This window comes from Daucus carota, chromosome 6, assembly GCF_001625215.2.
Source record: "Daucus carota subsp. sativus chromosome 6, DH1 v3.0, whole genome shotgun sequence".
NCBI classification, from domain to species: Eukaryota; Viridiplantae; Streptophyta; class Magnoliopsida; order Apiales; family Apiaceae; genus Daucus; species Daucus carota.
The window spans coordinates 380,349-433,223 of NC_030386.2; the positions used below are offsets into that span (position 1 = coordinate 380,349).

Genomic DNA, 52,875 nt, shown 5'->3' on the forward strand with positions numbered 1-52,875 from the left:
ACAACTGCATCATTTGCCACGTGGCATTCCTTTCTGCCAAGGTCCTTCTTTGGTGTAATTCTCCCTCTTCAAAGTGAATCCATCCATGATCTGCTCTAAATTCTGATGATGCTGTTACTGTCTTTGCTGCTCTTTCTATTGAAACAGTTTTCTGAACACATTTATAAGATGCATGTATAAGTACATGAATTGAATTCACATATACTATGATATTACCCGTCATCGAGTAAAATATGTTGTAACTATCATCCGTATGAAATCCAACGCCTTACATTTAGTAGGATGAAATTAATGACCATGATTAATTAGTTGTGATTAGGGTTAGGGGTTGTTTTGGTGAGGAAGGGCACGCCAGATTGTACAGTACTATAATTGGTGAGCAAAGGAGACAAGATTTAAAAAAGTTGAATAAGCACAAGACCCAAAAACCCTAGCAAGCACTTTGTTTGTAAACAATTAACTGCAGCAGTCCCAACAGAAAGGAAGGATTGCAGCTTTTAAAACCCTTTTCATTTCCCAACAAACACATAAAGCTTTTGCTGAATCATGAATGTTTTGCTTTTTATCACCGAACCTAACTGTTAATTAATTACTGCTACACATTCTATAGCTTGGTAGTTGCATTCTCAACTTCTATTATTAATCATAACCATATCATTACTACGAGTACTGCTTCACTCGCCGGGATTTATCAGTGATAAAAATTCATCCACCGTCGTCTCAGGTCTGCTAAAATTTAGCATATTTCAGTATTTATAATTATGCATATACTACAACAATACTTGGCCTACTTGTACTAACTTATGACACAATTCTGGAATTACGATGGACGGATTTAGCGTTAAATTTACATCGGTAAAAAACCGGATTTGTTATTTTGACAATATGTGAATTAAATATGGGAGAAAGAAGACAAATTGAAAAACGTAAAAATATGGAATACCTCTGCAAGTGTACTGCAGTTTGTAGGAGGTGGCCAGTTCTTGGTCTGACCTTGTTCAGCTTCAAAACCTGTCCTATTTAGCCCTGATGGACAAAAAGTAAAACAAAAAGAATACTCCTTTACATATTTTACAACAAATCAAAACAATCAATAATTTCAATATTAGACAAAATTCAAAAGACAAATTGAACTATAAAGAAAAGCACATTTCAACATTTACAATCTCCTGTCCCTGTCTCATTAATATTTCTCTTTCTCACATGCTATTATTTTTTTTTTTTTCCTTTTTCATTTTTTAGTTTGTGTTACCTGATTCTTTCTTTTCTGGTTCTTCCATGATGGATATCTGCTCAAAGGGTTGCGATGATTCGAGTTGACGACGTCGTTTCTGACGTTCTCTGGCCTTGTGATTCTGGAACCAGTAGAACACATTCTTGCCTTCTATTTTCCCGTATCGACGCAGTTGTGCTGTGATTTCTTGGATTTCTTCGGTTGAAGGCGTTCGCGTGCCTCGCCTGTACAAATCCTCCAGCATTTGTAGCTGCTCTGCTGTTGGATTCCATCTCGAGCTTACTATAACTTGTTGCGTGTTGAAATCTCTCTTGTTTTGCTCACTCATCGCGGCTATAAGAAACGAGAAAAATTTACAATTAGACCTCATCAAAAACATAAAATATAACAAGCTCATATATCATGTTAAGTTATCAATTGCTAGGCCCCTTATACCATGTTCGAAAATTACTATAACTTTTTAAAGACAAATATATCATCGATATCATGCTAATTAACGTACTTATCTAGCTAGCAACCTCAAGAAAAAGATGAACAATTACTTGAATGATTGGAAAAATTAGGAGAAATTAAGAGATGGGGAGAAATTGATCGAACTAACCCATGTGATGGTTGAAAGCGAGGAGGTCATGAGTGCGGTGCAAGTAAGATGAGCCAGTAGCTGCGTTTCGACTAATTTGAGAACTAGTAGAAGTTGGATTAGGCCTTGGAATCAAAGGCCGGAGTTTTCGACCATTGAAAGAGTCTTGCAGGTTAAAATCTGCAGCTTCATTATATCCCATCATCCACATGTTTAATATGGAACTCAGTTTTCACTTTTAAGTAAATCTGGGAGAGAGCTAGTGGTAGCTAGTTAAGTATATATATAGAGAGGAAAACAATAAATAGGAGGAGATAGGGAGTTAAAAAACTAAGAAGTTGTTATGGAAGCAATAGGAAGGCCTTGTACTAGTACTGTTACACACACAGTAGTAGTCCCAACAGCCCTATCTCTTTATTGACTTGTGGATCAGGGGATGAGAGGGAGGGGGGGGGGGGGGGGGGGGGGGGGGGCGAAGCTAGGGTGAAGAAGAAATTAACAGACACAGAGGAGATATTGGTTTAAAAAGAAGCAAAGTTAGCAAAGAAGGTTGACTGTTCTCAGGAGGTATACATATACTATACCTGATCATCCATTACTGTATTGTTTATTATATAATTTTTATTGTATGCAGGACAAATAGAATTTTATCTGGACAAATAGTTAACAAATGCATGCAAGCCGCTGCTGGGATATAATACCAGATAGTTACATTCTTGATTTACCTAGAAATCTTCCTGTCTTTCAAGAAGAATTTTAAAAATTGCACATATAATCATATTTTATGCAACAACCATATATACTACTAGTCAATTATTATACTACAATTTATTTATCATCAAAATAATTATCAAAATGGACATTTAAAAGAGGACGGGAGAGGAAGCGGAACGAAGTGAAAGAGTAGACAGGAGAGAAAAGCAGATGGAAAGGAGGGGTGTAGAGAGAGAGAGAGATTGGCATGGAATTGAAGCGTGGAATTCTGGGAGGCTAGGGGACCTCGGGAGAAGAGAATGAAAAACGACTTGACGATCATGAGAGTCTTATCATAAGCAAAATCCCAAGCCCCTCTACTCTCTCTCTTTCACACACTCACTCACACACTCTCATTTATTGTGTTACTCTTCTTGTCTCTGTCTCGCCCCTTTCACACTTATTCTCAATCCAAACTGCCCCTCCCTCTCCCCTTTTTTCACCTTGCCTCCTCTCCTTCACTTTTATGCATAATCAAGTACTTAATCATGAGGCCTCCTTAAAATTCTTTCATAAACACAAAAATTTACTTATTTCTAGCTAGCTCATATGTATGTTTTCATTCTGATCTTGCAGTGCACTTTCAAACATCAAGTGTAAAATTCCAGTTAAAGTATTATTTTCATCGTTTCCGGAGGTTGAGGGTTCAAATATTGACAATCCGATACACTGATAAGTATATCCGAGTATGGTACGTAAGCCCTATTGGATATACGTGTTTATGTGTCATCCTTCCATCGGGCACTACAAGAAAACTGGCTAATTCATGTCGTCGACAATTGATATAATCATGTAAAATTTGACGTAATATTGTTGCGATTTAATTCAACCGTCGACACTTTTAAACAAGGATATCGGATCTGTGCTCAGATCTGGTCCAAAATACCAAATATATAATCTGGCAGAGAAGAAATAACTTTACAGGGTCAAATAATGTTTCTGGAGCAACCACAATTGTGAAGCATGCATAGCCATTTATATTTGACACACACAGTATTCACAGTGCACAGCTTTATCGAAAATTACATTGTTATCCTCAGCCGAGAATTTCGAATTTTATGTATATGTATGTGGTTATATATAGCATGAACAGGAATTTGTTACATACCTAAAAAGATACTAACATTGTCTTACTAAGCTCACACATGATAGAAGGATATAACACACCTTTACGTGCAAAAACAGTACTCACTGGTGCCCAGCCCATTTGGAATCTTCTCTGCCTCCCTTCCTTAATTCACCTTGAGCTGTCTTTGTGTGTGTCAAGGAGCTGTCTTCAAGCATGTCTCTACATTCACCTCCATCTCCTTCCTTCTTTGTTTTCTTCTTTACCCTTATTGCCTAGCTCATCCGACCCCACATGTATATACACATCGACAGATGATTGCTGCAACATAATTATTTCGTGTGATAATAAGTTTTTGCAACAATTATCTGCTAGAGGTCCAAACACTACAAGAACTCACGTAATTTCGACAAGAAAATTTCTCTAATTTCGTCGAAATTCTTTCAAAATTAGATTTTTCCGACATAATCCTCCTGGGAGTCATCGGAAAAAACTATTTTTAACAACTTATTTTCGACATTTTATTTTTGTACATGTATATGAACACGATATTATCTGGTGTAACAATTATCTTTCGGAAGTCCGAACTAATTATCTTATATGTATATGGACCCGATAAGGTATGGTGCAACAATTATATGTTTGGAAGAGAACAGGACCCGTTTATTATATATGTACCCGTTTATTATATATGTATAGTATATGGATGTATTTGTGTTTGTATATGTGAATATATGTGCAGTGGGCTGTCACATTGTCATAATTATTGAATGATACATTGCAGGAGTATGTATGAATTATCACTGAACAAGAATGTGTAGTGTCTGTTTATGTGAATTGAGATGTGTATGCATATATAACTATATATAATATAGGTATAGACAGAATTTAGATAGTACTACTCAAAGTTTGGCTATATTCAAAGGGGTCATGAAAGTTGGCACCAAAATTTGGACTAGGCATAAGCATACCTTCTTAACCACAAGTCACATTTTGTCATTTACACAGGGATATTAGCCAAGACTCATTGAGTTTTGTGTAATTTTGTCATATTGCATTCTCACCCATCTGTATTTTAACTATTGGAAAGTTCAATTATAGGGATTGATAGTCAAGAGATTGCTAGAAATAGGTGAAAATTTGAGTTAGTCCTGCCTAGCATGAATGTGTGTATGTTGTAACTTGAGACTCGATTTGTTATTAAGAATTTCAAGGACAAAAAGTGATATGTCAACTCAAGCAACAAGCTAGCAGGTCTGTTAAAAGTGTTTGCCTACAGTACATATAACAAACAGTAACAAGGGCGGAGCGGAGCGATCGTTCTAGCCTAGAGTCTCAGTTGACCTTCGAAAATCAACGTAGAATTTGTTTCATAAGTCGTGATTTCAGCGAAAATGTGTAAAAATTTGATTTTATGCCTCTCAAACCTCCAAAAGTCAATAGTATATCTATTAGCCTCGGCTATTTTGAATCCTGGTTCCGCCACTGCTACTAATGGTCTACTATTTAATCCAGGTTATTACAAAATCCTGTTTTTGTCACCATTACAGTAACAATATAGCCTTAACATTATGCAGAAAACCAACCATACAAGCATATATATAATCCATATTTGCAGGTACAGACACAAGGAGGATGAGTATTATTGGTCTGACAAAGTGAAGGTAATAAAAACTCATTATCTCATCCAAAAAGGCGAAAATATAAATTCCATAAGCCCTTGAATAAGAAAAAAATTAAGAGAGTTCGATTAAAATCTGAAAAAGTTGAGTCTGTATTTGAGCCTTAACAAATGGAATTGAATAAGAGGACCACTTGATGTAAAATTTGATCAACTACTTGTACAACTAATCTATGCAACTATTACTTGTGCAACTAGCCGGTACTTCAATAGTAACTGTAATCAATTCTCGATGTTACATATTGGGAAGTAGCTCTCTTCTTGTAAGCTCCGTTTCTTATTCAAAATTGCCTAACTAACGACCAATCTTCCTAACGCGCTAACACACCACATTATTAGTGAAGGAACTTGTGGCGCTAGGCACTCCTGTTTCTTTTCTAGGTGGAAGCTGGTGGCTTGCTTAACCAGCCAGATACAGGGAATAGCTAGGTGTTAAGTGACCAGTTCTTCTAAAACCTCAAGCCGTTGAGAGAGGAGCTTACCAGGAATCACGATCATATTGTACTCTGACTATAGGTAACCTCTGTTTATAAGCAGAGGAAAACTATACTAGCATATACGTGAAGTATTTTTACATTCGTGTCTTCTCGTCGAGCTCCTATACTGCCAAATGCTGTCTATTAGTCCGGCCTATAATGTTTACGATCCAATACATTTTTGAAACTCTGAGCCAGAAGCTTCCATGGGCCAATGGCTTAGCAGTTGGATATACTTGGATTTGTGGGGAATATATGTTATCTCACATATAGATAACATAGATTGACATGAAAAAACACTTAGTAACAAGAAAAGATCAACAAATAATCAAAATAATTTAAAATACTATCCTGAAATTTCTCAGCCATCTCATAAACCATGATCCGCCTCAAATCAATTGTCTATATAATCATGTAACGACGTAGTAGTCTGTACGAACATTTTATGTGGTTTGAGCTTATGATGGATTCGACAAGAAGATTTTATCTAGACTCACTAGAGTGTTGCACCTCCTATATTTCCAGCAGCACAAGGAGAACTATGAAATTTTGCATTCAGCCTCCTTACTGCCCGATGTTTCTAATGAAATCCTCTGAAGCAAATATATCCTGCACCAAATTTGTTGGATCATATTAATCATTTCAATTGCAACTGGATGTGATGATAGTTTTTAATATTTTTTCACGATATTCTTGACAGAGATAAGTTTGGTTATCATATGTCTACTTAATAAACTCATCAATGTAAAGTATGGAAGTGAGATATATATAGTCCTGTATCTTGTCGACTTAATAAACCGATTAATTTAAGAAGCCCTTAACAATCCAACATGTGAAGAATTTGAAATACAGGTATACTAATGGAGTGATGGGTACACGAATAATTTGGTGGTGTGCAGATGAAGAAAAGTAGCATTCAGTTCGGGTCTATTATAAGTTACCATCTTTTGTAAAGTATTTGCTAAACAAAACATTACTGGTTGCATCAAACACAAGAAGCTGCTTCATACCTCTCGAGAAGCAATCTTGAATCTCATCCGTTGTTGTACCGGATTAATGAAATCACGATTGAGAAATTAAAGTTAGTCAGATAAAAGCTAAGACTTTCTGCGATAGACCTACATGCAAAATTACAATAGCCTTTCTCTTCACCTCTAAATATTGTAGTTGCAGTCATTCCACAATGCAAACTCTTTTTGGCAGATTGCATATCCACGCCTTTGGAACATCAATTGGGTGCTCGCTAGATTCATGATCAGCAAACACCTGTATAACAAATTATGTCTGTTTTTAGTCAAACGACAAATCACACCTTTAAACAGGGGAAAGTTACCTCATTAGCCTGAAAGTATGATCCCTGAACCGGGAAACTTCCCCTTGTTGCTGTTTGCCAGGGTATCTGTTCATAAATCGTTTAACGTAGCAATTTTAGAAGGCATGCATATCTATGAATCAGATGTTTAAACTTTTAACACTTTCTCTTGCCGTTACCAAGATTGTTCTCTTAACTGTTTCTCCTTTACCATTTTTGCGCATTCCTAGTTCCATTGAATTGCCTAACAGATATATATGCCAAAATCTTAACTTACACAATTCATTGCAAACAACTTAGCGTTTACTGCAAAGGTTATTGTGCTTATACATTGTGGATCAACGCGTAAATAATATGTGGCACCTGTTGTCCATATTGCAAGAAGGTATGGGCAAGGATCATCAGTTACCCTATCCTCAAACTATGCGCGAGTTGGACAAACAAATAATTGCATTAGAAGTACTAAAAAAAATTAAAAATTGCTACTAAAAATCTATGGAATAGATGGTGCAGGACTCTAACCTCTTGTAAAAGAGGGTGAGAATCTGGGAACTCAAAGCTGCGTTCACAAAAAGATAATACTCCCTCCGTTTCAAATTACATGTCCACTTTCAAAAAATCACATAGTTTAAGAAAAGTGGATTTTGAGAAAAAAGAGGTGTATTATGTCATTAAATGAACCTAATTTGTGGTGTATGGTTGATGTTGGAAATATTAATTTAAAATATGTGAGGGAGAGTTGATTTTGGAAATATAAATATACATTAAAAGTTGAAGTGGACAAGTATTTTGAAACAAATTTCTTTTTCTAAAGTGGACATGTATTTTGAAACGGAGGGAGTATCACATAACTAGGCATCATATATACATTGACACTGAAAAATCAGTACCACAATTCATTAACTTATACTTGGTGTAGTGTTCTTAGCTTTCCTTTAATGTTCAGTTTCCCGGGGCCAATCGAAGCAGACAATGCATCAGAAGCTCGGATTAACATGTTTCAAGCCACAGAAATATCTACTCCCTCCATTCCTATATATTACTCCCTCTGTTTTGTTTGGTTTTGTTAGACGTTTAAGATTTAAGCACGTAGATTAAGAAACCTTATCTTTTCATCTGGAACGTAATCAATAATAATATTATAATTTCCATAGTTACCTTTATTTATTTACACCTTGAAAAGAAATAACTTTACAGGGTCAAATAATGTTTCTGGAGCAACCACAATTGTGAAGCATGCACAGCCATTTATATTTGACACACACAGTATTCACAGTGCACAGCTTTATCGAAAATTACATTGTTATCCTCAGCCGAGAATTTCGAATTTTATGTATATGTATGTGGTTATATATAGCATGAACAGGAATTTGTTACATACCTAAAAAGATACTAACATTGTCTTACTAAGCTCACACATGATAGAAGGATATAACACACCTTTACGTGCAAAAAGAGTACTCACTGGTAGAGCTGTTCGTGAACCGAGCTGTTCGTGAACCGAGCTGTTCGCGAACAAGCTCGAGCTCGGCTCGATAAAAGCTCGGTTCGGCTCGGTTCGTTAAAAACTCGAGCTCGAGCTCGAACACATAAATGTGTTCGTTAAGAAAACGAGCTCGAGCCGAGCTTTTAGTGTGTTCAGCTCGAGCTCGGCTCGAGCTCGGCTCGTTAAAACTCGAAAAAATGCAATATTTTCATGGTAATTTCGTAATTATATGTGTTATTAAATGCCGAATTCAACATATAATATATCAAATCGATCAGGAGAATATTAACTATAACATGGTACCATCAAAACACACTAAAAATTTTATTTGGCTTGCTATTTTAAGAGTAAAGTAGTGGTTTGACCTTATTTTTCTCTAGCTCGGCTCGACTCGTATTTGTTCGTGAACATGCTCGTGTTCGGCTCGTTAGTTAACGAGCTCGAGCTCGAACACATTTTTTTGTTCGATAAGAAAGCTCGGCTCGGCTCGGCTCGGCTCGATATGAAAAGCCAATATTTTGGAGAGGAATATGAAAAGGTGGCAAGTTGAAAATGACAAAAACGTAAACATTAATTTGGATATACTTTTTTGCAGTGTATGTAATTAAATTATTAAAAACCAAAACAAGCTAATGTGCACATCTTATAGGGATAACGACAACCCTAGAGTAATTCAAAATTCCAAATTATCCTCTAAAAATATATGTTTACGAATAAATTTTTTATCGTGTGTGAAAAAATATCACATATTTTATTAATAACACATATATTCTGTAAATAAAAGTAAAATTATGAGAATAATTTAAAAAAATTATAAAAACACATGTATTGAGTTTTTATGTTAATTCTGGCTTGTATTCTTTTAGTTTTCTATTATTGTGTAAAAGTGTGCTGTTTCTTATTTGCGTTGTTTGTGTGCATACCAATTTATTCAATTCATATGAATCTTTTATCTTAAGCTCCCAAATTTTCTAGTAACGATAATGTGTTATGGGTTCGAACATTAATTATTTGGTTCACTGATGATAAAGATGCACTGCTGTCAGCGTTGCAACGCTACCAAAAATCAGGGCAAAACCGACGGCAGAAAACGGTCGGTTAAACCAGCCGACGGTCGGTCTAAAACCTAAAACCGATCATATACGGTGGTCGGTTTTAACCTGGTTGGTTTAGATAATTTGGTCGTGTTTAAGCCTTAAAACCGACCACAATTACAATCGGTTTTATTCTTACCAGAAACTCGTGGAGTTGGGCCTTACATTGCCATCTGGCGCCACGTGGGTGCAAGTGCCACGTGCGAAAATAAAACCGACCACAGCCGGTCGGTTATAATATTTTGACCTTTTTGGTCAAACATTTTGGGAGCCAATTAAAACGGACCGGTCGTGGTCGGTTTTAATGTTTGACTTTTTTGGTTAAACATTTTGGCAGTAAAATAAAACCGACCGGTCGTGATTGGTTTTAATGTTTGATTTTTTGGTCAAACATTTTGGCAGCAAAACAAAATCGACCGGTCGGTTTTAAGTACACACTTTTTTTAGCCGGTCGGTTTTGTCCTGTTTTTTTTAGTGCAAGCCGAGTCTGAAAGAGCTTATTAACAAAGTTGTTTCAAATATTTAATGGTGATTAACAAACTTATCGAGGGAGCATGATTGGATAGTTCAAATGATATATAGATTGATCCATGCCATTTTTCAACTATGATTTATTCCGAAAAATTTTTAGAATCGATTCTTAATTGTAAGGTACATAATTCTAATTTTTTTTTTTGATGGAAAAACTCTATCTAACGAGCACAATGGATACGTTAAATGTTAATTTATTTGTAAGGTTATAAAGTCTACATTTTTATATATAAAAAAAAAAAGTCTCTCCCGTAAATATATGCGTGATTAACTGTAGGTGTGAAAATAATTAGCTAAAGAAACTATACGCACTTAAAAATTAAATTAGAAGAAGCAAAACTTTAGGATATATAAGTTGTACTCTAATGGTAATCAAGTCGGAAACATTAGTGTTACTAATGATCTCTTAATTTACTGGCACCTTTCTCACACTTTCACATAAAGTTTAGGGATTCAAAAGATAAACTGTATGCGAGAATGTATTAGTAAAAAAATATGTTTAGATAAATAAATATGAACCATTAATTAACTCATCAAATGATAGTTCTCAACTTCAATTTGCAGCATGCTTTGACATCCGCAGTCTCAACTTGAGATATTTCGAATATATCGTCCTCGTTTGTTTAATTATTATTGTTGTTAATATATCGTCCTCGTTTGTTTAATTATCACCACTGAAATGCCGACTTTTGTGCACAACTTCTAAAATGATCGTTTCTGGATTATAAAATAGTAGTTAAGTTCTATGGAGTACATAAAAACATTGGAGTATTGGAGTACAAATCGTAATTTTTTAGTTTGATCCTATATAATATCTTTGATTATCCAAATTTTGATATATTCTATCATTTATAAGTTGTCTTGCACATAATTGTCAATTAATCATTAACATCTTTCAACTTTAACAAATATCAAGATTATTGTTCTGTTTATTAGTTATATTGCTGAACATAGAGTTCTATGATTTATAAAAGTAATTATTCTACCATTTGATCACGATGTTTATGTTGCAGAACATAATGTGTAGGTTTTCAAATATTTACAAATATTATTGGACAAAAAAATTGAAATTTAGATGACTAGATTACATTTTATAAAACTTTGTACTCCAATACTCCAATTTTTTTTGTACTCCATAGAACTTAACTCTATAAAATAGTGGTAAAGTGATCTGTGTTGTCCGCGCTTATTTTACGCGAACACTTAAAAAATATTTCGCCTCTTCGCTTTAAATAAGCACGAATATCCTCAGAAAAACTAATTATCCGCGGTTATTTTTCATGCATACAATAAAAATTCATCTTGTATCCTAGCCGTTGGATCAACGATCCAACAGTTGGGACATTGATTGTTCGTTAATCGTTCCTTGACAATCAATTGTCAGAGAACATGACCGGTATTTTTAAATTCCCGAACTAAACTTACATATATTGATAACTAAACTTTTCTTATATCATTGTTTAGAGTTTATGTTTTACCATCCGCACCACGATTATCCCGGATATGACTTTTTTTGCTACACATGATCATCGCGTTACCTAGAGTGCTTTGCACATAGGCAACCACTATTAATTCGTCGTTCATGCTAATTCCATCATTCATGCAAAGTTCTCAACTATGGTTGATAGAACAGAGTCCCTAAGTGAGCATGAAAAAGATCTTCACCTGAACCACTTTTTATAATTGTTGCATCTTCTAGAATCAAAAATTCATTGGAACTTTAAGGCCCTGTTTGGGAATTAGCGGTTAGCTGATCCAATTAGCTGTTTTGACTAGCTGATTGAATTAGATGTTTTGACTAGCGGATTGAATTAGCTGTTTCTCGTAAAACTGTTTGATAAAACGAGATGAGAGCATCTGTAGTCAACTCGAAACCCTAATCTCAGCCACCCCACATTTTCCATCACCACCACTCAGCCACTGTCACAGATCTTGATTCCGGCCACGAACCTCGAATTTTGTTAACTACCAAATTCCTCCGTTAACACATTTTTAGTACACTACATATTAATACTACCAAAATCGAATGAGTTGTAACTTGTATCAATGTTGTTATACATAGTTTTACATGGCAAATTCCCCTGGAAATTAAGAATGCCGGTAATGTCTCTGCAAATGGCTTCTGGTTCTCTGCAGGGTGCGTGTCATCCATGATTTCATGGACTTTCTCGACGCTCTTGTTTGAATTGGCTGTGAACTATGTGCATGTAATATCAGTGAATAGAACAGGCGTGGTTTGGAAGATTGTTAGCAATCAAGAGTTGAGGTAAGCTTCCCACCCGCCTTTTTCTAACTTCTCTGCTTTTACCAAGACCGTATCTCTTGTGTCTTCTAGATACTGAGGCACTGAGCCTATCTGCAAAGAAAGGTTGCTGGTGATCTCTTATAATAAAGTGATGCTTCGTATGGTTGAAATGCTAATGATTCGTTATTGTAAAGAGTTGGTGAGTGATTGGCATTAATGAGGCGTTCTTATGTGTAAATGTTTTGAACATTATAATGACAAGAAAAGAACTACAATGATTCAGAGATAAACATGCATGTTGCCAGAGTGCATATCGGCTTGTATGTACAAAAGAAAACAGTAAAAAATACCTTGCTTTTAGGTTAGCATCACCGACACCCAACATTCTTACTGCAAGAAGGTGATGTAGAACAAGAGGCTCAGGATTTTGAAGAGAAGCTTGACATGAAAAGGCCTGCAAGGAAGAAGGGAGGAAAATAGCATGATCATGCCAAAACTGGAAAAAGCTCCGGAGGCTAGAGAGGCCAACAACATGATCATGCTGACTGGCTGCATGATCATGCCACTTATATTTAATATTTTTTTTTAGGTAGAATTTGTTTTTTTTTATTATTATGTTTTAAGATTTTATATCCCTATATAAACAATATTGTAAAAAAAATAGTCGGCAGCTTATGATTGAATAAACAAAACCCTTGAGAGTTTTCTCATTTTTTTCTGGTGGATTCCAGATTTATCTTTCAAATTCGCGTTGGCGGATTTGTGTGTGTTCATAAGGATTAACGTTTGTTAATCCGAGTGTTCTGTTCTGCGTCAGAAGGCCTGCATTGGTGGCATTGTTTATTGCAACTGTAGCAACTGGGATACCCCTTGGCATCTGCAGATGGAACAAGAAAAGAATCCGTATTTTAAAACCAACTTTCCAAGGTAGTTATGCATTGAGAAGCAGAAACTGTAGAGCTTATAAGAAAATAAGGGAGATTGTATCCAGAAAACAAGAGCACTAGGAGTCGCAGTGGCACTCATAAAGCAACCTTACCTGTCAAAATTTACAGGTTAAAAAGAAACCCACCCATCTTTTCGCTCAAAAAAAGCATAATTTAAATTGTCATTTAGGCATATCAGCATTTCAGATGTTCATTGACTAATGCTATTCTTTCTTTTTTAGTTCTTTTATTTGTTAAACGACTAAAGCAATTCTGGATTAGTCTAAGACCGAAAATCCAGTTATATTAAGTCTCCACACTGCCAGATACACTATCTGACTGAGTCTAACTGAGTCTAACAAAATAGGCAAACCCACAAAATAGGCGCTGCTACAACAGCAGTTGCAGCTGCAGTTACTTTCTGACTGAGTCTAACTGACTTCCTTTTCTTCTGATTGTATCTCCTTGAAGGCAAACCCACAAAATAGGCAGCAAAATGAGTCTAATGCTAAACTAAGTGTACATTAGCCAAAAATCTAAGCAACCATGAACAAATGTATAAGTGTACATTAGCCAAAAATCTAAGCAACCATGAACAAATGTATAGCCAACAACCAAGCCTTTGTTGTCCAACGTACGGTTACATTAACTCATCGAAAATTGACGCAGTGCTACTTTTTCTTTCTTAGGAAGTATTATATTTTATTAAGTAGACTTGTTTTTATATTGCAAATATTGTTATGGATTGTGGCCCATATTTTATAATTTATGTTTGGATCATTGGACTTTTATCTTCAACACTACACATATTGAGTAGAATTCACCAAAGGCCGAAGCTCAAATGATAAATTGAAGAGGTTTTTTCAAAAATACAATTTTTTATAAAATAATTTCAAAAATAAGGTTCCTTTTGAAAGCAAATTGCAAAGATACAATTTCTGCATTTTTATTTTTAAAAATATGATCTGCAACCGTTGCAACTACAAATGCAACTCAATTCAAAAATTCCAAAAATCAGTTTTTCGGATCTGCAATTCTTGCAAACATAAATGCAATGCAACTATACTTCAAATACGATCTGCATATAGCACAATAAAAGAGCAAATCAAGAAGCAAAACCCAACATATAGTTTATCCCCCAGTCGAACTAAAAGGGCAATAAGAAATATTAAAATGGATTTAGAACAAATGAGTAACCAAACTAACATATTCAAGACATGCACAATCCACCTACATAACTCGGAATGACATCACGATAATCCAGCAATGGAACTCTTCGAAAATTCATTTATTTTTAAGACCAAACACTGTGATGTGCAGATTTAGTCTCATCAAATTTTCTGTACATTTGCCAGTGACATATTGTCTTGCCTGGAACACATGATAAAAGCATGTCGACTTCGATGCTAATTTAAAAAACTGAAAATTGAAGATGTGATGGCTCACTAACCTCTAGGTCAAACCCCTTCTCATTACATTGAGTCATCAATCTCATTAAGGTCTGTAACATAATCAGAATAAATAAAATGAACATTGAGTTATCTACACAACATTATCCAAGTGCAGAATGTCAGAAAGACAAACATACAAAACATAGATAGTAATAGCAAAAAAATTAAACAAACCTGCTGCATATCAGCTAGTGACGCATTTGCAACTGAAGATTCACTACTTTCAGTTATCCTCTGTTCTAACAGCCTCATTTGCTTGGTCTTCTCTTGAATCTCACATTCTAAGTTCTGAATCTGCATATCAGGAATGTTGGTGAAATTTTCTCTAAAAGACTGATATTTTTACAAGCATGAATTTGCAATAAATTTCTCCTGGAGTAGCACATATAAGAGACAACCTTTATTAAAATGCCAAAACTTACTGCAAGTTGTCATAAGAGATTTGAGCTCTTACTTTAAATTAATATAAATACTTTAAATTAATATAGATAAACAGCTAGAAGGAAAACCAACTTGTATCGTTGTTTGCACTAGATGTGAGCATAAATAGAAATATTAGAGGGGTTTTGAAGGCTACATTAATCTTCAACTACTATAAAACAGTAGAGTGGGTCAAAATATAGATGTGAACAAGGCTGATACCATTAGAATAATAAACCACCTGCATAAAAGGTATAATTGTCAATTTCTAAAGTTAAAAACAAGGGTGCTGGTACCCCCGGAGCCACCACATAGAGCCCATCAAGTCATCAACCCTAGGGCAAAAATCACCCACAACATGTCTTAAGTGGAGGATGCTTCAGCAAACATCATTACACCTCTATGGAAGAAGCAAAGCTATTTGATTATATGATTGAAGCCTATATGCTAAGCATGTCAAAATAACTATTACCAGTTTGTAATGCAAGAGAACATGATGCAACAAATGGCATTAGATCAAGTGTAATGCTGAATAACTTTCATCAAACTTCTCACACAGTGTATCCATGCAAATTCACAACATTGCTAGTTTGCTACCAATTATTATAAGATTTATTTTACCACTCAGTGTTCTAGGTATGACTACACACATTTAAATAAAAATACCTGAGTTCCTGATCCCTCAGGATCATTGGCAGATTGCTCCATTAAACGCTTTAAGGTACTGGTGCTGAAAGCAATCTAGCTCACCTGCTAGCATTTTGACTTGCTCAACAAGTAGGTCAATCTGATCTGACATCAACATACCTACCTACAAGCCAAGAGAGTAATAGTGGACATTAAGTCCAGTGATAAGTATCACTATGCCTCTATTGCAAGAAACAAATTAAAGGATCATTAACAAAATAATTGTAAAGTAGATAAGAAATAATATTCAGCTTGTACTACAGTGCACAGGGATCGCGTAAACAGAAAGTATGTGTATGTGTCTACCTTCAAGTTAAAATAATAAAATAAGAGGAAATAATGGAGCATGCACATACTTTGGAACCACACGATGACCCGCTGATAAGTTCCCCAGTTTGAAGTGATTCAGTCATTGTACTGCCTGGTGTAGAGAGATCATTATTCCACTTGCTGGAAGATTTGTGCTTTGATTATAAGATTCAATTCCTATGATATTTTGATTTTCACCATCCATGAGTACAGAACCATCACCTAGAACATCCAGCTTGATCTATACAGAAATACATGTGAATTTAATATTAGGGAAAAATATTCAAGTTACTTAACGATGTCAAACAAGCTAAAAATAAGCTTCTCAAATTTTAATTTTAGGGAACAGTTTGGGTTTGGCATTTTACACATTATCATAAAAGATCTGTATTCTAATCTGAGCATGCAAATCCAAAAGTACTAACATGTACATCACATTAGTAAACTGGATAACATAGCAGCTTCTGATCTCTATTGTACTCCCTCCCTGCATTCCCTTTATAAAGGCCTTCTCCAACAAGGTTCCTCAACTATAATTTAGGGCATTTACAGAAAATGAATACTCCAATATTAATGTAAAAGACTAGAACATCCATTTCAAGCCTTATTTGTAGGGCATCACTATACATGCCCTATTTCATTTCTATTAATAATAAATTCGTTTTCCTCCTTTCTACACTTCTTTCATATTTATTTCCCTCTTTGTAGTTAAAATATATTATTATTTTAATAATAGGTCATGAGGATGAAGCATATTGCTGGAGTTGATTTATGTATATGATGTCCTAAATCACTAGGACACTATATTTTACTATATTTATAAGGCATATTCTAGGATATTATTGGAGTTGCTCTGGACTTCAAAAATTGTCCAAGACAAGATGACTAGATGAGTGTTTTTAATTTGCAAAAAAGAAAAAATTATTCATCGATAAAAAGTTTAGTATATTAAATGCTTTCCATGTGATTCAGCAAAAATGGACTATTTTGTGAAACATATATGCTGTAGTTGTGTGTCTGGTGTGAATTTCTGAGTGCTGCATGTTTTAAGCCCTCGATCGAGTGATGTTGGATATGTGTGGCGGTACAGTTTGTTCTATATATGGTATTCTCTGTTCAGTTCAACTGAATAAGATAGACCTTGTTTTGGTCTCTCGGTGGCAAAAATGAATGCAGGGTGGATAGACAGCACTGGGAGTACAACAAAGTAATCAGTTAATGGGAAGCAGCTCTAGCATCGGTGCTAATAGGATCAGAAATGTTTGCATCGCCTTTCGTGCAGCTTCTGAACAGAATATATAACGGACCTGGGTACCCGCCAGCTCTATGGATCATAACTTAATTGAGCTCTGAAAATTACACAACTTGTCTTTTGGCGTGCATGCATGTTTTGGTGAGTTTTGTTGAGAAACTAATAACAGAAAAGTCGAGTGATCAGTGTGATTTTATTATGACAAGGGGAGTTGAGTTGGATAAATTAACTCATAGCGGCTAGCTAGAGATATTCTAAAGGACGTGTTTACGAAATTTAGAGACATGGCTTATGCATTAAGCTTTCTGAACTTCTTAAGAACTAATACTACTACTACTACGTACATAAACCAACACTTCAAGTACTTAATTCTATTTCAAGGCATAATAACTAAACTTCAGACAAACAGACAGTACTACCTAGACCCAGCCCCAAGCATCTCCACTCGATCCCATGTTTACTCCTCATCATCATCGTCGCTGCTCTCCTCCTCCTCCTCATCATCATCATCAACCACCACCTCACCTAGGTCATCAGCACCAGCACCTTCCTCCTCCTCCTCCTCCTCCTCCTCCTCCTCCTCCTCCTCCTCCTCGTCGTCCTCGTCGTCGTCCTCCGGACGACGACGAGGACGACGACGAGGAGGAGGAGGAGGAGGAGGAGGAGGAAGGTGCTGGTGCTGATGACCTAGGTGAGGTGGTGGTTGATGATGATGATGATGAGGAGGAGGAGAGCAGCGACGATGATGATGAGGAGTAAACATGGGATCGAGTGGAGATGCTTGGGGCTGGGTCTAGGTAGTACTGTCTGTTTGTACCCTCCTCCTCCTCCTCCTCCTCCTCCTCCTCCTCCTCCTCCTCCTCCTCCTCCTCCTCCTCCTCCGCTCCCGGTCAACCGGCTTAAAGAAATCACCATCATCATCATCATCATCATCGATCTGGTCAAACGGATTAATAAAGTAATCATCCACAGCACCAGGACCTTCCTCATCATCAGCATCACCACCTTCCTCATCCTCATCACCATCATCATCGTCGCTGCTCTCCTCCTCCTCCTCATCATCATCATCAACCACCACCTCACCTAGGTCATCAGCACCAGCACCTTCCTCCTCCTCCTCCTCCTCACCAGCACCTTCCTCATCATCAGCATCACAACCTTCCTCGTTAGCAGCAGCACCACCTTCCTCATCCTCATCACCATCATTATCAGCAGATTCATCTTCATCAATTACCTGATTCTCATCATCAATTTCCTTTGCATCTGTTCCAAGGACCCACTTTCCGAGCTTCCAGTCCCTATGCAACCTCACCTCAGAGGCCTTGTACACAGAAGGTTTCATCGTAGAGTCTGAGAAGGAAATAGTGTACCTATCTCCCTCGTGCACTTCATCCACAGTACCTTCCCACCACCCCCCATCAAGAAAAGCATCCACGTACGAATCTATCTCGAAATTCCTGACCGTTTCTTTGGGAGGAATTGGTCGGCCCTGACTAACATGAACTTGACCATTAAGCTGCTCGCCGTTGTCATCGTAGCGATCATAGTATCGGATGTAAAGAGTATAGTAATCCGGCTCGTAGCCGGTCACCCTAGCACGAAACCAGCCGAACACAAACACTTCAACATCTGCTCCTATCTTGAAACACTCTCTCATGAGTTCATCCATGTTCACCCCTGCCCCTGACCCTGAGCCTGATTTTGAAGCTGCCATAATTTTTCTTCTACAGAGAGTATATATTTTTCTTGTGAATAATCTACTGTTTAAGCTATCATGCATCAATTTATACTAAAAAAACGGAGAGGAACTATTGAAAAGGCGGTAAGGTGAAAATGACAAAAACGTGAAAAGAAAGCATTGTTTTATTATTTTTTTCTATTTTTGTGCATAGCGTTTAAAATAACTTCCATTCCTTTTTGGGAATTAAGCTAATTAATAATAATATTCGGATATATCTTGACCAAAACAACACACAAATAATGAGGGCATCTCACAACCCTAGAGTAATTCAAAATTCCAAATTATCCCATAAAAATATATGTTTACGAATATTTTTTCTGTCATGTGTGAAAAATATCAAATATTTTATTAAAAACACATGTATTCCCTAAATGAAAGTAAAATTATGAGAATAATTTAATTTTTTTTTTATAAAATGCCACTTTTTAATTAAGGCCTCTAATAAGAGTATCGTGTTTTCAAATTTTTTTGACCATTTTTATCAACGGGATACGCATATTTGATTGGGTATATGAAAATTATATTTTAACAATCACCTGAATAATTTATTTATTTGAAAAAGTTAGCAAAAGAGTATTTTTCGAAAACCATATTATCTGCTTAAAATATTAGTACTTTGAAAAATACTACAAGCACTGGCCTATATCATATTAAAAACCTATTAACACCGTACAGGATATTACTTCCTAGTTCCTACGCAGGTATGGCATGATTTATTGTTGTCTTTTCTTTTCTTACATTTGTAGTTCTGATCTGTACAGAACCTACTATCATCGAATTCCTGTTTTGGGATGCTAATTAATATCTATTCGATTATGTCTATTATTATGCTGTTTTAATAAATTATTAAAAGCCAAAACAACACACAAGTAATGTGTACATCTCACAGGGATAATGACAACCCTAGACCCAAAAACATATTGCTTGTCTGTGTACTTATATACTAATATTGTATGCCTCTGCACTGACATTAAAGCCAATATTTTGGAGAGGAATATGAAAAGGTGGCAAGGTGAAAATGACAAAAACGTAACATTAATTTGGATAATACTTTTTGAAGTGTATGTAATTAAATTATTAAAAACCAATACATGCACATCTCAAAGGGATAACGACAACCCTAGAATAATTCAAAATTCCAAATTATCCTCTAAAAATATATGTTTACGAATAATTTTTTTATCATGTGTGAAAAAATATCACATATTTTATTAATAACACATATACTCTGTAAATAAAAGTAAAATTATGAGAATAATTTTAAAAAATTATAAAAACACATGTATTGAGTTTTTATGTTAATTCTGGCTTGTATTCTTTTAGTTTTCTATTATTGTGTACAAGTGCGCTGTTCCTTTTTTTGCATTGTTTGTGTGCATACCAATTTATTCAATTCAAATGAATATTTTATCTTAAGCTCCCAAATTTTCTAGTAAGGATAACGTGTTATTGGTTCGAACATTAATTATTTGGTTCACTGATGATAACGGTGCACTCCTGCGAGTTTGTTAATCACCATTAAATATTTGAAACAACTTTGTTAATAAGCTCTTGCAACGCTGACTTTCATGAACGTGTTGTATACACTGTAAATCCACGCAACCTTTCAGACAAATGTAGTATTATAATCGATGTTCAAAAAGGCGGATTACTTTGAATTTTAAAAATCGAATCGACGGAAAACCTTGTAACGACTAAACATGTGATTATCTGGCTAAATCTATAATTATCAGAATAATGATTGAAGTACCATACACAATAAATTACAATAGTATGCAGATATAGAAATTACAGTGCGCAGGACAAAGCTGCTAGGGTAGAGTGGTCCCATACTTGCATTGCGTTTTTCTGACCTAGCTAGGAATCTGTACACTACCGCGGGCGGGAAGAATCAAGGATTCGGGGTCAACATAGGTTAAACATATTAATATTCGGCTTAAATTTAAATTATTGTTAGGAATTTTAATTTTTTAATTCTAATTATTTGTAGGGTTGTGCGTTCGGTTATTCGAAACTGAAATCGAATTTTTTTTGTTTAACCGAAACCGAAGTTTATGAAAAATCGCTATCGAAAACCGAACCGATTTTTATATTTCAGTTAAAATCGAAAACCGAATTTATTAACCGAAATTCTTAAATGATATATAAAAAATATGAAAATAATAGCCAGGATTGTTCTGTTCCATTGCAACAAGAAATGCAGAACTAACCAAAACAATTTGATAAAAATGAAATTATTCAGAGTCAAAACAGAGTGTTCAATAATATACTACTCCCCTATTGATGCCGATAAGGCGATAATAAGCCTGTTAACAAGTAGTACAGTAATGCATATACAGACTATAATAATGCAGTAATACAAATATATAGATGTTGATGCTACATCAAGTCATGACCGAGATCAATCCATATATCATTTGAACTATCCAATCATACTTCCTCACATGACAGAAGCAAAAATAAGTAGCTCTGGAAATATGAATAAGAAAATGTTGTTCAAATGGCAATTAGTTGAAACTAGAAGCAAAGCCCTCTTTGCTATAAGTACAGCATCATTATCCAAAATGAATCATAATGGTTTGTTTGGGTTACCAAATATGAGTATCTAGCCAAACAGAAGATAGTGACCACTGAGCTCTTTCAACTAGCAAAAAGGGTAACTAAATTGCACTCCTCCGTTATTGCTCACGATTTCGTCCAAGTTGATCTGGTTTTTGCTTAATAAGCGATTTTGACCGTAATACAATAATTTTTGAAGCAAAATAGCTATAACAGAGACAAGGTAGATGGTCCAGAAGATATGAACGATACTAGCATACATCCAATAAAAACAATAAGCTAGAAATAAAGAATCCGAGGATAAAATAATTTTTTGCTTGTAGCATCCTTTTTTTTTTTTTTGTCATAAAACTTTCACATCATTGAATTGTATCGAATACAATACCAAAAGAATCGGAGAGCTTTTTCATACATGAAAAACTTCATCTAACCCTACAAAATTAGATAAAAATTTTGATGTCCGAAAAAAAACACTCGAAAGAAAAGCAATCCGCGCAACTAAAAAGAAAGGAAAACTTTCATTCGAAAAGTTCAACCGACTAACCAAAAATCATGCAGGGATGGCCCTGGAAATGTAGCATCTTTTATATCCATAAAAAATTTAGATTAAGTTGTCCAAAGTTTTTTTTTCCGCTCAACATATACTACTAACATAAGACCCGAAATCTAAAAATAGCAGAAGAATTTTTTATAAAATTAGTCGCGCTTTAGATGGAAAAATGTGTTGAGTTTTATGAATACAACAGGACCGTAAATACAAAAAGTCATTAAATTTTCTTGCTCAAAATTCAGTCTGGCTAGCCTACCCAGACTTCCGGCTATGTGTTTGGTGTGTTAATTTGAAACAAACTTATTAATTGTACTTTGACATGAAAGCGAATGCTGGATGGTTACTTTGCAAATAAGAGAGACATGAAAAATACAGTATTAAGCTACTTTGTGGTCGTTGGTCAATGAATGAGATTGAATAGTGTAAGCTTGTACATAGCAAGGTTTAGGGCTGTTTAACGAACCGAGCTGCTCGCGAACAAGCTCGAGCTCGGCTCGTTAAGAGCTCGTTCGGCTCGGCTCGTTAAGTTAACGAACTCGAGCTCGAACACAAAAAATTGTTCGTTAAGTAAACGAGCTCGAGCCGAGCTTTTAGTATGTTCGGCTCGAGCTCGGCTCGTTAAAACTCGAAAAAATGTAATATTTTCGGGGTTAATAATTTATATGTGTTATTGAACTCAGAATTCAACATATAATTAATATATATATATATATATATATATATATATATATATATATATATATATATATATATATATATATATATATATTTATGTATGTATGTATATTAGTGATGTAACCAAAATTTCGGAAAATAATAATTTTATATGGTTTGCTATTTTAACAGTCTAGTAGAAGGTTAACTAATACCGCTAACTAGTGTTTAATCCTAATTTAGTGTTTCAATATTTTTAAAAATATTTTTTACCGATCCAACCGTACGGATGTTAACATATATACATTTTAGTGATATAAACAAAGTTTCAAAAAAAACTAAAATTATTTGGTTAGCTATTTTAAGAGTCAACTAGCGGTTTGCCCTTATTTTTTTATTGGCTCGGCTCGGCTCGACTTGACTCGGCTCGGCTTGTATTTGTTCGCGAACAAGCTCGTGTTCGGCTCGTTAGCTAACGAGCCGAGCTTGAACACAATTTTTGTTCGATAAAAAAGCTCGGCCCGGCTCGGCTCGTCTGGAAAAAAATTAAAACTCAGCTCGGTTCGGTCAAAACTTGGCTCGGCTCGGTTCGTGAACAGCCCTACTCACTGGTGCCCAGCCCATTTGGAATCTTCTCTGCCTCCCTTCCTTAATTCACCTTGAGCTGTCTTTGTGTGTGTCAAGGAGCTGTCTTCAAGCATGTCTCTACATTCACCTCCATCTCCTTCCTTCTTTGTTTTCTTCTTTACCCTTATTGCCTAGCTCATCCGACCCCACATGTATATACACATCGACAGATGATTGCTGCAACATAATTATTTCGTGTGATAATAAGTTTTTGCAACAATTATCTGCTAGAGGTCCAAACACTACAAGAACTCACGTAATTTCGACAAGAAAATTTCTCTAATTTCGTCGAAATTCTTTCAAAATTAGATTTTTCCGACATAATCCTCCTGGGAGTCATCGGAAAAAACTATTTTTAACAACTTATTTTCGACATTTTATTTTTGTACATGTATATGAACACGATATTATCTGGTGTAACAATTATCTTTCGGAAGTCCGAACTAATTATCTTATATGTATATGGACCCGATAAGGTATGGTGCAACAATTATATGTTTGGAAGAGAACAGGACCCGTTTATTATATATGTACCCGTTTATTATATATGTATAGTATATGGATGTATTTGTGTTTGTATATGTGAATATATGTGCAGTGGGCTGTCACATTGTCATAATTATTGAATGATACATTGCAGGAGTATGTATGAATTATCACTGAACAAGAATGTGTAGTGTCTGTTTATGTGAATTGAGATGTGTATGCATATATAACTATATATAATATAGGTATAGACAGAATTTAGATAGTACTACTCAAAGTTTGGCTATATTCAAAGGGGTCATGAAAGTTGGCACCAAAATTTGGACTAGGCATAAGCATACCTTCTTAACCACAAGTCACATTTTGTCATTTACACAGGGATATTAGCCAAGACTCATTGAGTTTTGTGTAATTTTGTCATATTGCATTCTCACCCATCTGTATTTTAACTATTGGAAAGTTCAATTATAGGGATTGATAGTCAAGAGATTGCTAGAAATAGGTGAAAATTTGAGTTAGTCCTGCCTAGCATGAATGTGTGTATGTTGTAACTTGAGACTCGATTTGTTATTAAGAATTTCAAGGACAAAAAGTGATATGTCAACTCAAGCAACAAGCTAGCAGGTCTGTTAAAAGTGTTTGCCTACAGTACATATAACAAACAGTAACAAGGGCGGAGCGGAGCGATCGTTCTAGCCTAGAGTCTCAGTTGACCTTCGAAAATCAACGTAGAATTTGTTTCATAAGTCGTGATTTCAGCGAAAATGTGTAAAAATTTGATTTTATGCCTCTCAAACCTCCAAAAGTCAATAGTATATCTATTAGCCTCGGCTATTTTGAATCCTGGTTCCGCCACTGCTACTAATGGTCTACTATTTAATCCAGGTTATTACAAAATCCTGTTTTTGTCACCATTACAGTAACAATATAGCCTTAACATTATGCAGAAAACCAACCATACAAGCATATATATAATCCATATTTGCAGGTACAGACACAAGGAGGATGAGTATTATTGGTCTGACAAAGTGAAGGTAATAAAAACTCATTATCTCATCCAAAAAGGCGAAAATATAAATTCCATAAGCCCTTGAATAAGAAAAAAATTAAGAGAGTTCGATTAAAATCTGAAAAAGTTGAGTCTGTATTTGAGCCTTAACAAATGGAATTGAATAAGAGGACCACTTGATGTAAAATTTGATCAACTACTTGTACAACTAATCTATGCAACTATTACTTGTGCAACTAGCCGGTACTTCAATAGTAACTGTAATCAATTCTCGATGTTACATATTGGGAAGTAGCTCTCTTCTTGTAAGCTCCGTTTCTTATTCAAAATTGCCTAACTAACGACCAATCTTCCTAACGCGCTAACACACCACATTATTAGTGAAGGAACTTGTGGCGCTAGGCACTCCTGTTTCTTTTCTAGGTGGAAGCTGGTGGCTTGCTTAACCAGCCAGATACAGGGAATAGCTAGGTGTTAAGTGACCAGTTCTTCTAAAACCTCAAGCCGTTGAGAGAGGAGCTTACCAGGAATCACGATCATATTGTACTCTGACTATAGGTAACCTCTGTTTATAAGCAGAGGAAAACTATACTAGCATATACGTGAAGTATTTTTACATTCGTGTCTTCTCGTCGAGCTCCTATACTGCCAAATGCTGTCTATTAGTCCGGCCTATAATGTTTACGATCCAATACATTTTTGAAACTCTGAGCCAGAAGCTTCCATGGGCCAATGGCTTAGCAGTTGGATATACTTGGATTTGTGGGGAATATATGTTATCTCACATATAGATAACATAGATTGACATGAAAAAACACTTAGTAACAAGAAAAGATCAACAAATAATCAAAATAATTTAAAACACTATCCTGAAATTTCTCAGCCATCTCATAAACCATGATCCGCCTCAAATCAATTGTCTATATAATCATGTAACGACGTAGTAGTCTGTACGAACATTTTATGTGGTTTGAGCTTATGATGGATTCGACAAGAAGATTTTATCTAGACTCACTAGAGTGTTGCACCTCCTATATTTCCAGCAGCACAAGGAGAACTATGAAATTTTGCATTCAGCCTCCTTACTGCCCGATGTTTCTAATGAAATCCTCTGAAGCAAATATATCCTGCACCAAATTTGTTGGATCATATTAATCATTTCAATTGCAACTGGATGTGATGATAGTTTTTAATATTTTTTCACGATATTCTTGACAGAGATAAGTTTGGTTATCATATGTCTACTTAATAAACTCATCAATGTAAAGTATGGAAGTGAGATATATATAGTCCTGTATCTTGTCGACTTAATAAACCGATTAATTTAAGAAGCCCTTAACAATCCAACATGTGAAGAATTTGAAATACAGGTATACTAATGGAGTGATGGGTACACGAATAATTTGGTGGTGTGCAGATGAAGAAAAGTAGCATTCAGTTCGGGTCTATTATAAGTTACCATCTTTTGTAAAGTATTTGCTAAACAAAACATTACTGGTTGCATCAAACACAAGAAGCTGCTTCATACCTCTCGAGAAGCAATCTTGAATCTCATCCGTTGTTGTACCGGATTAATGAAATCACGATTGAGAAATTAAAGTTAGTCAGATAAAAGCTAAGACTTTCTGCGATAGACCTACATGCAAAATTACAATAGCCTTTCTCTTCACCTCTAAATATTGTAGTTGCAGTCATTCCACAATGCAAACTCTTTTTGGCAGATTGCATATCCACGCCTTTGGAACATCAATTGGGTGCTCGCTAGATTCATGATCAGCAAACACCTGTATAACAAATTATGTCTGTTTTTAGTCAAACGACAAATCACACCTTTAAACAGGGGAAAGTTACCTCATTAGCCTGAAAGTATGATCCCTGAACCGGGAAACTTCCCCTTGTTGCTGTTTGCCAGGGTATCTGTTCATAAATCGTTTAACGTAGCAATTTTAGAAGGCATGCATATCTATGAATCAGATGTTTAAACTTTTAACACTTTCTCTTGCCGTTACCAAGATTGTTCTCTTAACTGTTTCTCCTTTACCATTTTTGCGCATTCCTAGTTCCATTGAATTGCCTAACAGATATATATGCCAAAATCTTAACTTACACAATTCATTGCAAACAACTTAGCGTTTACTGCAAAGGTTATTGTGCTTATACATTGTGGATCAACGCGTAAATAATATGTGGCACCTGTTGTCCATATTGCAAGAAGGTATGGGCAAGGATCATCAGTTACCCTATCCTCAAACTATGCGCGAGTTGGACAAACAAATAATTGCATTAGAAGTACTAAAAAAAATTAAAAATTGCTACTAAAAATCTATGGAATAGATGGTGCAGGACTCTAACCTCTTGTAAAAGAGGGTGAGAATCTGGGAGCTCAAAGCTGCGTTCACAAAAAGATAATATCACATAACTAGGCATCATATATACATTGACACTGAAAAATCAGTACCACAATTCATTAACTTATACTTGGTGTAGTGTTCTTAGCTTTCCTTTAATGTTCAGTTTCCCGGGGCCAATCGAAGCAGACAATGCATCAGAAGCTGGGATTAACATGTTTCAAGCCACAGAAATATCTACTCCCTCCATTCCTATATATTACTCCCTCTGTTTGGTTTTGTTAGACGTTTAAGATTTAAGCACGTAGATTAAGAAACCTTATCTTTTCACGTGGAACGTAATCAATAATATTATAATTTCCATAGTTACCCTTATTTATTTACACCTTGAAACTCTCTTTATTAATTATGGTATCCTGGGAAACCGATTAGCAGCAATATTGATTGAATTTTTGTTGTACAATTTTAATTTTGTTCAAAAGTTCCCTCCAATTTTGATAAACTGATTTTTTTTCAAGTAAAAATTTAAAATTTTGTTTCCGTCTAAAATTTCTCTCCCCTGATTATCTATATCTATCTATATTCTATATACAGTGAATATGGACTAGCTTACTCTAAATCAAATGTTAGAGCGCCAGGAGGTGAGTGTGGATGGATATTGCCAATTCCAGTATCAATCTAAATCTTCCTCCTCCAAATGAAGAAGATGTGATTCACCGTTCAGGTTTCTTTTCTTTCTTATAAAAATATTTGTTTATTTTTTGTACTATTGAAAATGCGGCATATTAAAATAATTTATAAATTTTGTTTATAATATAGTTTTACCTTTTATTTTTGCAGATGTATATGGAGTTGGACAAAATCACTACAGTGAAGTATTTGCCGGAAATCAAATAGACTTAAATACTATTCCATGTTATGACAGTAATATTCTTCAATTTTTGCTTGCAATCTTAATTTGTGACACAATATAAAATTTGTTAAAATTATTTGTTTTGTTGTTTTGTTATAGGTGCACGTAAATTTGAACAAGATGTGCAAGTGCAAGGACAGCCTACTAAAAGCCTTATAGACTTGAATATACTTCCTGAGAGTAATATTATTTCATTTTAAATTTTAAATTGTTATTTCCATAAATATCATTACACTTTTAAATATTTATGTTTTTTGCAGGTGAAACGAATTTTGAACAAGAACACCATGTTTTCACTCAAGAAAATGAGAGTATTGAAAATCAAGCTAATTTAAATGAATTCATATTTTTTGAAGGTAATTTCAATATTTCATATTTTACAATATTTTTACATTTTTACATCTATATTTTCTTATAAATTTATCTATAATCATGATATCATAATAGGTGACAATCAAGAAACACAAGAAAATAATACAAGGTCACAGGATCATTTAGGTGCACATTTGCATTCTCCAAGTAAGACTATTAAATCTTCCTTTTTAGTGTGTTGTTTAAAAATATTTTGATTAGATGATATTATAAAAATTTATTTTTTTCTATTTTCAAAATTTTTTAGGTGAAGAAATACAACAAAAAAAAATAAATGTATTATCAAATGAAAAAAGAAATGCTATTTATTTGGTTTTACTACAAAGGAGTGTGAATGGAAAGCTCAAGAAATATACCACCAGGGAAGTTTCTGCAATTTTCTCTGTCTCCATGCGTACAGTTGAACGTAGTTGGAAGCGAGGAAAGGAAAATATGAAAGATGGAGTCACAGACGTGTCTCACAGAAGAACAAAGAATTGTGGTCGTAAGCGAATAATAATTGATCGAGAACAGTTTAAAAATATTCCTTTAGTTCAAAGGAAAACTGCTATTAAAGAGGCTTTGAGTTGGGCTAAAGCGATGGACTAGAACACTACTATTATCGAGACGGATTGTTTGGCTGTAGTTCAGATGATTCGAAGCTCATCAACAGCCATGAGATCGAGAGTTGGACAGGTAGTAGAGGAGTGTCGAAGTATGATTCGTAGTATGAACAACATTAAGCTGTATTTTGTTAAACAATCTACGAATATATCGGCTCACGAATTAGCACGTGTGTCGCATATGTACTCTGATCGTAACTTTGATTGGAGGTCTGTTCCAATTAATGTCAGGTAGTGTATGATGATTGATTTGGAGTAATAAACTTTGCATTCCATAAAAAAAACGACTAATAATAAGGAACGGAGAGAGTATCATTCTTAACCAGGTTGAGACTATTGTGTGGAGGATAATTTCGTGATAAACATGTCTCATCAAGAATTATACATGAAAACCTTTTCGTAAAACACGCAATTGCTACAGATTTATGGTAACTAAAAGTTCGAATATAATTATAAAAAAGTGAATTAGAAAGTTAATGATCAATTTTAATTTTTGTTTGTTAATTTTTTGTCAATTCTTATCTAAAACGATAGCCAGATTATAGTTTTATTTTTCATAATAATAACTAATTCTCGTATTACAAATCATGAACCATCTATAATTTCTATATCATAAATTCATAATACTATAATAAGCAGACGTGGGGATAATTAGTAGGCGAACTTAGTAGTAAAATTTGGTCACATATTTTTTGTCGTTCCTAAATTATACTTTTATCATTTTCTTAAAAACATAAATTAAACAATTATATAAATAATGAGAGACAGACCAGTATGTTTCTTCCTAATAATAATATGTTTTACTCGAAAATAAACACAAACTGTTATGTCGTAATTTAACCAGTAGACTTAAGCAGAATTTATCAACTGTTAAATTGAATGTCGAATATAGCACAATAAACAACCAACAGAATTTAAATCAACTCAACTCTTATTGATAATAGAAGAACTGTTACAAAACTCTCTCAAGAAACACAGTCGTTCCCAAGAGCTTCTAGGTTACACAGATATTACTCGTGTAGTGTTCTCTCTGCTTCTTAATAACAAAACCTAATCTCTGTGTTTATATAGTACACGGCTACTACAATTACTAACTTGATATATTCAATCAGAAATATATATCTTTATAAATAAGCTATTTCGTATCAAATTTCTTTCTTTCCTTATCAAACTCGATCTCCAGATACTGATTATACTCGATATTGATCAAGTATCCGCATACTGATGAGGTTCCATCAGCTTCTGATGGGGCCATCAGCATCTGTCATATGCATTGTTCCTTGTCACTTCATTATGATGATCTCCTGATGCATAAATGAATCTTCCTACGTAACAATCTCCCCCAATTTATACTTTGTGAATTAATAAAGCATAAATTCAACTAATTTATTGATGCCGATTAAAACTTCTTCAAAATTTGTGAAGTAAGTTATATCATTATGAGTTTGAATTCTTGATACCTGTTTGTTCCAAGATTGATATTCATATTCGCCTTGGTTTCTTTCAGCTTGTTTATAGCTTCTTCTGTTAGTAATTTTTTCTTCCTTCTTCGGAAAACTTTGTTTCTTCTTCACTTTCTGATTTCTGCATCCTGTCTTCAGCTTCACTTTCTAATTTCTGCATTCAGTCTTCAGCCTGTATTCAGTCTTCAACTTCACTTTCTTTTTCTCTATACGTTTAAGATAATTTTGAACATCTTCTCCCCTTTTTTGGCATTCAATGACCAAAGTTGGTTGTTCAATCATCAGTAGTAGAAGAATATAACCTGTAAACAATTTGTATTGAACATTCCTAATTTTCTCTGTTCTTTTTAAGTGATCTAATCACTTCTCACAAAAATACCTATACCACTGTAAAGAGTGATAGCTAATAGTCTTTGAGAAAACTCACTTTCTTTTCTCACAACTACCTCTCCTTTTGCCAGTTCAGGAGACTGCCTCTCTAAGAATTTTTTTCACTGAATATTTTTCACACAATCTCACATGAAAAAAGCTCAGTCTCTCATCAAATCAATGAAATAAGTGGCGAAGAAAGTTAAAATCAACTATCAAAAAGATCTATTTATAATCATTCTGAGAGTATAGTAATGTACCTTTGTAAAAGTAATTTCAGCATTTTCATCCAAGTATTGTTTGAAATATGTTCACCACTTGCTTTGTCTTGTTCATATAGTATCTGGCTTCTGGTTCACTTTGAGAATCAAGTTCTTGTGTGTCTTGGAGTTTTAATATTGAGCTGCTGTTTCATTTTGAGAAATAGGTTCTTGTGTGTATACTCCAATTTCTGCTTAATCTGCTACATCACTTTGAGACATAGGTTCCTGTGGGATATGAGGATTGACTTGATCTGCTTTACTACTTTAAAGTGAAGTTTCTTGTGGGATTTCCTCAATAAGCAGTCTATATGTGATAGAGTTTCTTCATAGAATTCCATAGCATTTGTCATTCGATGCTACATGTTTTTGCTCACGCAGTCACTATCATTGATCACTTGAAGTTCCACTTGATAAATTGTCTTTGAAAGAATTAGAATTTGATTTGTATCATGCCATTGATTCTTTAATCAGTCAGTAGAAAATCATCAATATCATTAATTATATCAAGATATGTCGGATCTGATAATATTCATCAGTATCTAATCTTCAATTAGTATTTCATCAGGATCTGACAATCAGTGTTCATTTTTCCATCTCCATGCGGATTTTGCCTTGCAAATCTCTCATAGCTCTCATCTTTCATAGTAAATAATTTCAACTGAATTATTTTGAGATAAGACAGAGGTGGATATGTGTTTGAGAAATTTTCTGATGATGCTGTGGTTAGAAATTTATTCATAGTATCGATAGTGGATAGTGAATAATTTAATCATCAATTTCTGATGAAAAATTACATTTTCGTAGCTCTTTTTGTCAAATAAATTTGAACATGTGTGTGAATCACAAATGAACTATTACGTTAAATTAAAACCGAATAATCTCAGCAACTAATCAACAATAATAGATAATAAAATTATAGTAAAGAATTACAATATACGATTGATTGAACTTTTGACCTTTCTTTACTGATCGATAATCAGTTTCATCTCTGTTTTCATCAGGTTTTCTTTTCTCGATAATCGCATTAATTAGTCTTGAAAACTGTGATCTTGAGCTGTACTTCGCTATTCATCATAACTTAAAACTCATCACAGCAGTTTCAAATTAAAGTAGATCATCAAATATCTTTATCTGTTTAATAAGATTTGCATTAAAATAATTTCTCGTGCCTACCTGCAGCCACCCCACCATATCACACACGCACATTACATACTCCTCAATTATGCCAGACTAAACGCCACCGTCACCATACCTTCATACCAACGCCGCCAACAGCTACACAATACCAGTGCCACTCTATTCATCACCATACACCCACATTAATATATACCCATTCCAAATCATAATCCAATTAATACATAACTTCAATTTGATCGACGAAATCAAGAACCCCAACCCCATTTTCCTCCCTAAAACCCAATCCCTGCATGCATTAAAAGGGTATTTGCTTGTATATGAAGAAGAATTCTATTGAATCTCTCGATTGCGCATCTAAGAAATGCGAGTAGCGTTAGGCAGAAAGGGAGTTGTTACCGACTCTCGGTGTTTTGGGCATTTAGTATTGTGTTTTGGGCATTTAGTATTAAATTTTAGTTGTTTAGGACATCTTCTCATGAAAAAAAGTACAGTTTATTTTTAAACATCAACCGCCTAAAATTAATTATTTTGTAAAATAATGCCATCTATATATAATATAATAAAAGAATATTTGGATATTTTGAAGTTTAATTATCACTTTTTAATTACAATCATTAAATTTCAAATTAAATTGATGAGAAACATTTGATATAACATTTCAAAAATTTCATTATATGATATTAGTTCGTTTCTCATCAATAATATAAAAAATTCAGTTTATAATAAAAGTTTTAAAGTTATAAATATATTTAAAATTTCGACAACGTATTATATTTTATCTTATTTTTTTTTAAAACATTTATAAAGTACATAATACCACCAAATATTTAATAAAATAATATATTTAAAATAAATTGTGCTATAACATAGTCATCCATATAAACCAGAAACAAATAAACAAATAAGATTCATTCACAAATTGGAATTACCATTTGATCATTCAAAAAATTAACTCGTTCATAAATAAAAAGTTTAATTATAATAAATGATCTGTTAATAGAAAAATTTTAAAAAAAATATCTTATTTCATTTTATATGTGGTGCGAAGAAAATTGCATGACTGTTTTCATGCATGCACAAAGCTGGTGTCTCGTAGTAACAGTTCGAATCCAAGCAGAGCGGAGGGAATATAGAGAATCCAATACTCTGCATCGCCACACCACAGCAACCGACCTGCATTTCAACAATACCTAATCTCCTCCGTCCAATAATAACATATCACAATTCTAACGGTTTCAACACAATCACTATCATTCACCTGATACAGTCGACCGCAGCGAATCACATCCCTCACCTCTAACAAACTAATAACGACCTCGATGTCCCCACCACCTAATATACACACACTCACTCTTTCATCTCCCTCCTCATTCTTCACATTTCAAATCTCTCTCTCGCTCTCTCTCTCTCTCTCATCTCTCTCTACAACACACTCCTCACTTCAACATGCCTCTGCAACTGACGATCGTCTCCATCGTCATCCTCCTGGCGTCCTTCTACTTCGGCCGTGCTGTCGCTATCTCCTCCGCCGCAGTCTCTCCGGCGCCGGACTCTGCCGTTCCGTACTTCCACGATGACGTCACCAATCTCTTGGAGCCGATTCTCACGAACCTCGGCTTTCAGGAGCTGGCTATGGCGGTTCCGTCTCTCTCCGACGCTTCTTACACTACGTGGAGCGGTCCTTCCACTCTCTTCGCTCCTGACGACGCTTCGATTCGCGCTTGCACCGCTGCTTCTTGCTCCGTCGCTCGTCTCCTCCGTGAACACATCGTTCCAGGTCCCTCCCTCTCTCTCTCTATGAATCGTAGAATTCAGATATAACTGTGTGTGTGTGTGTATTTGTGCGTGTTTTTTAGTGTGTGCTTTCTAGTGTTTTTTAGTCTACGTGGAATTTCATTATTAATCGGTGAAAACATTGTTCCAGGTCTATTCACGCACGATTACCTGAAAAAACTCGCATTCGGCACGAAGATCGAAACGATGGATCCAGGTCGGTGCATAACAATCACCTCCGCCACCGACGTCCGCACAAACGCCTCCAAAATCTTCATCGGCGGCGTGGAGATAACGCGTCCTGATCTCTTCAACAACGGCCTCTTAGTCATCCACGGCATCCAAGGCTTTCTCGCGCCTCTCTCTCCCTTCTCCTGTAACGTCGAGAGAATGAATTCTCTCTCGTTTCCGTATCAGCCTCATCATCATCATCCTTCCGCCGCTCCGTTCTATCTCATGCGATTGATGCTTCGCGACGCGATGCTAAGGCTTCGAAGCACCGGATTCAGTGTTTTATCGCTGGCGATGAAAGTCAAGTACGCGGAGCTTGTTAGTCTCAACAGTATGACTGTTTTTGCAATTGACGATCAGTCAATTTTCTCCGGTTCGCATTCGTATGTCAGTAGTGTCCGGTTTCATATAGTTCCGAACCGGTTGCTTCCGATTTTCGATCTCGAGAAGATTCCGGTAGGGACTGAGTTGCCTACGCTTGAGCAAGGAGAGTCTCTGTTAGTGACCGCTGCTGGCGGGAGAGCAACGCCGATTCGGATCAATTACGTGCGGATCAAGGTGCCGGATGTGATTCGGAACCTGAAGATCGTTGTTCACAGTGTTTACTTACCGTTTCCGCATCTTCACAACACGGCTGCTGCTGCTACTGCAGCATCTGCGCTTTCACCATACGGAGTTGCTGCATTTCCTGAGTTCAATACCACTGAATCGTGTGCTGCGACTGAGGGAGCTGTTCCAGGCGTTTGTAGTAGCGAGGTGGCACCGACTGCTCAGGTCCAGCCGCAGCCACAGTCACAGCCGCAGCACGATCATATGTTCGACGTGAACGAAGAGCATCACGGCCTGTGATGCCGTCTCTGTTTGAGTTAGCTGCTTGTAACTACTAGTGTGTATGGTTCTTGTTTGTAGAGATCATTCTATCGCTTGATGCTATTGCTCTGTGGCATTTGCTTGTTTGTTCTGTTGAAGTAGGTGAGATTAGTATAAGATGACAATGTTGCCTCTCAATTGAAATGCACTTGCTGTTACTTTGTTTTTCATGTTCATATAAGTTTTTCCTTCACTTTGGGAGCTTAGTCTGGTGAGAAATAAATAATGGACATTGTTTTCGGAAAAAAAATGGCCAGGATGACCCTTTTTTTCCGATCTAAACTTCGAGAAAGGACATGAACAAGCAAAAACACAGGACAGCAGATTCACTTAAAATTCCAGCTATCATGAAATGCAAGAAGAAGAATCACACATAATATACAACAAGATTGACGAATTTCCCAGTACTGAGGACAAAGCAAAAAAGAGAAAGACTTAAATGATACAACTAATGTGAAGGATTATATTCCAGAGTAGTACCATAAAATTACATAAAACTGTGTGTAAAGAAGGAAGTGTCAGACAACATCACATCAAACAAATGCAAAGGCCTGTTAAGCATTGTGGAGGAGTGGAACGGCTAAAGCCTCGGCAAGACCAATTCAAATTTGTAGCCAACTTAAATGCGGCTTAGAACCGGAGTTCCTTTTCTCGCATCTAAGCTAAATTTGAGTAACAGGGTACCTTCTGCTAGACTCTGATGAATTTCCTCACAGGGTTATGAAGATATTGGTTCGTAAGGGTATGACAGCCATGGATGCTTTAGAGCTTCTGATGCTGAAGGGCGCTTCTTCGGGTTCACTTCAAGTAGATGGTTGACAAAATCAATGAAACCTTGGTCCCCCATTGGTAATCTATGTCTTAGTGATGTCTTCTTGGGAATCAAGTATTCCAATCTGTTGGAATCCTGAAGAAAAAAAAAAGGAACACGCCTCAGTAGAGAAGTTAAATCTTAGTGGACTACTAATGTCATTTTGCTTCAGAATGACTAATATTCACAACAAATTTGACAATGCATATTAGCAGAACAGCTGTGAGTTCAACAGATACTACACTATCATTACCTGATTGCGTTCATAGAGCATGTGGTTCTTGGTGAAATATTTGTATGTTTCTCGTCCTTTGGCAAGCATGTATTGGTCAATTGGTCCTATAATTCCAATAACCCGAGCAAGCAATGTTGCAGGTGAATCATTTTGGAAGAGAACCTACAAATACCAGTACATTAGCTGATATATACATCAATAATCTATATACAGATAAAAAATAATACTATATATATATATGTATATGAAGAAAAAAGATAAAAAGAAGAAAGGATTTTAAATGCAATAAGCACGTTACTGTATCACATCACGAATCTGATTAGCATATCGACTGCACAAACTTATACATGTAACTTATTTTTAATCACAGTAAGAAACTATAACTCTGGCAAATAACAGAAAGGATAATGGTAGAAAATACTGAATCACACCTGTACAAGACTATATAAATATTAATATTTAAAACCCAAAGTTAGGCTTACAGTGTCTTAAAAGTCAGGTTCTACAGTGTCTTGATGCTAATAATGAATGCCTTAGTAGAGATACTAAATCTTTAATTATTAAAGATGAATATTTAAGCTTGTAAAAGTTACCCTTGCGGCGTTGCAATATATACAAATTAAAAATACCCGGCATGTCCAGCTTGGAAGTTCTGGGAAGGATGAGATATAGGCAGAAATATATAAGGCAGACCAAATGCTGAATAATATATATACATATGTGGTCAAACCAGTAATGAACTAATGATAAATCAAGCCTCTCAGTTCTCCTGTCATGTTTACAAACAAACTCTTGCTACACTCCTCTCTTCCACCCTTTTGGAGCAAGAAATAATAGCTTATATTCATTTATTTAACTTTAGAGGCAAATTCATGGTGCATTCTACTTGGGGGTTGGCAAACTAGGGATTGCCAGACAGAAGTTGAAATGTTACTTGAAGAAGATGGAAAGATGCTTTGGCGGCATGGTAGCTTTGTTGCATACTCTAAACCACTCAAGGACATGAGGAAACTTCCCATCTTTTTGTGGTTCTTCTGTAATAGTTCCTTTAAGGACTAGAGGGCATTCCCACACTGAATAGTGAGTACTATACACTTTTCACTTCCTTTATTTACATGTATTTACATGTTCCCTTGATCACCTCTTTCCAAAAGAAATCCAAGCAAGAGATTCTCCAAATTAATTTGGAGAATCACGTATGCAGTTCTAATCACCAAGTTCTCTCCCAAATGGAGAAGATGAAAAAACACAACCTAGGCCCATTATGTTGCAAGGTTTTCAAGTTTAATCATCGAGAAAACAGATACTACACCCTTTCTTTCCCCTTGCGAAGTGAGATGGTAAATATACCCAAAACAGCATATACTTTGTAATACTGGATTTAAAAGTTGAGTCAAACCTATCTATTTTATAAATATCTACCCTTGCCTTTAAATTATCCTCTTCAAGACTTAAGTAATATATTAGCGAGTTACAGGAAACGATGTTAACCAGTTTATCTTCAACATTCAACAGAACTACAACAAAAATTAAAGTGATGTTAGAAACTCACATTGCCTGTACAAAGTTCTGCTAATATGCATCCGAGGGACCAGATATCAATCTTTTTGTCATACTGTAGTCCTAAAATGACCTCTGGGGCTCGGTAGGATCTAGATTGAACATAGGAGCAAAGATGATCTGTTTCAAAGCAACTACTTCCTAGATCAATAACTTTCACCTCACATCTACTGTAGCTTTTCACCAAAATGTTCTCTGGCTTTAGATCACAATGTATAAGACCGATGCCGTGTAAGAACTGAAGGGCCTCCAAACACTGGATAGTGATAGACTACACACGCAGAATTAAAATTATTACATGACATTAACATGATAATAAAGTGAAACCACTCATCAAAAAGAATATACAAAAGAACCTGCAATCTTGGCATTGTGAAGTAAACCTCCCCTCCAGATTCCCTATTAAACTTGTGAAACTCATACAAATTTGCCTTCAGAAGTTCACATACGATCAACAAATGCTCCTGAAATAAAAAAAAAATATGATATGAACTAATTATGCTGATACTCGATGGGTACAGCTCTAATTTTGCATTGGTAAGAAGAATCATCACAGATTCCCTTTCACAAGTAGTATACAAAACCATGAACATATGGGTTTATTATACTACACCTCCAATCACAAAAGCAGATAATAACCATGGTGGCAATTTGAAGGAAAATCTGGCTTCAAGAAGATCCACATGGAATTCAGTATCACAGCCTTTGTCTAAAGGCACTTTTGGCAAATTATATGGGTTCTTACATCCTTAAAAAAAGGACAAGATTACTATCCAAGTTTAGCAGTAATACGTGTTTTTATACAGTCATGTCTATCCATATTTTAAGGCAATTCAGGGACCTATGCTAATGCGGTAAATCAGAACTCTTTTTAGGGAACATTAATAGCTAGCTAACTATAAAGTAGCCTTGATAGAATTTTTGTTGCTTCATCTGTTTATTCTTTTTTCTCCTCATACTAAAACCAAACAGCTCTGAGCAGATCTCAGGCTTTAGGATAGGAACTAGGAAGACAAAATTAAACACAAGCAATACATGCAATTTCTGATATTATTTTAATGAAGTAGATACGCGAACAAACATTAGAAAGGTGATGAAACAAAATATGCAAAGATTTAAGCGAAACAAAACTTATGTCTTCTGCATAATACTTGTACTTTCAGGGGCTGCAATAACTGGACCATTTGGGAAATAGCCGACTTCGTCATAGTATCTCCAAAAAGTTTAGATACATAAAGGTAGAGCTCAAACCTTTAAATAATCAAAAACTATTATGTGTAGGGTCTGGTGAGCGGTTTCAACTACAAGAAATTAAGACTGTAATATAAAATGTTTGTGTTCGTTAAAGGTGCATGTTCTGAGCGCGAGGCAGTAGGCATAAGATATGATTCATGAAGGCAAATAAAAGAATTAGCATCATGGTCATTTGTGATCTCCCCATGTCTGATCTTATAGTAAAAGATAGCTGTGCAGATATCAGCGGGTTTGTTAAAAATTAAAATCTTTTTTTTTTTGTTAGGTGGTTTGTTAAAATCTTTCTCCAGACATGAACTGAAAACCAATGCTTATTTTACTATCCTACACTGAAAGGGTACCTCAGACCACTAGAAGCTGACCCCAAAATGCAACAATTAACAGTAATTAAAAAAAAAAGGATACTATTCTATAACCCATGGTGAGTCTAAATCACATGATAACATGTACTGTCTGCAGAAAACTTAACTATTACAGATAGTAAGCAAGATACATTGGACTTACACGGTAGTAGAAGTAATCATACAACCGCAGTATATGATACTTGTCGCCCGGATCATTCTTGTTAATAAATTTGAGAAGCTTTATCTCATCAAGGCTTTGGTCAAAAAAATCCTTATTGTTCTTTATAATCTTTACACAGACATCCATACCAGTGTGGAGATCATGTGCTTGAATGGCTTTGCTAAATGCAGCAGACCCAAGATACTCTGTGACATGATATCTCCCAGCTAGGACTGAATTTATAACAACATTGAAATTTTTATCTTCCTCAAAGCCGGTTCTGGAAAAATCAATTGAGGTATAGAATTGTTAACAGCAGTTCCTTTAGTTTCTAATAGCAAAACCAGTGCTGAATTTGGAAGAGAAAAATAATGAACGAGAATAAGCAAAGAGAAAAACCAGAATATGCCAGAGCTTTTGAACAATATAATTACCTATAATTATGCAAATAATAATTTCAATCTAATATGCCAAATAGTAACATCGAACAACCATTTTGACCTAAAAACTCAACAAACATCAGGTCCTACATGTATTTCTAGTGAATCTTGTTGTGTACTAATATTATTATTAGTAAAATTTGTTTATATCTTACTGCACCTTATTTTATGTTTAGGTCATATTACAATCTTGCATTCATGTCTAATGAATCATGTACTATATTTTACTGAATTTAAAAAATAAGAAGAATACATCAGTATAAAAATTTGTGTTTGCAAGCTGACCATACTAAACATAGCAATGCATCAACAAATTGCTTGAAACAAAAACAATTACGTTTATAAAAAACAAAACAAAACAGTCGAGAAAGCGTTTTTCAAGAATAGCTGCAATCTATGTTACCCGGACTCGGCTAAAGGTGTAGAATATGGATACGTGTCCGAGTGTCAGACTCGGCAATAATTTGAAATGTTACATGCTTTTGCCCTATAATAGGTGTCTGAGTGTCCATACCCATGTCCGAGTGTCGAGTGTCCGACACGGGTACTCGGCACAAAATGAAGAGTCCGGGTAACATAGGCTGCAATTGCCCCACTTTTTTGTCGAGCCTCTTCTTCCCTAAGCTTCGATTCAAATTTGCACTTCCTATGCAGCATTTCACTATTATAAATCTATTTTAACTTGACAGGTTCCCTAATCTAAGGGAAAATGGCAGAGGATTACATACTCTTACTCTTTAGATTGGACATGTGTTAAAGATACAACATCAATGCTAGAAGGGGATGCAATAAAGAAAAGACGAGAATTTTAATACAGGCAATGAGCAAAGACTACATTCTAGTCTCCCTGAATCCAATCTTACTGATTATTGAGTACCGACTGGGTGCATGCAGTTCAGTAGCACAAGAGCCAAACAGCAAAGTACACTTGTAAACAAGAAGCCCAAGGATTTAATTGTGTATTGAGATTCAAGATGTAGATTTAATAAGAGAAATTCATGCAAAGTAAGTATATTAGGAGCCTTCCCAGTTCCCATACATTTTCTTTAACGTACAGTGCCATATATTTTGGAGCAGTTATAATCTCGCTAGGGAAGACAAACAAATGATACTAAATATAAGATCTCCACTGTTCAGGCTTGTAGGGATCATAGAATAATTTACCAAGATGACATGCCTGACAAACTAAATATGCAAATGTAGGAGATACATTAGTTTGATATGAGAAACCCACAACCTCAAAAGGAAACGAATGTAGAGTATCGCTCTACACATAAGCACCGACAGTTAATAAAGATTGAGTTAGAAGAGAGAAGGCATGCCTGTTTTTCCTGTGCACGATCTTTAGGTTGAAGGTTTCAAATTCTTCTTCCTGGGCCTTTATCTGTTTTACTTGTTCTTGCACGGCGGCTGCTTCTTCATCCTCCAAGGATGCGCCTGGATCTTCTAATCTTTCATCTAGAAGTCTTTCATCCTCTTTTTTGACATGAGTCCGCTCAATATAACCGTACTTTGAGTTTGTTGAAGGGGAAGAATTTGTGGATCCCACTGCATTACCCTCATCTTCATCACATGAGCTTCTAACAGGTGATGAATCACTGCTTCTTTGCTTCCATGAAGAAAGCATGTCTTCACTTCCAATCAAATTATTATCAGCATTCCCTTTGTTAGACCACAAAGTTTTACTAGAGACTGTCTGAACAATTGGTCCATTTCTTGGTGGGGGGAAGGCAAATGCCAAATCTTTGAGATCTTTTGACTTTGAGCCAGCACCTTTGCTATGTCGTGTTACAGGCTTGTGAGGGTCATGCTTACTGATTCTACTTTTATCACTCTTAGATCTGCCATTATATCTATTATCCAGATCCTGCTGAGAATATCTAGACCCGCCAACATCTTGATCGTTAAAGTACTCCATATCACCCTCACTACTACCTCCAAGCAGACTTTCCCGCACCTCACTGCCAAAATCAGCTACATCACTATTAATTCCAACACCAATTGATCTTACTGAATCATGTTGATCATCATCCATAAAAATATCATCAGGCCGAGGCCTTTCACACTCGTCTATAACTTTCCTGTCCCCTAGCATAATAAGATCATTAGTCTCAGCTACAAAGCCTTGCCATGCAGGTTCATTACACCTTAAATTCAGCTCTTCCTTATCAATCAACTGTCCATCATACTGAGCAGTTAATCTTCTTTCATTAGTCCTCCCGTACATATCTGTTGCTGAGAGCCCTATTGGATCATCTGAAGATGCAAGTGGATTGTCTTTTCTGGACTGGAAAAGATTTTCACCAGCTATATAGGAATCCCCCTCAGCAAATGACTGATCATCATCCTCATCTTTGTTTGAACATCTTTCTTGAGGGTCTGGAACACTCCCCTGTCCTGCTCCCTTTTCATTATCACTCGGGTAGTCAATCTCATGAGCCAGAAACCAGGTCTCATCTTCTATAGGTTGTCTCATGTAGCCAACATCATCGTCATCATCATATTCGTCAGAATCCCAAAATTCATTATGATAGTCAACAGTTTCACTTAATCCATCACCAATAGTTGCAAAACCAGAAACAAGATCAGATGTGTCCTCACAAATGCCCTGGCTGACAGATAACCAATTGCCACCTCCAGGCCTGTTCCCACCTGAAACAGTAATTTCAAGTATCAAATAACCACTTTATGATAGTAATCAGATATAGGCTCATGAAAAATACAACATTGGAAACAGGTTGATAACAGTTTAAATTCAGAACCCATGTTGACCATTATACAGTAAAGCATATAGACAACAGGGACTAGAAGCATTCACCTCTTAAAATAGACCACATACCAACAATTTAACCATTGATTACCAGACAAAAAGTGAGTAGCCCAAGTACCAAGTATGTAAGCATAATTGGAATCCCAATATAAACAGAATAGCTTTATCTTCATCTGACAATATCATACACCATATCTATTGTCTACCAACAAGTTGATTTTGTAAAATTTAATTAGAAAACTACTCATCCACTTTTCTAATTAATCCTATATTCTCTGACACTTTAGTATATCTCCAGTATTACAAGAAAGATAATTGATACAACCAACCAAAGACTTAACCATATACTTCTTAAATGTTTCACATATACACACCTGCATATTTATCTGAGATATATTTGACTATCTAATAAAAGACCACGATTTTGGTCAGAAATTGATGACACTTACAATAGCAATGTTCGGTGACAGATAAAACTAACAAAAAAATTATACAAATGGTGCACCTAATTTTATTATTCTGATTGGCAGTGTAGAAATTAAATCATTATCACATGGGGTGAAACGTCATGCGATATGATGTCATATAACTGGTGCAAGCAAACAAGATTACAGATTTACTTAAAATGAACAGTCCAGAACTGTATGCAAGGAACAAAGCTAATTTGAAATTCTTATCACATCAACAAACCTGAAGAGTTGGTCTGTTGTCCAATTGGAACATCTAAAAATGATCCAATTAGAAAAGCGTCGGCATTATTAATCTTTGAACTGGGTACATCACGCTCGAACTTTTCTTCCCATGTTATATTTAATGGCTTCTCCTCTGACTTAAGCTTAACAGGAGCCAACCTTGGGAACTCTTCCCTATGATTCTCAGAAGGTATATATGGAATAATTCCTAAGGTACCAAAAGTTTTTGGTTCCAGTGTTTTCCCAAAGTACATACCTCTTGCAACCTCATCTTCTTGCTCTTTTATGGCATCCCGAGCGTAATTTGTCTCTTTTGATTTTCTCTTCACGTCCTTTACATCTCCAATACCAGCAGTTAAACTATCATAACTAGTAGAAATATCTGCTTTTGGAAACTGGAGCACAGTTTTAACAGAACAGTCTTTCCATACTTCTTTGCCCGAGTCTAAGGTGGACTCATCACTTCTAGACCAAGGATTTCCTACAAAATCATCACCTTTAGAATAGCCATTTTCTTTTTCTTTTGTATTACTGCTGAATGTACTGGTACTCCCAAGCCATGAAGAAGTAAAACTTTTCTCATTATTGATACCGTCTCCCTCTCTTGAAGTCTGTTTTGCCTTCACACTACTACCTCCTTCATTACGCAAAGAATCAGCAACCACAACACTATTTTTATGATTCAACTTCCACACATGTGAATCAAGCACGTTATTCTCAGAACTCCCAGAGAAGCCTGAATTATTTTCTCTTCTTCCAATAGAAAATTCATCACCATTACTAATCAGTTCTTCAGGAACTTTCCACCTACTCTCATTAGATTCATTTCTAGTGGCCCCATACTCAATTTCTTTAACAATAAGCTCATCACAAGAAACTCCCACACTTCTCTGCGAACTTGCAGGCCCATTTTTAATTTCCAACAATTCTCCCTCAGTCTCAAATTCTTTATCACTAGTACTAAGTTTCTGAAACAAAACATTCAAATCAGGATTCTTACCGAGCTCACTACGTAAAGCAGCTTCAGCCCTAGAGAACTTATTCCTTTTTAAAAATTCCAATATAAAATCAACTTCACTATTCGACGACTCCTCCATTTTGCTAATCAACCCAGAAACAAATCACAGCATACGAAACCTGAAATACACACACATGAAAGTTTAATTTACAAGCAATTACTAACTAGGGAACAACACAAAATTAGCTCCAAACCTAAACAAGTAAATTTGTTTCACTTAAATTGCTTAAAGACTAATATAGGTTTCTGGAATAAACATCTACACCTAAAACACAAATACAGCTACCTCAAAATTCGAAAATTGAATTGGCTAATAAGGACATTTTAGAATAGTTCGGAACCGGAATAAGTAAATTTATTCCACTAAAACTGCCTAAACACTAATAAAGGTTTCTGGGCATCTATATGTACACAAATACACCAACGCCACAAATTCAAATACCTCAAAATTTCAAAAGACTGAAAAGGGTACCAGCAAGATTCAAGAATTAGTCCTAAATCAAAACAACCAAATTTCTTTCACTTATATTGCTTAAACACTAATATAGCTTTCTGGGCATCTTTATATACACCAATAACACAGATTCAACTAACCCAAAATCAAAATTTCAAAATGGGTAATATCAAGATTTAAGAATTAGTACTAAACCAAAGCAAGCTAATTTTTTTCAACTTAGATTGCTTAAACACTAATATGGGTTTTTGGGCATCTCTAATTCAATCTTAAATCAACAAAGCTTGAAATACTTACTTACAAATCCATGAAAAATGAGTCAAAATGCTGAAAGATCCCACCTTTAACCCAAATCAATTTCTTGATTTCTTGATGTCTTTGTTTGTTTTTCCAGCTGGGCTGTTCACAAGTGAAGATGTTTACTGTTTTCAAGTTTCAATCTTGGCCCTCTATTTGCACATATTTTCATTTCAGACCCAATCAGACTATACATACAAATATCTGTATGTATATATTCCTTTTTAACTCTCAAAATTTGAAATTTTATCGAGGACACTTTGTTATGGGGCCTTATTCTTTGTGTACTGCTTCAAATGGGGCCTTGTTTTCTTGGGCAGGTATCAATTCTGCAGCTCAGTCCAGACCATGTTTTTTTTATAGCGTATGGTATAATTGTAATACTATCACATGGCTGTACACCGGTTGGTTAAAAACCAACCCGATCCAAACCGATCATTTTTTACTCGATTTAAATAGAAATATTTTAAACCAAAACGTATTTGGATTGAAAAATGACAAACCCAATTTAATGGGGTTGGATATAATCGCTAATGTGCTTTTGTGTTGGTATGGAACTGAATGTGCCTGTTGATAAGTATCTTCATGATTACCATAATGATTGGGGTGATAATGTGAATCGGATTTCTCGAATGTTTTGGGTTGCAGGAGCTGTTAACACGAGTGTTTTGCAAGCTAATGAGCTCACTGGTGATAGCATTATTTTTGCCTGAACTGTTTATTAGGCTTGAAAACCTGATCATACAAGCTGCAACAATAAAAACAATCAAAATTTCAAAACTTCGTATGTTACATGAACTTTAAAACTTCATATACTTGTGGTGTCATGATGAGTAAACAGAAATCATTTCAAAACTTATACATTTTAATAAACCGACTAACAGATCCAAACCGAAACACTATAAATTCGTTTGGTTTTAAGGTTTACATGATTTGGGTTGGTTTGAAAGTTTGAAAACTCGATTTAATTGGGTTGAGTTGTTAAATTCCGGTAAACCGACCAACTCGAACTGTGTACACCCCTAGTATCATTCAATTTAACTAGTTTTGCTGTTTGGTAAAAAATTAAGTTTCAAATAGGAATTGGTTTTTAAAAAAAAGTTTCAAATAGGAATTAATTAGCAAATTAGCATTTTATAATAGCTAATAAGATAAATTATGTCACATTACAGATATGTTTATAATCACACTCAATTTTACTTTCTTGAATTTTTTTATTACTAATATTTCTATATCTATATCATATAATCAAATTCAAAATACAGAAAGTCGATATTTGGATATGTTCACATTTTAATTGATTTTTCTATTAGGAAAATGTTGGAACACTAAAATCTATTTCTAAAATATTTTTCAAAAGACACGAGTTATAATTTAATTGGCTATACGTATTTAATGTAATGACCCCCGTAATTTTTAAACATCTCACTAATTATAACATATCATGTCATTTTGGAAAAAATTTGGATACTGAATTGAATTTGAATTTACTAGCAGTACTCTTTATATTATAACTATTATTGTATGTTTATTTATATACTCATTAAAATATAATTATATATTCAACATCTAACAAGAATAAACTTTACATTAATATTCAAAAAAATCTCTCTTTCGAGAGTGTTTGAGTTTTTCTCCGTAGAATTTCTTTCTATGTAATAGCTTTACAAGCTGGCTAGATATCAAGACATAGATGTTAAAATTGTGGGGCTAGACAGTGACTACGAGAATGAAATCTTTACGTTTGAGATGGAATGCTATAGGAGGTAAATAAGCATGATCTGGGTTTGTTTGAGCGCTACATGAGAAAAACATATATGTTAGAGCCATGGGGTCTAAGATGACAAATATATGGAAACCAACCATGAGCATTAATCAAAGAAATAGATCTAAATTTTTTTTTTCCATTGTTATCATAAAGAAAATACAATGTCGGTGTTAAATAAGGGTCCATGAACGTTCAAATAACGACATGCTTCTCATATTTCTGATTCCTTAGGAAGAGGAACCAGTTAAGATTCAGTTATGATATCTAAATATTTGGATTCAGATTCATGAACTACCCACTGCCCCCTGATTTTATGTCATGGATAGTTGGAAAATAATTGGAGAATTTTGTTGGGGAGCCTCTTGAATATGATAGTATGAATATTTGGAGGGAGTGTATATGTATAAAGATCAAGCTGGATGTTCGTCAACCTATTAAGAGAAAAGATCACACGAATAGATGGTTCAGAGTTTGTGACGCGATATAAGTATGAATGTTTGGGTGACATTTATTTCTCATATGGTTTACTATAAAAAAACAAACAGAATCAGCAGAAGTTTTTGGGGAAGCGCATTGTGAAGTATGAAGGAATGTGCTGTTTGGCTACGAGCACCACGATGTTGGACGGGGGACTGGACAAAGACAAGTGGAAAAGGGAGGAGAACAATAAGGACTGAGAAGCAAAATTAAAAATGGATAATGTTTCTCCGGATTTTCAAGACTTTGATAATGTGATTTTAAGATTTATTTTGCATAAGGGGATGGAAAATGGGGATATTGTGTATGGAGAGAATGGCAATGCGGTTAATCAAGGGTCTTAATTAAAATTGTGGACTTTGCTGAGTGAGAAGTGAGAACCCATTTCAAAAAACGTGAATGGGCTTGAAAAAGAGGAGTTATATCGGCATTCTTTAAAACACAAGAAAATGCTTAGGACTGAGTTTGAAACAAATGAAACTATGGATACTGCAAGTGGTTTGGTTATTGTTTAGAAGGAGGCTATTCTTTCCCATGAGGTTTGTATTGTTTCCACCAATATCGTTTTGGCTCAGCTTGCGAGGCAATTGAGTCATTCACAATGAAACTCTTAAACTAAAACTGTCGAGGATTGGGGAGTTCTCGGACAATTTGAATTTTAAGAGATTAATAAAATTCTCATAAACTTGTCTTTTATTTCTATCAAAAATTTTAGTTTGTTCAAATAAAATTTAGGAGTTATATAATAACATTGCCTTTGATCATTGATTTGTAGTTGATATATGAGTTGATTTTACTATTATGTAAGGTTGGCAATTTATATATCGTTTGATATGACACACATTTTTAAGTATTTTAACTACATAGCAAAAAACATAATTTTTAGTGTCCTTTTTGTAAATGTATATATTTATTCACATAAATTTTGAAAATGATATTATTTTTTTACAATAGTAAGAACTTAGAAAATATTGTATCAAAAAGTCAAATGAGGGAGGGAGTAAAATTTTCTTATATGTCCACAGAGGACCAATAATATATATATATATATATATATATATATATATATATATATATATATATATAGAGAGAGAGAGAGAGAGAGAGAGAGAGAGAGAGAGAGTTGGGTTCTATGGAGACCCCAAAATATTGGAGTCCTTGGAGATCACAACATCCACCATTAAAATTAGTTAGCAATTAAGGATCAAGATTAAAGGATAACATAAGAGTTTTATTAAATTCAAAAACTATTCCATACATACCAACGAATACTTATACGGATTAATAGACTCCATATTTTGTTATCCCGCACTTCATTTCGTATTGTTATCCCGCACTTCATTTCATAGAATTACGGTTACAAATTTTACAAGACCCATCTTCTAAACAACTAACGTAGAACATTGCAATTTGGCAAAATAACTTTTTGATGGAGGAGGGTTTAATTGTTGCAGGACATGTCAACATATGAGTTAAAGACTTGTAATTAAAATTATTGTGGCAACTATAGAGGTTTTTTTTTTTTTTTTTGAAGTAAAAGCAGATTTCATCAAAAAGATGACTCTGACAATACAATCCCATCCTCATACGTAGGAAGTGATGTGAAAACATTCTGGCAATTTACTAAACAAGGTATCCTAGCAATTTCATGTGCTACCCTATTAGCTTGATTCCTAACAAAATGGATGGAAGTTGCTGATAATTCATTACAGAGGTTCTTGCATTGTTCTAACACTTCCCCCACTTCAAGAAGATTTGTGATACCATTGTTGATGCTTTGGACCACCACAAGAGAGTCTGATTCCAGCTTAATCTTGCAAGTGTGTAAATGTTGTTCCTTGATCCATGACAAAGCCTCTCGAACTCCAACTGCCTCTGCCTCGAAAGCTGTCGTTGGATTAACAAAAGAGAGATTCTTTCCAGCTACAAAGGACCCATTATGGTCCCTGAGAACCATACCAACTATGCAGGATGAAGAATCCATATAGAAGGAAGCATCTACATTAATTTTTAGCTCACCCTCAATAGGAGGATACCATCTGGATACGTGGTTGTTCATGTTAGTCCGAGCTCCTTCTTTTCGTTTGATTCTTTACCTCCTCCAGTCTTCAATGAGTTTAAAACTATTGTCCATAGCAATAGCAGCTGTAACACCTTTCTCCTCCCAGACTTTTTTATTTCTCCAAAACCATATACCCCATAAGACCGTGCACACTCCAATGTTCTGCACGTAATTAAGTTCTAGATATGAAATATAAATAATCTTAATATGTTCTGCACATGTGTAATCTATTTGTCCTACTCTAGTGATCAAGATGTATAGCCATGTAATGATATAAGAAGGGCGAAAAATTAAACCACTATAACAGGACAACAAATTATAAACAAAAACTGACACTGCAGAACAACAAGCGTGTTTGAAGGACACATAACGAACAAGAGTATATAATCTAATTGAAGTGCTCGCTCAGATTTTGGCATTTTGCTGACAATGTAGCCATCATTTGTTTTTTATAAACGTATACCATAAAGCAAACAATAAATCTACACGTACGTTAGTACAAGATATATGTATAAAATATGAAAATAACTGCCGAGAAATTAGAGCCGTTGGATGGAAAATAAATAAATGGTAGTGATGTTGGTCTCTAATATTCCAAGATTTATGTGGTCTCCGTAGAACTTGATTTCATATATATATATATATATATATATATATATATATATATATATATATATATATATATATAGAGAGAGAGAGAGAGAGAGAGAGAGAGAGCCCTAATAATGTTATTTGGAGTCCTATAATTTGTTGGAGTCTTGAAGTCCCAATCCAAACCCTCCCTTTTGATTTAGATCTAATGGATGATAGGATATTTGATTTAATTTTTTATTTGTATATTTTGTTTTATTTTTACACAGAAAGCCGCGCTCTTTTGAGTAAGATTTGCATGTTGCTTAAGTAGTCATGCGGCAGTTTCAACTGCTCGAACATTTCCAGGAGACTGCCAAGAAGAATTGTCATGCACTCGTTCGTTCGTTTTTTTTTTTTCCTTTTCACCTTTTCGTTCTTTAATACTTAGGAGGCAATATATATATAACTCCTTGAGCAATTTGTATTTTTCTCCATACATCGACAAATATAGTCATATATATAACAGCTTGGCTAAATTTATAGATAAGGGGAGTGTACGGTTGGAGTGGGAGAATTTGAAAAGATAATCTATATATTTTATTTTTGGTATGCCAATTCATTTTTTAGTTAAGAATCCTAAACTTTACAGGGTTGGAGTTGCTCTAAGAACATCTCTAGTTGGGTTGGTTATAATGGTTGGCTAATTTGGATTTGTTGAATGTATAACACATTGTGCTTCGACGATATTGGCGGGCTATATTTTAAATATTAATACTTTAGATTTTTATAAATAGCATTAATCACTTTAATATGATAATAAATTATATAAAATCTTTTTACAGATTTCATTCAACGAACATAGCCAAGGACAATAGTTTGGTTATATTTATAGATAATGGAAATGTACTAAAGTCGAGTTTTTTTTTTTACATGATCTTTATATTTTTTATTTATAATAAGCATCGATTATTTTTAGCTAAGTGTTGTATATGGTTGGAGATGTTTTAACATTATTAAGAAACATGTAGATTATATTTATTTTCAAAAAAATTATAAATATACTCTTTCTATCCCTTATATAGTATATTCTGGGAAACTGTAATTTTAAATATTTATATAAAGAAAAGAAAATTTTAAGATTAAATTATGAAATTATATTTTATATATATCTAAAATGTGGTCAAGTAATGTAAAAATATTGTAAAAAAGTTAGAGGCACATAGGGAGGGGTTAATATCTTAATCTAAAAATAATAATTAATTGAAAACAAAAACATCTGCGAAAGGAGAATTTGAAAGCAACCTCTCACCCGTATTTGTTTGTGCTGGCAATGGAGGCGAGGCTTGACAGCCTGTATTAATGTTGAAACTCAGTCTCCCCTCTTGAAATTTCACAGCAAAACTAAGGAAGCTGCCATCTCTCACCTGATCTTTGCCGATGATGTCATGCTTTTCTGTCATGGGGATAATGACTTGCCAAATGTTTAGTTTTCTTTGATAACGTTCCCTCGGCTGTTGAGGACTTTATTGTTGCGACATCCAGGTTTAATAGGTTTATTTCCGGTAAGCTAAATAATCGAGAATGTCAACCCCTTGTTGCTAGAAAGTTTGAGAAGTGGAATAGCAAGGTTATTAGTCAAGCTGGTTGTGATATATGGGATGATTGGTCACTGGTCTGCGTATCTCTTTTTGCCTAAGATGACTTTCCTGTGGGTAGGTGTTTTCATATATAAAGTTTCCTGGCTGGCTAACTTGTTGCCTCCGTAAAGATGAGGGGGGTCTTGGGTTTAAGGAGTTGTTAAGCTGGAATCATAGTGCTATTCTTCTGCAGTTATGGAGGATTGTTGATGATTCCTTGTGGTTGCGTTGGACTCGTGGTGGTTGGGGAGAATTCTTCTTTTCTCATGTGGCATGATATTTGGACTGGTAGCAGACCCCTTATTGGACGGAGAGCAGTTTCTTTGCTCGAATATTCTAGCAACTTATCTACTGTGGCTTCAATAATTCACGAGGGAAACTGGTTCCTCAACTGACTGCACTCTGCTCCAACTTCGTACTATCTGTGCCGTGATGAAATTCTCTGGGATATATGGTGTTGCCTACACAAATCTTAGTTTTAGCCTGCGTCCTACGGGTGTGACCCCTCCTTGGTTAAATTTTGTTCGGAGCAAGTTTCGGGTTCCTAAATTTGCCTTCACTGCCTGGTTGATAATTCAAGAAAAGCTCCTCACGCGTGACAGGATGGTACATGCGGACCTGCACTAGGTGTGTTCTCTGTAATGTGGCTGATGAGACTTATGCCCACTTGTTCTGTGACTGTACATTCGCTCCTAGTGTACTTTTTGCCTGGTTAATCCCTATCTCTACGGCTTGGGCTGATTTTCAACTTGGCAGAATCGTTGCTACTCCTTGTGCTGATTCGATAAAGAAGGAGATGACATATCTTTATGTCTCTGCGGCTTGGTATGCTATTTGAAGTGAACGAAATCGG

At 35.2% G+C, this 52,875-nt stretch overlaps 3 protein-coding genes across 5 annotated transcripts in view; 1 reads left to right on the top strand and 2 right to left on the bottom strand.

The window, feature by feature from the left end:
• The window catches only part of LOC108226596 (WUSCHEL-related homeobox 1), a 2,806-nt gene extending 550 nt beyond the window's left edge, over positions 1-2,256 (bottom strand). The window contains exons 1-4 of the mRNA XM_017401578.2: positions 1,836-2,256; positions 1,253-1,567; positions 944-1,026; positions 1-151 (exon numbers count right to left, since the gene is read on the bottom strand). The exon at positions 1-151 is cut by the window's left edge and continues 550 nt beyond it. Of these exons, the coding sequence (XP_017257067.1) occupies positions 1-151; positions 944-1,026; positions 1,253-1,567; positions 1,836-2,025 (739 nt within the window). The 5' untranslated portion in view covers positions 2,026-2,256. The remainder of the gene's footprint in view (positions 152-943; positions 1,027-1,252; positions 1,568-1,835) is intronic.
• Positions 2,257-33,974: 31,718 nt separating this feature from the next.
• LOC108225616 (fasciclin-like arabinogalactan protein 21) lies at positions 33,975-35,535 on the top strand. Its single transcript, XM_017400543.2, has 2 exons — positions 33,975-34,373; positions 34,521-35,535. The coding sequence occupies exons 1-2, from the start codon at positions 34,043-34,045 to the stop codon at positions 35,447-35,449; spliced, it is 1,260 nt and encodes a 419-aa protein (XP_017256032.1). The 5' UTR covers positions 33,975-34,042; the 3' UTR covers positions 35,450-35,535.
• A 260-nt stretch (positions 35,536-35,795) lies between these two features.
• LOC108227493 (uncharacterized) lies at positions 35,796-45,701 on the bottom strand. Of its 3 annotated transcripts, none has more exons than XM_017402655.2 (8): positions 45,510-45,701; positions 43,735-44,873; positions 41,597-42,926; positions 39,835-40,114; positions 38,433-38,540; positions 38,069-38,347; positions 36,535-36,678; positions 35,796-36,377 (listed from the first exon to the last, which is right to left on the bottom strand). In XM_017402655.2, the coding sequence occupies exons 2-8, from the start codon at positions 44,831-44,833 to the stop codon at positions 36,189-36,191; spliced, it is 3,429 nt and encodes a 1,142-aa protein (XP_017258144.1). In that variant the 5' UTR covers positions 44,834-44,873; positions 45,510-45,701; the 3' UTR covers positions 35,796-36,188. The 3 variants fall into 3 exon arrangements, with proteins under 3 accessions (XP_017258144.1, XP_017258143.1, XP_017258145.1); XM_017402654.2 differs by having other exon boundaries at positions 45,506-45,690; XM_017402656.2 differs by having other exon boundaries at positions 45,550-45,683.
• Positions 45,702-52,875: the final 7,174 nt, after the last annotated feature.

What these genes read in the sequence shown, in the direction of transcription:
- LOC108225616 (XM_017400543.2), top strand. Translation starts at nt 34,043, where the DNA reads ATGCCTCTGCAACTGACGATCGTCTCCATCGTCATCCTCCTGGCGTCC. An exon ending in CCGTGAACACATCGTTCCAG is followed by an intron (nt 34,374 to 34,520) that starts GTCCCTCCCTCT and finishes ACATTGTTCCAG; the next exon opens with GTCTATTCACGCACGATTAC.
- LOC108227493 (XM_017402655.2), bottom strand. Translation starts at nt 44,833, where the DNA reads ATGGAGGAGTCGTCGAATAGTGAAGTTGATTTTATATTGGAATTTTTA. An exon ending in ACAACAGACCAACTCTTCAG is followed by an intron (nt 42,927 to 43,734) that starts GTTTGTTGATGT and finishes TTACTGTTTCAG; the next exon opens with GTGGGAACAGGCCTGGAGGT. An exon ending in ATCGTGCACAGGAAAAACAG is followed by an intron (nt 40,115 to 41,596) that starts GCATGCCTTCTC and finishes TGATTTTTCCAG; the next exon opens with AACCGGCTTTGAGGAAGATA.